The sequence below is a fragment of the Microtus oregoni genome, unplaced genomic scaffold, assembly GCF_018167655.1.
Source record: "Microtus oregoni isolate MIOR12 unplaced genomic scaffold, Mior012 000008F_ref0000371, whole genome shotgun sequence".
Lineage (NCBI taxonomy): Eukaryota > Metazoa > Chordata > Mammalia > Rodentia > Cricetidae > Microtus > Microtus oregoni.
Window position 1 is genome coordinate 13,210,949 of NW_024543067.1, and position 65,317 is coordinate 13,276,265.

Sequence of the window (65,317 nt, forward strand, 5' to 3'; positions counted from 1 at the left end):
GCTTGAGTTTCCAATAGTGCTTCCTCCTGCTCTGAGCCCTCAGCAGCAGAGCCTTTAACATCACCTTTTCTAAAGGCTGCTCCGTCTAGACATTCTCTGGGGACGTAGGTTTTCTCTACCAAGTCTGAGCTCCTTCCAAGCTCTCTCCAGCACTATCCTGTTCTGCTAACAGTATGAATAAAGCAGGCTGAGCTCTTCTGTCACCATTCTCAAAACTGCCTTAGCCTCTGCACTGAGGCTGTATGTAATCCAAAACTGGGATTGTTGCCACCTCCTGGTTGACTAGAATATGTTATAAGGGACCTAGAAGTCTCTGGTTATTGCAAGGAAGCGAGCTGGGGAGTTTTGTTTTGTTGTTTGTTTTGTTTTATTTTTAAGAAGGGTCTCACTGTATATTCCTGGCTGGTCTGGCACTCTAATGATTGTAGACCATGCTGGTCTTAAACTCACAGGAATCCACCTGCCGCTGCTTCCTAAGTGCTAGGATTAAAGGTCAGAGTGACCAGAGAAGACTTCAAGTACTGAGACTGTGGCTACAACATTTCTATGCAGAATTTTTCTCAATCACATAAAGAAAAAAGATTTTCTCAAACAATACAGGCCCAGCCCTGCTCCTTTGGGTTTGTTAAACACAATGTGGGTAACAGCTGTAATTCAAAAGATTATACCTGATAATACCTGATACCAACTTCAGAGCTAAGGAGAGACCACTGTGACATAGGGGCCAGCCTGCGTTACCTTGTGAGACTTTCCTAAAATAAACAAAAGCAGATAAACTTTCACGTGGAGCAAATCAGGGTGGGCGGGATGGGATCAGCAGCTGGAGCAGGAGGGAGGAGACCACACGCGCGCGTGCGCACGTGACACACACACACACACACACACACACACACACACACACGGAAAGCCTGGCAGGCATGGTGGCCTCCTCCAGTCTCAGCATCTCGCAGGCAGAGGTGATTGCTGCAGCACAGGGCTAATTAGACTAACTGAATGGGATAGCTCCAGGTTAAGGAAGAGCCCCCCTTCAATAAAGAACAAGGTGAACACTGTCAACTTCAGGCCTCTAAGTATACACATGGGCTTGTGAACTAGAATGTATGTGCGTGCGTGCGTGTGTCCCAAACACACATACAGACTAATAGTACCATAGTCATTGTAAATAATAGGGCATTACCTGTATTAAAACAGGAAAAACATGTCCAAACCTTGTAAAATAATTTGAATTTTTCTTGTAGTTTTTTTAATCAGTTGTGTTAAGTACCTACAAATGCTTGAAAAAAAAAAAGACTGCCATTTTTGCGTTCTTTCTGTCCAAAAGACAGAGGTGTCTGTTAGGACAAGAAGTGAAGGCCCATATGATGATGACCAGTCCTTTCACAGATATTACAAGCTTTATTGAGAATCTGTTTGTACTGTAGTACTGGAACATTTTATTTATTTATTTTTATTTATTAGATTTTTTTTTAAAAAAATACCAATCCAAGTTCCCACTCCCTCCTCTCCTCCCCTTTCTTCCACACACCCTCTCACCCCACTCCCATCTAATCCTCAGGGAGGATAAGGCACATTGCCTTGTGGAAGGTCCAAGACCCTCCCTACTATATCTAGACTGAGCAAGGTATCCACGCAAACAGAATGGGTTCCCAAAAAGCCAATACGTGCAGTAGGAATAAATCCTGGTGCCCCTGCCAGTGGCCCCGCAGTCTGCCCCAGCCATGCAACTGTCAGCCATCTTCAGAGGGACTGTAACATTTTAAATGCATCATCAGCATAAAGCAAGGTGGCACAGTGAGTGGTCAGACGACTGTCTGGGGACAGTTGTTTTAAATGATGATATAATGCAATAAAAAATAGTTTGCAGTGTCTGCTTACAAATTATGTTTTCATTCAAGCTCGTTGAATATGCTTTTTAAAATTGGGCTTTATGTGTAGCTTGATTTCAGTGGTTTACTGGGTTGCTTTGAACTTGAGTCTTTATTTGGCTTAATTGCCCCTTGTTTGGGGGCAGAGAAGGGCCTGAGGTAAGGCATTGTCACCTGAGTTTTCCGTGGTTGTTTCTGGCTTTATTCTACTACACGAACAGATTCAGGTACCTCCTGACTGTTTGCCCCTGTGTATTTCTGAAAACATTCGCATAAAGTGTATTATATTAAGATGCATTCAGTTTTCCCTGTAAGAGTTTGTATCCATCTTGATACATACATCTTTGGCCAGTAGTGCCAAAAGTTGAAGAAATTTTTATAATCTGTAAAATATTTAGTGTTTCTTTGAATTTCAATTAAAGAGTTTATAAAAGAACTGCTGCATATGTAAATTGTGTTCACAAGTCTGTGCAAGTGCATCTGTGTGTGCATGCATGTGTTTATACAGCCCGGAACAATGACCATGTGACTTACACATAATAACACATAGCTTTGCAGTTTTCCCTCTTAAAGACCACAGGGCTGTGACGTAGAGGCCATGGGGAGAGTCCTCTTCAGACAGGTCAAACTTAATGGCCTCTTTTCCTTTAGATAAATGTTTTTCCGAGAAAGCAGGAAGACTCAGGACTCTACAACTACCTGAAGAGTTCCTTGAATGCTGCAGTTGACTTCAGAGGGAGCTCCTAACAGGAAGGACATCAGAAAGAAAGCTAGCAGTCACCACTGATTGTATGATAGATGACACTCCCTTTTATTGCAAGATCAAATAAATGACTAGTAATTCAGTAGGGTGGACTTAAAGACCTTGCACAGAATCAGCAACACAATCCTTCTTTCTGTTGACAAGCTAAGGACTGTATGCTAATAAGCAGCACAAAAAAGGGTCAACAGGTTAAAGACTAATGCTAAAAAGAAATCTCACAGTAGCCCAGAATTGAATGTAATAAAGGGTTATTTATTTAGGGGTAGACTCACAGATCACAGTCCTCTGCTCGAGCAGGGAACAGCAACCAAATCCCAAAGCCAGAAGAGAAGGCAATGGTGCATTTTACATCGGCATATATAGTATAAGAGGCCACACCCAAGTGGGCAGGTAACTTAAAGGCTACTGGCTATAGGAATTCCTACAGCACCTCCCCCTTTTGTTTAAATAAGAGTTCTAAGCCTAATACAAAATTATATACAATAAGAACAGATATCAGTTATAAAAATAAGAATTACAACCAGCATAAACAATATCAAGCAAGAAACGTGATAAATGTTTCAATAATTACCCTATTCTAAGGAGTTTAAGTCTTGTATTATAAATAACTTGGCCAAGTCATGAGTGGAAAATAACTACAACTATCTAGTCTTCAACCCCCATCAAAGACCTGAGAAGGGAAATATTACTTGAATAAGCAGGAAGTGTAATCAAGCAACTTCCAAAATGTGCAACAAATGACGGAGACAACTGGCTACCTGGGCGATCAAAGTCTCATTTGCAACATTGGAGCAACCAACTTTGGCTAAGGCCTAGAGTAACTGACAGACCATTTTAAGAGGCAGGAAATTTTTCAAAACTGTCTTACCCTGTCTTGGCAAGATTTGACAGTCTTTTTTGCTTGTATCCTGCTTGTCCTGTCTGGACATCATGCATTTTGTCAGTGGTCAATGCATGGGCAGTTCCTTGCCCAAAGACAAGTTTTGCCAAGAAAAAAACAAGCTCCAAGTGGAGTGTCTTCGGTGCTCAACATTCTCTCGAGAATAGATCGATGCTGCCAGGAACAATCCTGTCTCACATCGACAGAACCCTAAGTTATTTAAATGCCATATTCTAAAGCTCTTTGAAGTGGTTGAAGATTACTTATCTATGCAGAATACAATTTCTATGTATCTGAATAACCTGATTAGTCTAACTATAAGTATGACAAACATGGATGACTATTGACCTATAATTCTTAATACCTATATAAATTAAAGACAAAGACTTCATATTAGAATATTAAACAATCTTTGAACAGCTGTGCAGCAAATGAGGACAATGACCTCAAAATGTAAACTATGTATAAGTGTCTTGATCAGAGGTAGAAATGTATATTACAATATGATAAATATATTCTAAAATTGTAACAACATACAAAATGTCTTAAGCAGAGGTAGAAAAATGCATGCATACAAAATAAAATAACTGCCTAGGTATACAAATATTGTGGATGAAAATAGGAACATACTCAATATAATTTAAGTTTGTATCAATGTACAAGAATTGATACCAATGTAAACTGCCTATAAATAATAGCGCAGAGGTATTCACTATTATTATTAGTGTGAGTAAGCTCACACTAATCTATTATCCCATCTACTCCCCCCCCCTTTTTTAAGAGACCCCTGAGCTTAAATAATTTTCCCCCCAACCCCCACCACTATACCAATTATAATCAACCCCTAAATGATGTCCCTAACTCTGAGGACAAACTTTGTTGGGAGAGGTGACGTCATCTTCTAGAATTACTTCCAGCTGTAATGGGGTGATGTTCTTTCTATGGGATCCTATGAAAGTAAAATGATGATTATGTTTCAAGGTTGTTGTCTGGTATAATTGCAAATAATCTCTGAGTATTCAGTAGGGTTTTCCTGAGGTTCCTATTTGGAGTTCTGGCCAGAACGCTGTGAAAAGGTGCATTATTTCAGCAAACTAAGTTGGAACCATCTTGAGCAGCTGGTACTCAAAACTGGTCTTATAGTCATGATGTCCTATCAACCAGGTGGAGTTGTTATTGTGGGGCCCCATCTTCTTCCTAGAAACTTCAAAGATTACTGCAGGAAAATTCATTGTTCGTTGTGGAAAACTTAAACATTATTTATACAGACATATATTCAATGACAGGTATGATAGAGACAAACATAGGTTTGAAGAAAAGTAATTTTTTTTATAAATCCTTTCTTTCTGTCCCATATCAGATGGCTCCTGACATGAGACAGAAACTCTGAATTTTTCTTTTAACAACATTCTTGGATTTAGAGGACAGAGCCATTGTCCAACTCCAAAGCCAGTTTTGATTTCTAAGTGAGTCATGACTATTATTCTAATTAATATTCAGAGATTCTTACCCTCAGATGACATGTCTTCATAGATCATAATTCTCTTTATTTGATGATCCTTATCTGGATAATTATCTTTTCCTCTTTAGGCTTCTAGATGTCCAGGGTCTCTTGACTTCTTTGGAGATGAGTTTTTTTCCTGCAAAGACGAAAACAGAACCCTGTCCCAACTTTTATGAGGTTTCCTTAGCACCTGATACATCAACTCTGTGGATGAGTCATCATTTCTCTTTCTCAAGAGATTTCTCTTTTTCAAACCGAATCTTTATTAATTTTGATGGTATCCATAACTTTTCTTCTCCTGTAGAAACAAGAGCAAAACCACTTCCCCAACATAGCACATCTCCTGGCTTCAACACATCCTTGAAATACACTGGCTGATTTAATTCAGAAGACTTTTCTGTTATCCAATTTCTCTCTGCTGCTGTTGTCCCTTTCTCAGCGCTAAGAAAATTCAAGATTAATAAAGCATTATGTAATCTATTTCTGGGGATATTTTCCATTTCTTTCTGTTTGTTTAACATATCCTTTATAGTTCGATTTGATCCTTCTATAACTGTCTGGCCTGTAGTATTGTGTGGTATACCTGTAATATGCTTAATATTATAATAAGCAGGTACAGCTTTGGTTTTTCACTTTGGTGCTGGTAAAATACTGAGAAATATGCTTTTCTTGACAAAAGCAATTAAATCAATTCTATACATGGGGCAAGAAGCCCAGAATTCACGAGCAGGTAGCACAAACCGAACCACGGCGGTGGGATGGAGGGGTTGCACGAGCTTGGGAAATTTCCAAGTCACCACACGCACTTAGCTCCGCTATGGTGGGGGTTTTACCAAAAAAAAAAAAAAAAAAACGCTTAATAGGTAAAAGCAAGTCAAGCAGGCTGGGGTGGGAGACTTTCTGAGCTGTGGTCCACCTTGCAGGTGTGGAGTTTGGATCCACATGTGCGCCAGATGAAGACGGATACTAAAAAGAAATCCCACACTAGCTCAGAATTGAGTGTAGTAAAGGGTTATTTATTTAGGGCTAGACTCACAGATCACAGCCCTCTGCTCGAATGGGGAACAGCAACTGAATTCAGCAGCTGGAAGAGAGGCCAGATGCGTGCTTTACATAGACATTTATAGTAGAAGAGGCCACACCCAAGTGGGCAGGTAACTTAAAGGCTACTGGCACTAGGAATTCGTACAGCAGTGGGTGGCACCTGCCCCTTGTTAAACCATCTTTGCCATCCTCCCTTTCTCCCTGTGGTTTGCATTGGCTTGCTGGTGTTTCTGGTACTGGAGCATTCAGAAAGATTACTGAATGCCCTTTTAATTTTGTGCCTCTGACTTGGTTTGTGCTCTCCTTCTCCATATAGTGTACATTCAGACGTATCTTTTAGAACTCGTATTACAAAAGGTTCCTTGGTGTGGTTTTCGTATTTAACATCATCTTTCCCATTTCATTTTTGATTTTTACTTCTATGACAAAAGACTTACTTCCTTGCTAACTTTGCCACTTTTATTTTAGGATTTAAATGACTCATTTTTAGTGTTCTATGACAATCTATGCAGTTAAAAAGTGGCAAATGTAGACAGATTTTCAGGAAATGGTTGACTTGAACATCATATTGTGAACGTAGTTGAGAGCAAATGGACAGGCTGCTTTCAGTGGCTTGAAATTTTTACTGAAGTTGACAGTTGTAAGAGAAGTTTTCTGTAGATTAATGTTAAATTTAACATTCCATGGCATGAAGTATTTTTATTCATATAATAAATTTGTATGCAACTACAATGTTTTCATGTTTATAAAAATGCATAATAATATTAAATCTAGGAATATCCCTTCACAACCTATATAGTGAAATGGTAGTGTTTGAAATATCATACACATAGACCCTCTATAGCAACTCAAGCAAATCTGATCTTATATTCTTTAATATTAAGAATGTATACCATTCATTTTCAATGAGGAGTACACATCTTAGTACTTAGTTTATCAGTTATTGAGGGTTTGCTGAGATCAGGGTTCTCTACAGGCATGTTACAGTTAGTGTCATTGTATTGTATGGCTTGTCCTGGCCTCAGCTTGCTTAATAAATATTTTCCTCCGAGAAGCCTCCTTTCGTGCCTCAGTCTGCCATCCCTGTCTCCGTAGCCTGCTTACCCCGTTTACAAAAGCTGTTCCCAATAATCTAGTAACTTAACTTCTGTTCTCATCTGCTAACTCTGCTGTCATTCCCCAGCATTTCAGAGAGTGCAGGGACTTCTACCCACTAGATCCCTAGATCCTATGACAGTATCTTACACAAGAGCGGCTCCGAGTGGCTGAGCAATAAGTCAGTGAGTCTCTGGACACTGGAAGAATGATGCACTTATGTTTCTAAACAGATTCAGAATCTACCAAGAACTGATACCAGTAATAGCCAATGCTTGTAGTTTTATTAGGTTTTGAAAGGAGAAAAGATACTGGAAATGCCATCTTGGTTCATTTCCAGGACTAGCTGTGTTTATGCCATGGTTTAAGTACAGTTCCCAATAGTTCCTCCATGGTAGTGGGTGGAAACACTTAGCGAATGTCTTCGTGGGCAGCCTGGGTGTTTCTGAGACCCAGTCGGTGTGTGCTGTGATTCCAGAAATGTGAAGTAAGGAAGATGCTGCCAACCCCTCATCTGGAAAAGTAACTCTGACCTGAGATACACGAGGGGCGGAGGGACATGGTCTGTACAGCGCATTCTCCTTCAAGGGTCCAGGAATGTGATACTCGGAGGTTCGGTGGATTCCTTGTCTCTACATCCTTGTCTTTGTTCTCCCTGGCGATCTGTTAATTAAAACCTTCTGTTCGTAAACTGAGCTCTGCTCTCTGCAGCCAGCTCTGGTGGAAATTCCTCAACCTGTTTAATGGCTTGTATTTGTTTACTCAAAAGCCACCAAAGGAGCACTAGTCACTGGCATGTCGTCTGATCCTTGTAAGTTTATATCTCCATATAGACTTCAGTGCTATTCACTTTCTTTTCTTAATTTCATGTAACCATTGACTCCCCTGAAATATGAAAGAGGAATTAAGAAAATTTAAGTGTAGTGGATTGAATATGCATTAACATATATGTAATAAATTAAAAAGCTGCAGAAAATCGGACGATAGAAGAAGCTTAGTCAGGTGGCACCCAGTCCTCTTGGATAATCCAGCCTGAGGAGCAATTGACTTTGGCTCCACTCTTAAGTGGCTGCGCTTACAGAGTCTTCTCACGCTCACTAGGTACTGTTTTTGTTCTCTAGATTCCCTCCATTGCGCAAGCTCCCACGCAAGCAGAGGCAGCAGAAATGACCTGGAGTTAACTCATTTCCAAATAACCCTTTATAACCAGGTAGTGAACTCTGCAAACAGGCACACACTTCGGTGTTCCTGGAATTATTTGGAGAAAGATGATGCGCAAGTCTGCTTTGCTATCCCAATGTAGATTAATAATCTGCATGGGTTCCTTTTTATTTATAGGCATGCATTTAAGTGTATTTGATAAAAAAAAAAAAGAAACTAGCACTAAAGCTCCTAAATGCAGGAAATATTCTCTCTACAGTCCTTGAAATAAATCAATTTTAACACAGCTATAGGCACAGACACCGGGATCCCTCTTTGTTTCTATTTTTGTTGTAATCTCCTTTGGGTCTAATGGAAATGGTAGTGCTAATGCAGAACCAGGTAGGGCCTGTGCCTCCTCAGTGAGCACTTGCCCCGAGGTCACTGGACTTGCACTCAGTTGCAGGAGACCACCAGACAAGTCAGACTGGTTGTTTGCTTCTCCTAAATTAATGTTTGAGTTGAGAGAACCCATCTTAATCTCTCAGTAACAGTGATGAGAGATGTTTACATTCCTAAAAGTCTGTTAGTTATGAATTTTTATTTCATGTGTGCAAATAAGTCTCAACTTCATTTCTGTGAACAATTCTTCAAAGCTAAGTTTTACTTAGTGACTTTTAAACTTGTGGGGTAGTACGTTCACTGTTTATACTGCAAATAATATCAGATACCTGCCTTTACTCTGTACATCCCCCATTGATGTGGAAGTTAGGGTTTTTTATTTTGATCATATAATTCTTTAAATTTCAGCTTAGAAACTTTCACTTCCACTAATCCTTTTTCCTGCCTATTATAAGCATTCCGCATGCCCTGTTCTTTGTTTTCAGAACTGGGAATTAAACCTAGTATATGTTGAACGTGTGTTGTCACTGAACTGTATCACAAGCTCTTTATATACTTCTAAATCTAGCTTCCCTAGGCTTTTAGATTCCTGTAAACTCTGCTTGGAACAGTAAGTTCTCCATCCTGAAATGAGTAAGGGACGGAGCCAGGTGTGGGCAGAGCTGTGCCTGCAACAGGAACAAGGCAGGGACCCGGCTCTGATATGCCATTTACTAAGGGTTACAACAGGAACAAGGCAGGGGCCTGGCTCTGATATGCCATTCACTAAGGGTTACAACAGGAACAAGGCAGGGACATGGCTATGATATGCCATTTACTAAGGGTTACAACAGGAACAAGGCAGGGGCCCGGCTCTGATATGCCATTCACTAAGGGTTACAACAGGAACAAGGCAGGGGCCCGGCTCTGATACGCCATTTACTAAGGGTCACAACAGGGGCCCGGCTCTGATATGCCATTCACTAAGGGTTACAACAGGAACAAGGCAGGGACATGGCTATGATATGCCATTTACTAAGGGTTACAACAGGAACAAGGCACGGGCCCGGCTCTGATATGCCATTCACTAAGGGTTACAACAGGAACAAGGCAGGGGCCCGGCTCTGATACGCCATTCACTAAGGGTCACAAAGCCCTCTGTCAAGAACAGTTCCACATATAGAATTAGCCTCACACTGGAGCCAGTCCAGCTGACTGCTATGTGTTACCTGGGGGAGTCTCTGGAGATTACCAGTAAGTACCTTCTGAATGGCTCGGTCATGCAAATCAGTTGATGCTAAAAGCACAAAGAGCATCTAATTTTTAATTGGAGATGTATCAAATAATAGTAACTTAAAATCTTGTCTCCATACATTATTTCATATAACTTTTCTGAGAACCCTGAAAGGTTAGAGGAATAAATACCCCTAAAGTTGTCATGATGCTAAATGACGTCCAGAAGCACTAAGTGGGATGCCAGCCGTCACCTGTCCTGAGTGTGGGTTCTATTCTTTTGCTCTACAGTTTGGAGGTGGAAAGATGCGATAGCCCCAACACAAGGCTCGTAGCTGACTCCTAAAGCAAAAGACAGACTGTGCTTCCTGGAAGTTTCATATAACAGGAGCTTGTAATTGCAAAGACCCAGTCTCTCACAGAAAGCCTTGTGCTTTGGTTCCGGGAGGAATGGACAGCTGTGCTAACAGGTCTGGACAAATGATCACACCAGAAGCAGGAAGTTCAGCAAGGTTTGAGTGTTCAGTTGGCTCTCCCTATGAAAGCCAGGGCCCCTCAGCCAGGCCTAAGGGTTCAGGTAGCTCTCCCTATGAAAGCCAGAGCCCCTCGTCAAGGTCTGAGGATTCAGGTGATCCTTCCTGTGAAAACCAGTGCCCCTCTGGAACTAGATGGAAGAAGGCAGAGACTATGCTTTCTGACTTTCTTCTGAGAAGACTTCAAATTTTATCACCCATCTTGAGGAAGAGGAATTCCAGGCTTAATGACACATCTGGAGGACAGGTGGGTCAGGAGCCAGCTACTTAGCTTGAACGTGCTTTTTGGACCTTCCAGCTTCCCTTGAGGTTCTTTGCACACCGAAGTGCCAAGCCTTGTGTTCAGAGTCCCCATCTTTTTGTTTTTGAAATGTTAATAGCCCAGACTAGCCTTGAACTCACTGTGTGGCTGAAGCTGACCTTCAATTTGAAGTCCTCCCACCTCTACTTCTGGGATGGCAGGTATGTGCTCCCATGCTCAGCTTTGATTTCTTAGGACTTGTCTATAGTGTACCTAGTAAAAATGCCAAGCTTTTATTTTGTACGTTATAGTACTGTTTGAGCAAATATGCTAACTACTGATTCGCTGTCATTTGGTTCTGTTCATTTGTGTGTGTTATTCTGGTCTTTTCAAATTTTTGTTGTATTTCCCTCAGTGTTTATTAGTTTTGGTTTTTTTTTCTAATGTTGCAATTTTTTTATATCAAAAAAAGTTGTGATTGAGGAGTTGAAAAGAAGACCTAGATGGTAAAGATAGCTCAGTTGGTCAAGTGCTTGCCACACAACCGTCAGGAGTTCAGATCTCCAAAACCTACTCACACATGGGCAAGGTCTCTTGTGTCTGATTTTGGAACTCCTCTGACGAGACCAGATAGCCAAGATGGAAAATTCCTGACGCTCATGGGCCAGCTAGCCTGGACAACATAGCCAGGAGCAACAAAGAGAATCAGGCGCTAGCAAGATGGGATCAACATTGAGTTTGTCCTCTGATCTCCACATCAAGCATGCCAGCACACACATATGAAACACACCACACACACACATAGTTTTTTAAGACAAACTATTTTTTATGTTTCTCTTTTCCAGAGAATGACAACACAGGATATGTGACAAAACCTGCATTTCTACTGCCAATATGTGTAGGAGAGGGTGATGTGAGGTGACAGCCAGTGAGGCCATGGTCCCAGTTGTCCCAAGGTACTATATTCCAGGCCCTTGTTCAGGCACTGCTGAGAGAAAAGCATTATGAGTATGTAGTTGCTTACTTTCTCCACCAGGGGGTGTGCAGTCGCTGGGAAAGAATTTCATCCCTCTCATTGCCTTAGCTGCTGTATTATACAGATGGGATCAAAAGTGCTTGTTAGTTCCTAGGATGAACCCAGCCACAGAATCGTTTAGCAATGCTGTCTGTGACCTGTGTTGTCTTTGTTCTCCCTAATGACGTGATGAACATGTCAGTAATGTAAGAATAATTTATAAAAACATCACTGCGTCACGGCCGTGTGCCCTGGGCTCTTTTCAGCGCGAACATCACTTGAGTGAATTGCTTGCAGATCATTCTCCCTGGAAACCATGTAACTGCCTCTCTGTGTTCATTTTCCTCGTTATCCATTTAAGTGAACTGTCATAAAATGTCATATTCTTTTCTTTTTAAAAGTCCTATTAGATCCCTTCCAGTTTGTCTGTATTCTGTTTCCTGGATTTCAGTTCTTGGTTCTCTTACACCTTTGCAGCCATCAATTTTCACTACTTTGACCTGCATCTCTCAAAACTAGATAATGATGCAAATTTGTAATCACCAAGTCCAGTAGCAGACTAGAGTGGCAGAAGTGCAGAATCCGTGGGAATTGGTATAGGAGTCAAACATCCTCGATTCCTCGTAACACCGATGTATTAGGGTCCTCCAGAGAAACAGGTCTAAAGCACAGTGTGTGCAGACACATTATGTTTATTAAATTGGCTTATAAAATCATAAGCTGAATGGTGTTTTCCTTGGCCTGGAAAGCCCGTGAACCTAGTAGGTAGGTGCTCACTCAGGACAACAGGAATTCTCAGAACAAGAGAAGCCAGGGATGCAGCCATAGACCAGTCTGAAAGTCTGGAAGCCTCCTGCAGAGTCAGTGTTAGTCTATATTCAAAGGATGACTCCAGACGGACATCTGTGGGCAGTGGCAGGAGAGAAACTAGGCCCACTTGGGAAGAATTAAGTGCCTATCTATTCCATCCAGCCTTCTAGAAGCTTGTTGGCCGGTGCCTTTAAGGCAGGTCACTTCACTAACCCACACAGCAATTGTCTGTAAATCCTCTCACAGACTGTGCTTTGCCAGTTTCCTGGACATCTCATCCTGGTGAAATTAATAACCAAGGTTAACTACTGTCCTCAACTCTTAGGTTCCCATTCCCTTGTCTTCAGAAGGAAGACACTATCGACACTGTTGTTTCGTTCAGCCATTGTAAAAAAGAGTGCTGGGCCTCCTCAGCTGCCGTTACCCAGTATGTGGCTGAAGGAAATGGGGCAGTATCTTATTGTCCTCCCTGCAGTTAATACAGTGTGTTTCTAATGGCCAAGATGGAGGATAGACCTAAGTGTCCTACGAGAGATGACCATAAGCTGATGTATATGTGAGATGGACTATTAGCCTTTAGAAAGAAAGATCCCTTGGCACTGGTGATAACATGGTCAAAACTTGGAGATGCTATGCTAAGGGAAATAAGCCAAAGACACACATTGCACATGGTATATGTGTGGGGATAAAGAACATGAGCTCAATGTAACAATAGGACAGTTATTACAGGGCAGGATGTGAGAGGGAGATGAGTTCATCTTCACAGACTTAGATGGATGAGCTCTGAAGGACAATATAACAAAAAGAAAACACAAACAAAAACAAAAAAACAAGCAAAAAAGTTAACTTTTATTAATACAAAATAGCGATAGTAGAGTCTAAGCTTTGGACACAGGCATGGCCCTGATACCGTAGTTCATTTACTAGCTGGGGACCTCTGCAGGACATGCAGACCCTTTGGTACCTTGCCTTACTGTCCCCCCTTGCAGAAAGGTGAGCCTTCTAAGAAGAACTAACGACTGCTGGCCTGTTCCATTGACACGCTGCCCCTGAACTCATCTGCGTTCTCCTGTTATTGCTTCTGCTAATTTGTTCCTTGATATTCTAAAGTTTCTGGTTATTCCATTTTTATTTTCACTTTTGGTTCTTGTGTTCCTTTTCTCTCTCCCTCTCTGCAAACTGGCAAAATTATCCTTTACCTGTTTGTGATATTAAATATCCCTATGACATAATTCCTATTATATAAGTATACATTTCTCGTAAGCATGAAAAATTCAATGATCCCTAACACTTTTCAACTTTGTAACTCCTTAAGATGCTATATTTTTTTCTTACTGACTTCATAACCCCCTGGCTCTTGACTTCTTAACTATAAATATGTAATACACCCGTGCACTTTCATGATGCTCTGACATCTTCACATTTTCTTTCTCTTGCTCCTCAATGCCTTTGGGGTATTGAGGCGCCTGGAACGGATAAACTCCAGTTCTCCCTGACGGTGCTGTGGATAAGCACATGAGTCGCTCAGCACTCCAGGTTGGGCACTAGGGTTCCACTCCCATCATGCATTGTCAGAAACAGTCATAGCAGCATCTTTAAAATGATCATTATCAAATCCGAAATTATTATGATCTTTAATCTTCAAATATTTCAATAATTTGTGCTGCAGTCAAGATCTGGTCTTTTCAGCCAGGTGGCGGTGCAGGTCTTCAATCCCAGCACTCGGGAAGCAGAGGCAGGGGGAATCTCTGTGAGTTCGAGGCTAGCTTGGTCTACAGAGCAGATTCCAGCACAGGCTCCAAAGCTACAGAGAAACCTTGTCTTGAATGACCAAAAAGAAAAAAAGAAAAAAAGACGGTTTATTTCTGGGTCAGAGGAAACAGAGAGGTCAGGGACACCACAAGAATACAGCACACAGAATTCAACTGACCAGAATTCCTGGGGGCTCATAGAAATCAGGGAGCCTGTAGAGGTCTGACCTATGTCCTCTGCATATTCTAGCTGAGTAGTTTGGTGTTCTTGTAGGATTCCTGACAGGTGGGAGCTGGGGATCGCTCTGACTCTTTTGCCTACTTGTGTGATCCTTCTACTGGGTTGCCTGTCCAGCCTTATTGTGGTGGTCTTATTGTAGCTTGCTCTGCCATGTTTGTGGGTGTCCCTGGGAGGCCTGTACTTATCTGAGGAAGACAGAGGGGCTGAGTCTGTGGGAGAAGAGAAGTTGGGGGAGAGACTCGGGGAGGGGAAGGAGGGGAAATTGCAGGTAGAGTGTAATATATGAAATAACAATATTTTTTAAAATATCTGTTCTTATGTCACCATGCCTGCCACTTGTCCCCCTGTTATGAGACTCTCATCTCTCTGTAACCATAACCCAGAATAAACTCTTCCTTTTGTTAAAGAAAAACTTAGTCTTTGGAAGTAACTGACATCTAATTGGCTTTGTTTCCAAATAACTCAGCTCTGGAACTTGCATAGTTGTGTCTCTCTCTGCCTTACTATTCTCTTATTAATAATAGATATTTCTCCGTATTCCGTTGCAATTTATTTCAGATTTCTCCAATTTTCACTAAAAAAATACAAAAATTGTTTTGTTTAACAAATGTATAGCTTGAGCGAGCAATGCTCTTTACAGGATCGTGTATGTGAACCTTGGTCCCCCGGGGTGCTGTTTGGAGAGGTTATGGAATCTTTAGAAGGTGTCATGTTGGAGGAGATGTTATTCTCTGTGACAGGATTTAAGGTTTTATAGTCATACCCCACATCCTCTCTCATTCTGCTTCCTGTGTGTGGTTCAGATGTGGATTCTCACTCAGCCTTCTGCTCTAGCTACCCACTGTCATCTCTCCCCTGACACCAGGACTCCTCCTCTAGAACTGTAATTCAATTAATTTTTTTCTTCTATGAGTTGATTTTGGTTATGCTATTTTACCATAGCACTAAAAAAAGTAACTAATATCCAAACTCATCAAAGGAAATTAATTCTAATCAAGAACCAATTTTAATAGAAAATAAATAATACAGCCAAAGTAATTCCCACTTCTTTCTTTAGCAATTCAAAAGTAGAGATTAACGTTTCAGTCACTAATACATGTCTGTCAGCTTTTTACATAATAAATAGCCAGTGGTACCTTTCACTCCCAGTGCAAATGTTCATCTCAGTCCTGTGTGACCTGGCGGAATAAATATTGCCCAGCTTGAGAAAGACCTATAATTCCTATTTCTGCTATTTATTCTTGTGTGTCTCTGGAAAAAAAAAATCTGCTAACCACACTCAGTCACCAGGGTGCAGTGGCGGTAGGTGATAGAAGGGAAGGAGAGGAAGAGAAAAAGGAGAGGGAAGTAAACCTGGTAGGCCTGATGTGGCTCCAGCTTCCTTCCCTCTAATTCCTGCATGAGATCGATCCTCAGCTCCACTCCATGTCTTGAGGAATCCTAAGCCTTTCCCAGCATTCTCCAACATTTCCAGTTGACTTCATTTTTATGAACATTATTGACCAATTTGATGTACCACTGTCTTGCTGTCCTTTACATACGGTTCATACTCATGCTTGAATAACACAAATACTGGACTTGGAAATTTCTGTGGTTTTTCACGTGCCCTCTATCTTGCAAAAAACAAAGCCTTGGAAGTGAACTAAGCGTGCCTTCTTTTCTTGGTATCTCCCTTTGCTAAAGGCAGACTGTAAGGAGAGGTGAAACTCTGTATCAAGGGAAACAGTGTCAGTAGCTCCAGGCATCTCTACTCCTAAAGTCCTTGTGGGCCATCCCTAGGGATATCCCTTGGTCCACCTTCCCCCATACCATACTCCCAGACCTCTGCCTTCAGGTCTGAGTTCAATAATCCCAGTTTAGAAGTTATATGATTCTTAGAGCTCCAAAATCAGTATTAGCTCAGTTTATTCTTTTCTAGCCCTACTCATAAACTGAGCCTCTAACCAAGTACGTTGATATCCCTAACAGGAGTGGTGGTACAGGAGCAATTCTGTAAAAATCAACTTGCCTTTTGTAGAAGTTGTCGTAAATAGCATTTGCCCCCACCAGTTCATAACGGTTTTGTTTCTTACTCTTAAGCTGTAGCTATAGCATTACTGGGTCCTTTGGTTTGGCATTTCATCTGATTAGAACTGAAAGCCTAAAACTAAAAAAAAAAAAAAAAAAAAAAAAAAAATCACCGTAATATAAACATTGAGTACCCAAAGGATCAAAGCTACCTGTAAATTTAGTCTGGTGCCAATGTTCTGCCTTGGAAAGACCTTGTTAAGCCCAGTTCAAGGTCTGCTCTTATCAGTAAACAGCCTTGATCTTGGATCTGGGTCCATGTGTAACACAGGACTATGTTGACTTTGGAAACCACACAGCCTAGCTCTTTAGTTACCAAACTCTTGGCATCAGTAAGCTATCTAGCACACACATGCACACCTTACTCCTGATATGTCTTTGTTCTAATAGATATCACTCATGAATCTGCCCACTTGTGAGTCTAATATATGAAATCTGAATTTCTAAGAGGTGATTGGAACAAATCAAAAAATAATATTCTCAGTTCAGGCAACAACCTAGCTGTGTACAGCCAATGATTTCTTTGGGATTTATGTTTCAAATCTTCTGTAGAACTTAGCCCATCACCAGAAAAGCATATACCAGTGTGAAATGGAGACCAGAGTATGAGAACATTCATGCTGTCCTTCCTTGAACTACCTTGCGGCTAGAATCAGTTGAAAAACCAAGAAGAACAGCGTGTGCCTTGGTCAGATGCTTAAACCAGTTTTGGGTTAAATTTCACTAGCTCAGCATGCGAAGCTGAGCTCATCAAATTACATACTTGAATTTACTTCTTAAGGTCTGTGTTTCAGGCAAGCTTCGGTAGAAACAATGCGGTGTACATAAAAGGGAGAGTATGAGCGTAACCAAGTCCTGGGGTTCCGTCTACGATTAGCTAGCTACCAGTGACGTCTCAGACAAACCTTTTCCTGTGTGAAATCTTGAACATCGTGGTAAATGTTTGTGTCTGTGATCTACTGCACATTTGGTCCTTGGGTTTGCCCATTACAATTTACAAACTAGGAGAGATTTTGCTTGTATTTTATTTTCTTATTCTCTAGCAATTTCATACGTATATAAGGTATTATGATCTTATTCCTCTCCCATTATCTCTCATCCTCCATTCACCCCAACTGAACAAACCCCTTCTTCCAAAGTCCTCCTATTTTCACCTCTTTTTCTCTTTTCAAATCGTTTACTTCTTAATGGATCAGCCTTTTACAATAATTTGGAATGTTGCTAAAAAAATAATAAAGCCGCCTACTAGCAATTACCATGATCCCAGAGGCATCTCCCAACGCTGCTCTCAATATTTAACCATTTATAGATTATGAATTAGAAAGCCTACATACATTTCTGAAAACAGAAGGGATGTTGATCTGTCCTCTTAAAGCTGCTTTCAACATTGTGATGTTTGAGATTTTGTGAGAATTGTCAACAGCTGTAGACAATATATTTTGCTTATTCAGCTATGTCTTTAATTAAATGGCATGTGGGGCCTTCTCTTTGATGAGAGCACTTGCCTGTGGTTACCTTAAGTTAGTTCGATGTCCAGTATTTCTATCCTAGAAATGCCTAAACTCTGTCCTTTCGTCTTCAGTTTTGAACTGTAAACAAATGTCTTGGTGTTTAAAAGTACTGTTTGGAGACACAGTAAGCGTATGAGTGAGCTCGACTGTGGACTCAGAAGATGAGATCTTTATGATCCTGAGGTTTCTTTCATAACCTAAAATTTTACAAAGTTGCCCCACTTCTGCCTCACAGCCCTACCCATGCGACAGAAGAAACACAGCCCCATGAAGACATCACCTTTTGTCTGCTACAGCTTCGTTTCCTCTTAACTTTACATCACTCCTTAATATTTAGACCTCAGTGAGCATTTCTTAAAGCCAGGTTGCGTTCTGAGAGTCACAAATCTGGGTTCTGGATGCAGACACTGTAGTAGCTAGCACAGCAGGGAATTGCCTTGTTTCTTATTTGAATTGAGTGTACCCAAATATCAGCACAGTCCTATTTCCCTTTGTTGTGGATCCACTCCCCCTTTCTATAAGGCTTTAAAAACACCAACCTGGGGATCACTTGGTAGGTAAAGTACTTGCACGTGTACATTAGGACTGGCGTTGAGCTTCCCAGAATCTGCATAAAATCTGCGTGGTCATGGCCACCTGACTGTGATCTCAGCACTCAGAAGTTACAAACAGATGGCAGAGCAAGGAGCAAAGAAAGTACCCAGAGCTAGCAGGAGCTATTTCATGGCGAATTGTGGGCATTTGAATGGGAAGAAATAATAAATCTTAAATAATTAATATTTACATGGGCATCCAAGATGAATATTAATATTAAATTAGTCTCGCAGCCTCTGGCAGCTGTGCTTATCCACTTTAATGTACGGTGACCATTTATTCTCATCTTCAGTCTGGCAACTCACTGTTGATCAGTTGATTTTAGGTTCACCTTTCCTTGTGATGGTCAAAGTTTTGCAGATGACAGCAACAACATGAGCAAGCTTCTGGGTCTTTCTTCGTGGAACTACAGCTTACACAAGCTCACTTTGTCAGCATTGGATTCAAGCCAATAGCTGGGGTAACTTAAGTATGAGGCGAACAGACCCTGTAGCTGGGAGCTCTGGGGTATTATGCCCAGAACAGGTAACTACAGGGCAGAGGGAGTCATCAGTTGGCAAGCATGCTGGTACTAGGATAGCTAGGGCCTCAGTCGGGTACCAGGGTAAAGTCAGCTCATGCCATGTTAATCCTTCGATTCCTGGCTTAGTCAATGAGCAGAAAGTCCTTTTTTCGGGCTTCCATTGTGTCTACATGCCGCACTGCCTTTGCCTAGTCATCTGTTGATGTGCATGTACATTGTCTCCTTGTCTCTGATGGTGTGAACAACGCTAACATGAAGGGAGGAGTGCAGCCGTCTCCTTGACATGCTGATCTCATTTCCTTTGAATACATACCCGGAAGGGAGGTTGCTGGACCACACACTGCCCTCCATACCGTTCTCTGTCACAGCTCTATTCGGTCACCTAGTCTTCCCAAGAATACACAAGAGTCCCCTTTCTTAACACACTCATCAGAATTACCGTTCTCCTTTTGAGAGGGCCCTTCCTATATGTAGTTTTGTGGTATTTTCTTGATGAAAGTTACTACTGAGCCCTTGTCCGTATAGTTGGCTCTTTGTAGGTCTTCTTTGAGAACTCTGCATTTCAGGAACAGTGTTCATTTTCTACCTGTGTTCCTTATTGTCATATTTATGTGTTTGTTTGTTTGTCTTATGTAGGCCATGCTGCCTGACACTATTGTAGCCCAAGTTAGCCTCAAATTTAACTTTCTATGCTACCCGAGCACTAGACTTAAAGCATATTCCACCATGTCTATAGAGTTATAACATGCTCCACCATGTCTAGCAAAATTCTCTATTTTCTTCCTTCTGTTTTGTTTGCATTCCTGATATGTTTAGAGCATTACTCCTTTTTCAGAAATAGGATTTCCAAATATTTCCTCTCATTCTTTAGATTGCCTTTTCAATCTTTTAATCGTGTTTGCTTTGTTGTATAGAGCTTTGTAATTCAGTGCACTGTAATCCACTACCCCTGACTCTTTTTTCTCTTTTGTTATGAGTGTGTGTGTGTGTGTGTATGTTTTACCAAAGCCACTACCAAAAGCTTCTTCTCTACTTTTTTTTCTAATGTTTTTTCAGTTTTAGACCTTAAAAGTCTTTATCCACTTTGAGTTGATGCTTCTGTGTGAGGCCAGATTAGAGTCCACTTCCACTCTCCTACATGTGAGTCTCCAAGTCTTAAAACACTGGTTGTGGTGCCTCACTGTGTTCTCAGCTGCAAGACAGCAGAAGCACCTGGTGGCCCCCTCCCAGTCCAGTCTCCAAAGCTCTTCAGATTTAACACCTCGATCCCATTTCTGCTCAAGGAAGGCTCGGGATAAGAAGAAAAGCACCGCTCCCCCTTCCCTTAACCTGTGTGCCAAGAATTTCAGGGTGTTCCTCAGATCAGGTCTTTGCAGCGTTTCACCAGGAATGCTGGTTGAAAATTAGACGGAGCTTTTGGTTTCCCAGTATCTTCAGCGTTTTAGTATTAGACCTTGGTAATAGGACCCTGTGTTTCTAGACAATCAGAAGTAAACATTACAGTTTCAAGAGAGATAGACTGCTTCTAGGAGGGCCCTGGGCCCAAAGTCTAGGATTAATTATCTTCTGCCTTTTCCCTCTTGTCTGTGAGGCTGTGCCCTGGGATATGCTAGGGAAGGAGAGGACCCAGGGCAGTGACGGTCTACTCATGGAATAGTCTCTCCTCACCTCAATTTTACTAAGATTGTAGTCAAGAGTTTGAAAAGAAACATCACATGCATATACTTGCAAACACCCTTCTAATAATTTCAGAACTCTGGTTTCTTCTCAGCTCTTAATGTGGTTGTAAAGACCGTGAGATTTGAAGTCAGACTCTCTGGGCTCAGAGCGTTACTTGGTCACATATGATGTAACTTTGAACTACCGTCGCCTTGCCTGTAACATTACATCATCTATAGGGTGCATAGGACAGTGGACAGCATGAAGGCACGGGGTGCAATGACTACCGTGTAGTCCTCAGGAGGTGCTCTTTCGTGAGTCATGAGTTTTCTTTACTGGCAGTTGCATGGGTGTTTGGCTCTAGTGAGGAGGCAGAGCTGTCCCCTAAGATCAATAATGACTTGTGGGGGCATATTTACTTTGACTTTAGTCCTATTGGAATTCTGTAACCTTGTACTAAAGTGGACAGTTCTCAAATATAGTCTTTCTAAAGGGCAAAGTTAAGAGGTCCCCCGTACCCTATTTTGTTCTCAGGAATAGGGTGGGTTCCTGTTCAAGGCTGCTGCTCTGGGTTGTAAGTCTCCTCGTGGAGGAATGCTGGCCCACATCATCCTGCATCTCCTTTCCACTCAGGCCTGGGCTTTGAGGGGACAGTGCCACTCTGCCTGATTCCACATTTTATGACTGTGTCATTACTGATATTGAAGCATTTACTTCATCTTTTGCTGCCACCTCACACAGATAACATGTTTAAGATGAATTTCCCAGTATGCGAGCCAGCACAGAAAGTTCCCATGCCATCTCCACAGTGCTCAGAAATGTGCTGTGTTAGACAAGCCCCGTCAATGACCACTCTGACTTCTACGAGGCTTACCCAGTCCTCCGAGGGGTTTCAAGTGTGTCTTTCTATTATTAACCTCTGTGGTCAATGACCTATTGTTACTTTCTAAAGATGAAGAAACAAACACAGAAAGATGGGAATCATAAGAATATCAAAGTGGTGGAATGGAAAAGTGAATGTGGGTTACCCATTCTGTTACCCAGCGTGCAGTCTTTGGATGGGACAGCCTCCAAGTCAGCTCTCTGGCTCCTTCATTTTAGGAGACACTTTCTGGAAGAAGGCTGAAACTTCTGACCTCTTTCTGTTGTTGCTATTTTGTTTTTGATTGCAGGGTCTCATACTATAGCCCAGCGTGACCTGGAACACATGCTGTAGCCCAGGTTGGCCTTATACTCCCAACAGTGCTCCTGCCTTAGCCTGTGAAGTGCTGTGTAAGTGGGTGTAAGCCACCAGGCCTATATATAAAGGATAGAATATAGCAGAAGTGATAGATGTCACTCTGAGGTTAGGCTCTCGCCAGATGTCACAGTACATTTGTATCTCTCTGTCTCTGTGTGTGGGTCTCTCTGTCTTTGTTTCTATCTTTCTGCCTCTGTCTGTCTCTCTGTCTCTGTCTCTCTCTCTCTCTCTCTCTCTCTCTCTCTCTCTCTCTCACACACACACACACACACACTCCGGTGCCTCATTACAGGGGAAGCCAAGTGCTACAGAGACCATGAAAAAAACCGTATAATTGAACCCCCAGCAAAGAACTCTACAAGTGAATCCACACAGGACTCCTCAGCCCCAGCCTGTCCTTTTGATGACTGCAGCCTCAGGAGAGACCCAGAGCCCAGGCATGAGGCTAAGTAGTTTTGCAGCTCTGCATTCCTGAAAGCCAGAGTTGATGTTAGTTGGGGTACTGTGTTATGGACAGCAGTAATGCAACCACCAGGACATAGGGCAAGGTTTCTATTAGCTTTAAAACATCATAAGGTATCACAATAGACAATGACTTCTCAGTGAAGTTTATGGTTAGCAGGGGGACTAATAAAAAGGATTAGTTCTGCCTGCTTTATAATAATGTTTATAACTTTTGAGGACTTTTTAAATGTTGAAATTTATTTACTGCTTCCTTTCTTTGGGAAAGCCATTTGTCATGCATCCCTTGCTGGAGTTGTGTGGGCCGTGGGTTTAAAGAGGGGTGATTGGGCCCCATCCCCCAGGTACCATGTGCTATAACAGTGTGACGTCACCCAGGGGCAGCCCAGACCTCCCTCTCCTGCTGCTCTTCCCAAATTTTCTTCACTTTCCCTTTGTTATCTTCTCTTTCTTCCTGGTGCAAGAGCAAGAGTAGGCAGGCCACTAGCAGTCTTTCTCTCCTGACACAGATTAACTTTCTGGCCCATTCCTATGACCCTCCTGCCTCAACCTCCTAAGCATAGCCTACCAGCAGAAGATGGAATATCGGTGTGCTAATCAGGGTTTCTATGAAACAAAACTGATAGAATAAATGTAGCTATTGGGGGGGGGGGCTCCTAGACTTGCTTACAGGACATGGTCTGGGTAGTCCAGCAATGTCTGTCTCACAATGGAAAGGCTGAACACCAAATAGTTGTTCAGTGCTCGAGTCTGGATGTCTCCGCATTTGCAATCTGCTGCTGGCGCTCTAGGGGAGATCTGCTGATCTTCAGTCTATGGCGGAACCCTGGAGAAGCTGGATTAATACTAGATCTTCAGTCTATGGCGGAACCCTGGAGAAGCTGGATTAATACTAGATCTTCAGTCTATGGCGGAGCCCTGGAGAAGCTGGATTAATACTAGATCTTCAGTCTATGGCGGAACCCTGGAGAAGCTGGATTAATACTAGATGTAGCAGAAGGATAGATGAACTTGCCAGCAAGAATGAGACTAAGCAGGCAAAAAGCAAAGTTTCCTTTTTCCATCTTTTCTTTGGGCTGCCACCAGAAGAGTGACCCAGATTTATGGTGGGTCTTCCTTCTTCAAATAATCTGATGAAGAAAACCCTCAAGGGAGCACCCAGCAGTTTAGATTTTAATTGGTTGCAGATAGAGTTAAGTTGATAACTAAGACTAATCATCACAATAGAAAAGGATGAATAACAGTAAAGACCATACAAAACCTACTATAGTAGAGGCTTCTTAAAATATATGCATGTACAGGTATAAAAAGAATTAAAATGAACTTCCCACAACATGACGTGTCAATGTCCCTACTAGATACCACAGGCTAACGAAAAGCCCAGCACCAAGGAAAGGTTACCTCTTGGAGTTGTTAGCAGCTGAGTTCACATAGTGCCAAACACCACAGTCTATTGTCAGTACTCTGGATTGCTATGGTGGAGTGAATGAGAATAGCCCCATAGATTCGTGTTTGAATCCTTGTTTCCTGATTGGTCAAACTTTTGAGTAAGATTAGGAGGTGTGGCCTTGTTGGAGGAGATGTTTCCCTGGGGGCAGGCTTTGAGGTCTCAAGCATCTTGCTGTGTTCTCAGTGTCCCTTTCAATGGCTCCTGCTTGCAAATCAAGATGTGAACACTCAGCCATTCTTGCCACCGTGCCTTTAGTGCACTGCCATGGACTCCTGCCCCTGAAACCATGAGCCCAATTAAATGCTTTCTTTTGTAACCTGCCTTGGTCGTGATGATTTCTCCCAGCAAGAGAACAGGAACATAAGACAGTTAGCCTCTGGAACTTGAGAGTAAAACCATGTTGCTGAAGATCTATCATACTTGAGTCATACAAGAAACCAAGCTTGTGCTGACCTGGAAGCTTCATCCCTACTTTCATGGTGCTAGAAAGTGCCAAGCACATTGCTGAAGGAGAAAAGTAATCCTTACTCTTACATAGGTGTGAGCCGTGCGGACTCCAGTAATGACTGCCTTGGGAAGATAGGCCCACTGGTGCAGTAGTGGCACAGATGGTATGGAAATGATTTTTTGTGGTTGGATCTACCGTCCTTCCCATGAAATGGATACCATATCTGGCATGATTATCAGTATGAGAACATCTGGTCACAAGCCCTAGGGGAGAACCTACTATTATTCTGCTGAGTAGCATGCATTAAATCCACTCACAATGACGTAACATTACACTTACAAACCCATGCACCTCCCAACACTCCTCAGATAGGCTTCTATTTGCAGTCGATGTTAATTAGCAGACCTATGCTGGTCAAGATGCAGAGAATGGAGACGGTAGAATGTTCAGTCCTGAATGGGTAGTCTACATCACGCCACCTCTCTGAAATCATCCACACATAACCTGCATATTTTCTGATAAATTTTAACATACGAATGCTGAAGTGTCCTTAAGTAAAATCTTGAAAAGTCTGTAAGTCATTGCTCTGGGTTGCTTTTTGGTTTTTATGTGTATGAGCATTTTACTTACATGAATATTTATACAGCATGTACATGCCCCTTGTGCCTACAGAGTCCAGAAGGGTGTGTTGAATTCCCTAGAACTGGTGTTACAAATAGTTGACCTGCCTTATGGGTGCTAAGAATCAAACCAGGGTCCTCTAGAAAAGTAGCGAGTGTTCTTAACCACTGAGCTATCTCTCCAGCCACCAACCTGGTTCACTCTTCCTTCCTTCCTTCCTTCCTTCCTTCCTTCTTTCTTTCTCTAAGTCCTTGTCTCACAGGCATGGAACCATCCCATAGAATCTTCCTTTTCACATTGGTCATGCACAGTTCTGATCACTCAAAAAGCTGCCAAGCACCCATCACTTAGTGTAGGAATTTGTGGTAGTACCAGCTGACAGGTTTATGTACATGAGCTGGGCCCAAGTCTTGAAGACACCTGGCCACTCCAAATAAGCATCTTATCTTAGCTCTTTGTGGGAGATAATGTTTTAGAGGGGAATCAGTATTTGAGTGGTAAAAAATGTCGTGGTCTAAGAAATACATCTTTGAATAAAAAGGATATACTTAATCTCTATTTCTTCTCTAAATCCTTTGGTCTGCTTCACTTTTAATTCATCATCTAAAGCGGGGGTAATGCTTTTTCTCTGCTCTTCTATCAATACAAAATGCTAGTTTGTGTGTGGGCGTGTGTGTGTGTGTGTCTATGTGTGTGTGTGCGCACACACATGTGTTTCAATCATGGCCGTTTTGGACTAAGCTTTGGTTTTAGTTTGTACATTCTCACCAGTCGGTCATCTTTCCCAATGTCCTTACGTGGCATTTTAAGATTTAAAAACTTTTGATTTACCAATGATATAGCAGTGGTTACATCATTTCACAAAGATAACAAATGTGAACACTGTGTAAGCTGCTATGGGCTCTAGATCTTGTGCCAAATTTTCAAACACCATGAGCCAGCATTGGAAGACATCCAGCGAGAGGTTTTGGTTGGGATCAGCAAGCCCTAGAGTTGTTTTTCGGGAGTACTCTAGCAAGCAGAGGTTTGATAAAAGCTAACGAGAGCAGATGAGTAAAACAAACATCTTTAAAACAAAGCAACCCCTTGCTGTTTTGTGAATGAGTAGTCCTATAAATGGCAATTAGCTGTCCCTGAAAGGAGCTGGCCATTAAGAACAGGTCACTCCAGGTCTGGATGCAAAATGGAAAGAGTCATTTTTATTCACCTCTCAAAGAGGAGCTTCCACCACCGATCTGCCCATTGAAACATCCAGTGAACCCTCAAAGGAACGGCATATGATGTCTACTTACACGTGAGCTAGAATGAGGTACTTCTGCATTTGTAAATTAATCAGACAAGACTGTGAGTACTGCAGCAGGGACCGAGTCTTCCTGCTGCTATAAATTGCTTCTGCCGATACTGAGGCTGTGTGTCCTATCCACTCCCCGGTCCTTAACTCTTTCCTAACAAACAGTGGACTGCATGAAATGAGACTAGAACATCAAAGCAGCGACGTAGTGCATACTCATGCTCTGACCTCATTTCTGAAGGTCAGCTTAACTCAGCTGCCCAGTGTGAGCTATTCTGGTTGCATAAGTACCATAGGTGTTGAGTAGTTGGGGTGCCATTGTCTACTAACTTCTAAAGGCCTCTCTGCCACCATATAAGACAAAGTGCCTGCTTACCCAGAAGAACATGGGAGTAAGAGGAGCCCTAGATATGTATGAATATCTAGGCTTGCTTTTCGTAATCTGAAAATCATTGCCCACATTGTCTATCAGTTTCCCAAAATCTTACTTTGTGCCCTTTGGTCCACATCTCTCTATTCCCCCTCTCCTTGGCCTCTGGTTATCTCTTTTCTACTCATGGCTTCTATGAGTCAGACTTTTTAGTTTTCAATCGTACATCTTGCTTGTCTTCCTTAAGGTACCTAGCTGCACACAGCATAATGACCTTCAGTTTTGTTGATATTGTTCTAAACAGCAAAATGCCCATTTAGTGACTGAACAATATTCCATTTCCTCCCTTAATTAGCCATCAGTGGAAACTTAGACTTTTCTCTACTTTGGCTATGGTGAGCAATGCAGCAGAGAAGGTGAGAGAATACAGACATCTCTTAGAGATTAGTTCTTCATTTCTCTAGGGGACATGCCCAGAAGTGGCATTGCTATACCATAAGTATATTTTCAGCTTTGGAAGTCCTGTGCTGTTACTCACATAGATATACTTATTATGATTACTCATATTATGTTACTCATATAGACATACTTATTATTATGAAGGCATTGTTTCCATTCATATCAATGATGTACAGGGACTCTTCCCCACAGGGTCTCCAATGTTTGTGATCTCTTATCTTTTTTAAAATAGGAATGATTTTCATAGGTATAGTGTAATATCTCACCACAATTAGAAACTCATTTCAAATTGTGGTAGCTAATGGTGTTGAACAGTATTTCAGATATCTTTTGGCAATCTCTATATCTTCTTCAGAGAAATGTCTATTCAGGTGCTTTGCCCAGTTTTAGGATATTTTGTGTAGGGATAGGACCAACCATTGCAAATAATACGCAAGAAATTTCCCAAATCTACAGTATACCATTACATGGATGACATTTTGCTATCCGATTCAAACATGGATACCTTGAACAGACTGTTTGAAGAAATAAAGATACTTTTACCTAAATGGGGATTGCAAATCGCTCCTGAAAAGATTCAGAAGGGAGATTCTGTTAATTATTTAGGTTATAAAATAGGTTTGCAAAAAATTAAGACACAAAAAGCACAAATTAGGAGAGATCGCCTACGGACTCTTAATGACTTCCAAAGACTGTTAGGAGACATTTCCAGTCTACGACCAGCTATTGGAATAACACCTGATCTAATAATTCATTTGAACAAAACCTTGGATGGTGATAAAGATTTAAACAGTCCCAGAGAATTAACAGCTGAAGCAGAAAAGGAACTGACAATGAATGAGGAAAAATTACAACAGGCACATATGGACAGGGTGAATCCAGAGCTCTATTGTATTCTCGTCATACTACCATCAAAAATTTCTACTACAGGAATTTTAATGCAGAGAGATGATATTATTTTGTAATGGATCTTTTTAGCACATAAACCAAGTAAGAAACTGAAAACTTATGTGGAAAAAGTCTCTGAGTTAATTATAAAAGGCAAGCTGAGACTTCGTCAACTAGCAGGCATAGACCCAGCAGAAATTATAGTGCCTTTCACTGCTGATGAACTAAAGAAATTATGGGAAGATAATGAACCATGGCAAAGAGCTTGTGCTAATTTTTTGGGAGACATTAATAACTATCCAAAAAGCAAGAGACTTAACTTCGTAAAGAGAACCTCTTGGATTCTTCCTCGAATCGTCCGTGATGCTCCAATAACTGGAGCCCGTACATTCTATACTGATGCCAATAAATCAGGGAAGGCAGGTTACAAATCAGAAGACTTGGGTAAGGTGGAACAAAGTCCGTATAATTCTGTCCAGAAGGTGGAATTATATGCCATTCTTATGGTGCTAAGGGATTTTAAAGAACCTATTAATATAGTCACTGATTCACAATACGCAGAAAGAGTTATTTTACATATTGAAACTGCTGAATTTATACCTGATGATACAGAACTAACCTCATTGTTTCTCCAGGTTCAAGATTTGATCAGGAACAGGCTTGGCCCTATGTACATAACACACATCCGATCCCATATGGGTCTGCCAGGTTCTCTAGCACAAGGTAATGCAGAAATTGATCAATTATTGATTGGCAGTGTGCTACAAGCCTCTGAATTTCATAAAAAACGTCATGTTAATAGCAAAGGTTTGAAGAAAGAATTTTCAATTACATGGCAACAAGCTAAGGAGACTGTAAAGAAATGCCCTACTTGCTCTTTCTATAAACAAACGCCACTGCCTGCAGGGGCTAATCCAAAGGGCACCCAAAGGAATGAAATCTGGCAGATGAATGTGTTCCACTTTGCAGAATTTGGCAAATTCAAATATGTTCATCACACCATTGACACTTATTCAGGCTTTCAGTGGGCAACTGCTTTAAGTTCAGAAAAAGCTGATTCAGTAATCACTCATTTATTAGAAGTCATGGCTATCATGGGTATACCTACACAAATAAAGACGGATAATGGTCCTGCTTATGTCTCTAGGAAAATGAAACGGTTTTTTGATTATTACAATATCAAGCATGTTACAGGTATACCATACAATCCTACAGGTCAAGCAGTCATAGAAAGATCAAATCGTACTATAAAGGATATGTTGAACAAACAGAAAGGGGTGGAAAACACCCCCAGAAATAGGTTACATAATGCTTTGTTAACCTTGAATTTTCTCAACGCTAATGAGAAGGGAACAACGGCTGCAGAAAGACATTGGATAATGGAAAAGTCTACTGAACTAAATCAACCAGTTTATTTCAAGGATGTGCTGACCTCACAATGGAAGCCAGGAGATGTGCTACACTGGGGAAGGGGTTTTGCTCTTATCTCCACAGATGAGGAAAAATTGTGGATACCATCAAAATTAATAAAGGTTCGGTTTGAAGAAGAGAAGCCACTTGGAAAAGATAAATAACAATTCTTTCATAAGGATGGCGAACATACTGATTGATGGTAAGAAATACAGATAGGTTGGAGGCAGGGTTCTTTTCTTGTCTCCACAGGAAAATACTCATCTTCAAAGATATTGAGGGACCCTGAATATTTAATTACTGATGGATGGACACATTTTGTAAGTATTAATTTATATATATATATATATGTCTTATTAAACATTTCTTTATAAATATATAGAGCTGGTTTTGAAGTTGGACTCTGGCTCAGTCCCTCTCCAATTCCAAGCCTGTTAGTAAGAGAAAAACCCAGAGTTTCTGGAGTTTCTGTCTCATGTCAAGAGCCATGATATGGGACAGAAAGAAATATGAGTTTAGAAAACATCTTTGCTTTTCTCCATATCTATCATACTTTTTATTGAATATATCTATCATGCCTTTCATTGAATATATATATGTATGTCTATATGATTAATGTTTAAGTTTTTCACAATGAACAATGAGGTTTTCCTGAAGTGACATTTGAAGTTTCCAGGAAGAAGATGGGGCCCCACAACAACAACTCTACCTGGTTGATATGACGTCATGATACTGATAGTGCTACTACAAGACCTGTTTTGGATACCAGCTGCACAAGACGATCCCAACTTGGTTAGCTGAAATGGTGCACATCTTGTACAACATTCTGGCCAGACCTCCACAAAATACTCAGAGACTATTTGCAATTTTAAAAGACATTGATCTTGAAATTTAACCATCATTTTACTTTCACAGGATCCCCTAGAAAGAACGTCGCCCCCATGACAGCTGGAAGTAATTCTAGAGGACGACGACCCCTCTCCCAGTAAAATTTACCCCTGGGTTTAGGGACATCATTTAGGGGTTGGGAGGTTGGGGGAGGAATTTTATAAGCTGAGGGATCATTTTGAAAAAAAAAAAAGAGGGAATGATGGGATAATAGATTTATAATTGTGAGTTACTGCTTTTAGACAAATATATTGGTATCGATTCTTGTATATTGATACAAAGTTAAATTATATTGATTATGTATGCATGCATGTTTCTATCTCTGTTTAAAACATTTTTTATGTATTGACATATATTGTATTGATAAATATATATTGTATATATTTACCATATTGCAGTGTACATTTCTACCTCTGATTAAGAAACTTATATAATGTTTGTGTATTGATATGTATTTACCATATTGCAATGTATATTTGTACAGTGTTTATATTTGGAGGTCATTATCCTCATTTGTTACACAGTTGTTTATTGTCTTAGTCTTTAAGTTAGATAGATATTGAGAATTATATAGATAAATAGTCATCTAAGTTTGTCATTTATAATTAGATTAATCAGGTTCTTTAGATATATAGAGATTATACTCAGTATAGATAGATAATCTTTGACCTCTTCAAAGAGCTGTAGAAAATGGCCTTTAATCTAACTCAGAGTTTCGTGATAGTGAGACACAATTGCTCCTGGCAACACCGCTCTATTCCCGAGAGAATGTTGAGCACCAAAGACACTCCATCTGGAGCCTTTCTATTTGGCAGAACTGGCCTTTGGGCAAAGAAATGCCCATACCTCAACCACTGACAGAGATACAGAGCGTGCATCAATGGATAAAACAGGACTGTCATATCCTGCCAAGACAGGGTAAGATAGTTTTGAAAAGTTCCTTGCCTTTAATAATGGTATGTCAGTTATGTTAGGCCTTAGCCAAAATTGGTTGACTCAACATTGCAAATGAGACTTTGGGTGATTGCCCAGGTAGTCAGTTGTCTCTGTCAATTGTTGCACATTTTGGATATATCTCGTTTGTTGAGTAGTGTTTATTCCCTTCTCAGATCTTTGACGGAGTTGAAGATTATATAATTGTAGTTACTCTCTACATTATTTGGACTCCTTGAGATAGAATGTTTAGCAAAGCTTTTGTTCTCAATATTGTTTGTTATATTTATTATTTGTTGTTATTGTATATAGTTGTATTTGGTTTGGTTCTGTCTTATTTAGACAAAAAGGGGAGATGTAAGGATAGGTCCCGCCCCTTGGGGGGCGTGTTCACCTTGGGCTAATGTCTGTCTATAAATTTGGCGAGAGTGCTCCCAGCCGTTGCTTCTGCTTTCCTGGTCTCTGTGGGAACGGTGGTTCTGTAAGTCTATTTCTACATTAAAGCTATAGATATATATTTTTTTACAATCTGTCTGCATTTGTTTACGCCATTACAATTTTGTGATTGAATCATGTAAATTCTGATAAATATTGAGTTATAATCTCTTCTCAAATATGTGGTTTGTAAATATTTTCTCCTATAATGCAGGCCAATATTTTACTTTCATTTCTGTTCTTTGATAAAATACCCTGACAAGAAGAAGAAGAGGAGGAGGAGAAAGAAAGAAAGGAAGGAAGGAAGGAAAAGAAAGAAAGAATCTTAATGGGATGGAGAAATGGGTCAATTAAGAGCATCTGTTGCTCTTTAAGAGGACCCAAGTTCTACTCTTAGCGCCATGTTGGTGGTTCACAATCATCTGAAGCTCCTACTCCAGGATATCCAATGCTCTCTTTTTGGCTTCTCTGGGCACCTCCACACGTTAACACACTCACACATACACAAATATAGAAAAAAAACAAATCCTTCTTAAGATATTTTTAAGACAAGTTAGAGGAGAAAACGTTTATTTTAGCTCAAAATTCTTGGTTACGGCCTATCATACAGGGAAGTCATGATGTTGGGAACTCATAACACTTGTGCTGTATCCACAGTCAAGAGCAGAGAGAAGTGAACACTGGCACACTCACCAGCTTGCTTGGTACTGAGCTAAGTTTCTCTACTCTTATACATGCATTTAAAAATTATTCTCACATATACTTAGTAACTTAACTAAGACCATAATAAGTGCATGTAGGGCCCACAGGTCTACACCTCCTCCAAGGGTTCATACTGAGGATCGCTTGTAGTTTCTGGCCAAACTTCTTGTTGCAGTTTCCGGCTAAACATCCTGTTTGTTCCTGTGCTACCTCTGCCCCCACTGGTGGTTAGCTTAGGGGTTTTGTTTACTTTTGAGCCTGATAATGTCCCACCTGTCTTGGGGCTATTCATGGGTGAGGTCAAATTTTCCAGTGCTGGTGTAGGCTGCAGCAGTTAAGCCTTGAAGAGGGGTCTTGAAGTACTACTGGTGAATAGGCTTTGAGGTTATAGGGTGGCTTTACTTTCAGTCCAAGCTACTGCTTCCTGACTGGCATCCTGTCACATGTAGGTACTGCCAGCACTCGCTCCCAGAGACCCCACACTGTAGCTGTCCCAGCTACCTGCTTTACCTCCGGTATGGACTTCATCCCTCTAAACCTGGAGCCAAAATGAAGCTCTCTCTGCGGGGTGGAATCTGTCAGTATCCTGTCACTGTGATGAGACACGGGACTAATTCATCTGATCATCTCAGCTAGCTCCCGTGAGAAAGGTTGGAAAAGAGCGAGCCTGGCCCCGTAGCTCCCTGGCTTCTGGTCTGACTCTGTGATCTTCCCTTGAGCACTGCTTCTGCCAGGCTGCGCTTCCCACTCTTGATGTAAAGGCCTAAATTGGCTTCTGCCTGTTGGTCTGGAAATGTAGGTCCCATTCGTAACAAAGTTTATTTATTAGAATATATTCTTGGCCTCAAACGCTGTACTCCTTAGAATCTCCTCAGAACACATGGTGGGCTGTATAAAGAACTGAGCTGAAGAGGGTCCCGTTGTTTTTCTTGGTGATAATCTTTACTGTAAGTAACTGACTTGGCCTATTTCTGATAACAGGAGATCTATGTGGTTAGCGATAGTCCAGACCTATCTCTCAGCCCTAAAAAACTGTTCAGTGACTAGGTTTTGCCCCTAACTAAGCAAAAGCTTCATTATAAGTAGAAAATCTGCTTGGCTCCCCAAGACTTTGAACAATCCCTTGCTACAAAGTAGAGGACAAATGGGCTGACTGGAGAAAGGACTGTCAAACTCCTGCTGGCCTTGGCTCCACCTCTCCTCTTCTAACGATGCTGCTCTAGCCTTCTTCTCTTTCCTCCAAAGCCTCCAACAGTCTCCTCACAGTACAGAGCCCTCCATGTGCCTACCAGCTTTCGGTTAGTAATAAACCCTTCTAGGTAGGCACTGTGGGCACCTGCAAGCGGTGTGCTCAGTTCTGTGTGTAACTCTTTCCCAATATTTTACTAGGACGGGAGATCAAATAGAAAGAAGCGAACGGTTTCCTAGTAACGCCACCAAACAATGCTGTACTTGATGGAGCTTGGACGACAGCGAAAAACAGGACAGAACACCTCCACACAAATCATTTCTTCATTCTGCCTGGTCTTCAGTGCTTAAACTCCTCATGTGTGTCTGATATGAATAGGAGCTTTTTTCGGCTGGGCAATGAGCTATGATTAATATTCGGTGGGAAACTAGCATTCTTGGCAATGTGTCCAAAAACATGAAGAAGGAAAGGCACTTAGAGCCAGAGAGACAGTTGACTCCACATGGTGGCCACAGAGCTGGTAGAAACACTCGCCCTCTATCCTAGAAACACCCAAATGGCCTTTGTCATACACTATGACAGCCTGAGGATACATGGTCTGGGTGATGTCACTGTGATCCTGATCATTCCCCTAACCATCTTCCCACGAAGAAGGAAGAAGGAACCATTTTCCCACTTCTTCCCAAGGAAGAAGATGAACACCAGAGCTAGTGATAAGGCTGTGTGATAGAGTGCCTGCCCGGCATGGTTAAGGCCTTAGGTTTGACTCCAGCGTAGTAATTAATCAATTAACTAATCAAGATATAATTTAAAATTTCTAGTGAACATTTCTCTACTTTTTTGTTAATTTTTAAGAAAATAGCTAAGATTAATTTTATTGCTTTGATAATTAGGGTTCTAAACAATAACAGACAGGAGAATGGCCTAGGAACACTGCCATCTGTATGCTATAAAGACATGCTTGGAGTCCGTATCATAAAGGAGCCAGCACCAACTACCTGACTAGTTGAACATGCATACATGGTTAATGGTCCATTTGTTCTATGTTAACCCCCCTCTCTGACTCAATGTTCCTGATGAATACAAGTCTAATACCAGCAGAAACTAATATGATTTAGTGATTCAGAAAGTGCCTGAGCTCAAACATCTCAAAATGAGATACAAGTACAAGGGATGATACTGAGAGATGACAGTAGACATGTCATAGTCCTGAAAATGTGGCTGACCACGTGACCAGTGGTCAACCACAGGACTGAACTCCAGAATGATTGACAGTCTTCCTTCCCCCCATATAATCCATTAGCTGCATAAGACATAAAGCAAATCTCTAGGATACCAGTCTTTTGTCTTCTCTGTTTGCTGTCGGGTTTAAGATGTACTTGCTGTCTCTGCTCTTTGACTTCTGTAAGTGACAGATAACATGGCTTGAATTCCCATGCCTGAAGCACCATCCAAACACTGTGTCACAGACCTTGTAAATTTAGAGATAGAAATTTATTTCTCTGTAGACGGAAGTTTCTGTCCTGCCCAGTCCCATAGCTGTTCAGTCCCAAATAAACATACAGAGGCTTATATTAATTATAAACTGTTTGACCTATTACTCAGACTTATTACTAACTAGCTCTTACAACTTAAATTAACCCATAATTCTTATCTATGTCTATGCTTGGTACCTTTTCTCAGTGAGGAATTCTCATCTTGCTTCATCCGTGTCTGGCTGGTGACTGCATCTCTGCCCTTCCTCTTCTCAGAATTCTCCTAGTTTGCTAGCCACACCTATACTTCCTGGCTACTAGCCAATCAGTGTCTTATTGAACCATATGAGTGACAAATTTTTACAGTGCACAAGAGCATTATCCCACAGCATTTCTCAAAATTGTTCAACAGAATATTGCCCATTCTTTCTGTTATATAAGCATACAAAACATATACATGTGCACACACACACACACACACACACACACACACACACACACTCCCCATCCACTATTTGTTTCAAGCTGGTAAGACAATGTTCCAATCCATCTGAATTAAATGAATTTCACTGCTTCTCTTGGCAGAGGAGCAGAGGGCTGTGCTTCAACATCATGTTGATGTAGGTGGGAAATAGTCAAACCCACCAACATCCTTGAGAGCTCCACACCACTGATTGCTCCAAATGATCCAAGAAGCCAGACTCAGAATGACAAATTGGGAACTTGAAATCACAAAAATCATCAAAGAAAACCTCACCCTCATCACTTTTCAAACCATCTGAGTGGGAAAAAAAAAAAGCATGACCGAAAGAAAAAAGAAAAAGAAACACAAACGATTAGTGTCAAACTAGATCCAGGTGGAGGCTCATTGTGTTCTCTTAACTTTTTCCCAAAGTTAATTTTCTCTATCAAATTCACAAAAGTGTGCTTGAGTCTAAAGGCCACTTGCTTGATCTACGATAACTGTTGTCCAGGCCACGTTTTAATCAGTTTACTACTGCTTACTAGATAGCACTGAATGAGAAAAGGCTCTTTGAAATGAAGTTGACACCGTAGACTGTGTCTTCTTCCTTACTACAGCAAAAATGAGCATTTGGGACTGGTAGTGGACCCCAGTGATAAAGCGCTTGTTTATTGTAAGTGAGGCCCTGAATCTGATACCCTACACCAAAGGCAAAAGCTTTTATGTAAGTGCAATAATGGAAAAATTCTAGGCACTATTTGTTTCTAATTATTTGATTTTTTCCATAGATTTCAGGGCAGGCACATAATGGGCAATGCACAGTTAGATCAGTGCAAATACCATGTCATGGGCTACTACGTGGTTCTGAGAGCCCCACATGCCCTATTTTTGCACTATGAAAATTTTTAAGCAAAATCACTTTTCTGTTCACTGAACAGCAGCTTCTAACTAAGGTGAGATCTGAACTACATGACTGTGGATGGCTGAAAAGGTCTCAAAAGTTGCCCTGCTGCCGTCTCACGATAGAGTGGGAAGGAATCGCTAACAATTCGTATGGATGGAGAAAGCTCTGGAGGGAAGCTCCATTACAAATGCCATCCATTGCTGAGACCAAAGCTAGAGCTTCAATTTTCCTGCCTTCAAGACGTATAACCACAACCCCAAGAGCATCACAAGACGGCACAAGAATCCACTCATGCTGTTCTGTGAGTGGTCGAAGAGACACCTTATTGTCTGAGGTGAGGTGAGGATAAGACAAAGTTGATTTGTGGAAGCCTGTCTTGGTTCTCAGAGCCCTCACAGTCTCCCTGGCCCCTTTGACCAGCTAAGTCTAGGCTGGAGGGCCCATACTCTCTGACTGAGTGATGTTCCCTGCCAGTGGAGACCTGGGGACAAGAAAGGCCTCAGAGACTGTGCTTATTGTGGCTTATCTTTTCACTGATAGGAATTAAGACAGTCTGCCATCTGGGCCTCCTGCAGATCTTGACTCTGAAGCAGAGCAAGCTGGGTTCTAACTCCCACAGCTCTGCCATTTGTACATTACACTGGGACAGAGGACCAATGACTTTTCTTCCCAAAGTCTCCTTCTCTCGTTGAAACATAGAGGGGACAGGAACCTGAGCCTCAGTGTGGAGACTGAGATGTCACATGTCATGTACACAGGTGGAATCTACACTGGATCCCAGGAGACCTCAGAAAGCTTCACGTTGCTTTTTCTCTTGCCCATTTTGCCTTATATTAGGCTATCATAATATCATTATTAATTATATTTAGTTGGTATAAAATAGGATTTATTATGATATTTTAACACATACATATTCAATTATAGAATTATTTTTAATGTAGATACCTTTGTCAAATAAAAATTTTTCTCTAAATTGAATAGTGTAGTTTAGTTCTTAAATTAGGATATAAACTGTATCCACAGTTTTTTAAATGAGTTCCCTCATGTTCTTTAAATTTTTCCCAACACTGGCACATTTTTAAGTTAATAAATTAAAATTAGCAGATAGGGGTTTGTTATACAGTTAGAGCTGGTAAATACTTGGGGGTTTTTGTCTTTGTTCTTTTTTTTTCGATGTTTATCTTGTTTTGTTGTTGTTTTTGTTTGTTTTTTTTTCTATGAAGAAACTGATTTTTGAAGTGCCAAGTTCTCTGTCCTTCTTGTCTCTGCTGCAGCTTCCTGGCTTTTCAGCTTCACACCAAGAAGCTATGAGATGGCTCAGAGGTTAAGAGCACTGACTGCTCTTCCAGAGGTCCTGAGTTCAATTCCCAGCAACCACATGGTGGCTTACAGCCATCTGTAATGAGACCTGGCACCCTATTCTGGTTTGCAGGCACATGTGGAAGGAATGCTATACAGATAATATAATAAATAAATAAAAATTAAAAAAAAGAAGCTATAGACACTAGACCAGTAGGCAAAGCACCAACAGACAAACTGGCACCCATGTAAATGCCAAGAGGGTGTGGTTACCACCGGCAAATCAGGTGCTCAGTGCTCAGGAGGCAGAGATGGGCTCTGGGGTAGTTGGCTAATTATGCTAACCTACACATTGAACTCTGGTTCAAGGGAGGAACTCTGCCTCATATAAGGTGGGGAGCAACAAGAAAAACACTCAACATCCATCTCTGGCGGTCACACACTTGCACACATATGTGTACATGCCTTCACCACACGCATGCCTCCACACATACACACACACACACATGCACACACCAAGAAAGGAATCACACATAATGCAAAGAAGTAGGCATATGATATCCCAATAAAACTTTACTCATTGGTGTGCCAGTCTGCATTTTACATACTTCATATATGACACAAAATGGTCTTTTGCTTTTCTTCTAAGCATTTAAAATGTAAAAACATTCTTAACACTTAGGCCACACAAAAGCAGGAAGAGTACCTTTGGTTCATCGGCTACCAATTGTCAGCCGTCACTGCACAGGACTAAAGACCTGGAACCAAGACATCACTATGACACCCATCATTTTGTGCACGAAAAACACTCTCTTGAAAAGCCATGGAAAGGTATAAAGGTGCATTCAATTCAAGGACTCATCAAAGTTACTTGAAAAACACATTAGAAATTCAATTTAATGTAGATTAGTATATAACAGAATTTTGTTATTCCTATGCCTCACCTAAAGAATTTAATTTTCTTGATATGGAAAATAACTTCCTAGAAAGGGAAAGGCAAGAGTTGAGTGAGACCTAAGCCTGCTCAAGCTATGCGGAGAGCTCCAGCCAGCGGCCTCGCTGTTGGACTCTGTCAAATGTAAAGGAAAGGAAAATATCCTGCCTAGGTAATAGCTCCAAGCTAATGTTTAGTGATAAGATTTTAAAAGTTCTCGGAGTCTTACAGATGCAGCTCACTATTGGAGCACCTGCTGAGCATCCACTGGACCACGGCTCAGTCCCCCACACAAAAACATTTCATTGGATTTTCTGTAATCCTGGGGAGACTTTTAAGTAAATGATTACTTTGAAAATTTTGGGTTTCTTGAAATTATGAATATTTTAAATAAACCAGATAAAATTATTTTAACTTATCAGTAGATGAATAATTTAAACTTTCTCTTGCAAAGTTTAAAACAAAAACATATGTACAATTCTGAAAGGTGGGTAGTTTTTAAATTACTAGATGTTACAATATTTTCTTACAGTTATAGTACAAGAAAAAAGATAAATATAATTTGTATATAAATATATGTATGTATGTCAGTAAAAATGGCACAGCTAATAATACTCTTAAAGAACATTACAATGCGTTATTGCACTGGGTATTTAAACACTATTGTTGTTCTTCATCTAGAAGGCATTTAGAGATAAAACATGACATTTTAAAAGAGCATATAATATCAATTTGCACATTTTAGTTAAATAGCTAAAATAGACCATTTTGAATGGTCATTTCCTTAGAGTTGATTTTAAATTTCTCTTTTACATTAATTCTTAATCAATTATAACATAAAATTGACTTTATTAATTATATTATTTATTTATTTTTTTAGTGAGACAAGGTATCATTCTGTAGCCCTGGCTTACCTGGAACTCACTCTGTGAACCAGGCTGATCTCAAACTCCCAGAAATCTGTCTGCCTCTGCCTCCTCTGCCTCTCCAGTGCTGGAAAGGCTTAAGGGTGACAGAGGTGAGGTTCTGAGGAAATATAAAGGAATCAGCGGTGGATGCTGGGGAAGTGCTTTTTAATCTCTGAGAATCGCTCTTCTCATTGATGTAAATGATGAAAATAGAAGAGAGATAGGCAGTTGAAAAACCAGAATGAGGATTTCCAGCAACAACCTCTTGAAACATAACAGGAAAGTGTTATACTTCCCACAGTGTTTCCAGGACGGTAGCATTGCTGTCCAAGCTCTCACCGTTAGGCATAGAAAAGGCTAGCTGAACATAGCGGACAATGAGGAATACTGAGAATTCAAGAACAATTGCAGTGGGTTTTTGATCCTACTGCATGTACTGGCTGTGTGGGAGCCTAGGCAGTTTGGATGCTCACCTTACGAGACCTGGATAGAGGTGGGCAGTCCTTGGGCTTCCCACAGGTCAGGGAACACTGATTGCTCTTCGAGCAGATGAGGGAGGGGGACTTGATCGGGGGAGGGGGAGGGAAATGGGAAGCGGTTGCGGGGACGAGGCAGAAATCCTTAATAAATAAATAAATTTAAAAAAAAAAGAAAAGGCTAGATAATCTTTTTTTTTCTTTAAGCAAAGTATGCTGTGATCCCTTAAAACCTTTTTATAATATGTGCTCACACCTGAAGAACCTACTCGTGAAAAATAACAATTTCACTAAAACGTGAATTTGAAGCCTTTTCATAATTAATCAATAGTTTTCATAAAAATATATTTTATGAAATTATTAAATATGCAATTTCCTTAGGAAAAATCCTGCTAATTGTAATATCTTCATTTTGAAAATAAAAACAAAAGACATTGCTTCTGAGAGTGATGAAACTCAGGCCTCAGCTATCTGAGCACTCAGAAACCAGGCAGCAAGAACAGAGAATGGTACCCTGAGTACCAGTTCTTTTCACAGATACAGTCAGTCCCTGGGAAGCATCGGTGAGTATTTGTCCCAAGGGCTTGTTTAGTGAGACTCTCTACAGTCCAGTAACATCATCCAGGGTCCTCTTCTTCCAACCACAGGTCACAAATGTTTCAGTTTGTATTTAAACTCAATATCATGTAATGGTGGCAGAATTCCCAAGCCTGCCCTGGACTGATCGAGAGGGGGACACTGGACAGGACTCTCTACAAGTTCCAGTTCAAAGCATGAAAGCATCAGAATCAAAAATTGCTTGATCTCTTGGACAGCAAATAGTCTTCCAGGGCATATTGTAGCTCCAGATCCAAATGGCATGTAGAAACACTTCAGTTTGTTCCCATTGCTGTAGAAGGAGGTCTTTGCCTTCCCGTTCTCGTCAAGGTATCGGTCATATTTAAAAGTCTACAATAAGTACACAAGAAGCCAATGAGCTATTTTGATAGAAATTTGTCTCATTCTTGGCTAAAGAGTAATTTTCTTCTAATAACTCTGTCCTCTGTGAGTTAACACACACCCAGCCCTGATCAGGTAATCCTGGAAAGACCTTATCAAGAGTTGGTGGCTCAGAAGCTCTAGATCCCTTCTGTTCTGCCTGGGCACTCATTCTTTAGTTAGGCAAAAGAAGCAAAGGATTCGAAAAAGATAAAAGAATCAAGTCAAATGCATTACCCTCCATCAGTGTGGATTTTGGAGAGGGTCCTTTTTAAGGAAAAAGAAAGGTGGTAGTTTTGCTATGGCTAAAAACATAATGTAGCAGTAAGCATGAAAACTCTTCAGACTAAAAGTTCAAAACTCTTTCTCTCCCCAAAGTTTCCAAAACAAATGAGTCTTTGCTATAATAAAGGGGACAATCCCTATGGCTTCAATGAGCAAATCAAAGCTGGAATTGCAAATCCATTCCTCATTCAGACCTGGGTGGCTGTCATCTCAATATAGAAACTTACCAGAGGATCTGGATAGATTTCAGGATCCAAATGCATTAGCTGTGGGTAAAGAGCTATGATGTCATCTTTTCGGATGCTATAGGAACCGTCTTCTAGGTGTAGAGTGAAATCCTCCTTAGCAGTCCGGATATTCAAGGACGCACTAGACAGTCTCAGCGCCTCTTTGATGATGCTATCTACATATTGTCAAATAAAAGAGCAAAAGAGGAGGGAAGGGAAGAGGGTGGAACAGGGAAAATGACAGGGAGGGAGAGAAGAATTTACATATTAAAAATATTTCCAAGTTAATCTATTTTTACGTTGATGGGTGTTTTGCCGCAAGTACGTGTGTGTGCAACGTGCAGATGCCTGATGTCTACAGAGGTTAGAAGAAGGCATCAGATCCTTTGGAACTGGACTTAGGATGGTTGTGAGTCACCATGTGGGTGCTGTGAGTCAAACCTTCTGAAAAGGCAGCAAGTGTTCTTAACCACTGGGCCATCTCTCCAGCCCTGGATTTATGCATTTAAAGGCTACATAACATGAAGTCTGAAACCCTTCTGCCGATCTATATACAAAATGAACAAATGCAGGCTAACAAGTGAAAGCTTCCTAAGCTGCTTCTGTTGCCACTGCGCTGTTCTTCGTGACTCAGCTGTTCTGAAATATATTTTCAATCTAAGCATCGAAGCCATTGGTTCTCACCCTGTGGGTCATGACCCATTTGGGGGGTTGTTGAATGACCCTTTCACAGGGGTCACCTACGACGATCAGAAAACACAGATATTTACATTATTATTCATAACAATAGCAAAATTACAGTTATGAAGTAGCAATGAAAATAATTTTATGATTGGGGGGTCACCACAACATGAGGAACTGGACTAAAGAGTTGCAACATTAGAAAGGTTAAGAACCATTGATCCAAGTTAATAGTCTTTTGATACAATACAATGTTCCTCACCATCAATGGGAACTAGATAAACATCTCTCATTTTATAGAACGCTAATCTTATTTCTGTAGGACCCTAAGCAGCTAATAAAGTTGAAAAAACTAGTAATCAATTTTATGTGAATTATTGTTGACCCTCTTGGGAATGAAACATCTTGATAGAGAAATGCCTTTCCAAGCATTTCATGAGTCTACCACTCCGTGCTTAGGAGATCCCATACATTATCGGGTGGTGTGCAATGGCACCCTGCTTCTAGGTAAAGGAGTGCAAAAACGGAATAGACCTCAGAGCTGCTGAAGTCTCAGAGAGTTTCCCTGTGCCTTTCCGCCTCCAGCTGCCAGCTGCCTTGCTCCCAGGCTTCACGCCACAATTGTGTCTGCAACCACACATGCTTAGCCTTTTCTTTACGAGTGAGAGAAGGGAGGTGTCCAAAGCAAAGTGACAACCGCCCCCCCCCCCCCCCCGCAAGCCAGGCAGTGCTGGATCTAAGCTCTTTCGCTTCAGAGAAGCTAAATTGCCCTCCAAGTACACACAGGCTTCTGTCCTTTACAGAAGAGGACTTAAAAAGAAGTTGTTTTCTTATAAACACGCGGCACTTCTGTATTCTAGAAAATACAGAGACGGGGAAAGAAAAGCCTCGGCCCCATCCCACGAGCCAATCATGCTTTCTTGATGGTAACTTTTTTACATTTAGTTCCATACTTTCTTAAAAACCCCGACTTTATGGTTTTGGGGGACCTACAAGGAGGCAAAAGGACGTGGAGCAGCTGAGTATCACAAGTCCCATGCCCGTGTTGCCACTGTCTGTGATCCAGTTGTCATCCCACCCTATGGGTCTCAATTCCTCACTTGTTAGATAAAAGTGCAAATTCCCTAGTTAGCAGACAGTTGTGGGGTTGTAAGATACTTGGCGTAGTATTGAGAACATAATACAGTGTGTGGTGAGCACTGTCACCGGTGACACGTGAATGAGGGGTAGGGTGGGAAGCACACCTAGGACCGGCAGGTCGTTCAGCTGCATTTGATCCAAATAAATAGCATTCCGTTCACAGCTGGGCTTTTGGCCAGCGCTCTGCAATGCTCCGTTCACTTCTTCAGAGGCTGCTTTCAGTGCGTCAGGACTCCTGTGAAAAGAGACGTATGGAAATCATTCAGAGATCAGCAAGGAGGTAAGAACTCCTTTTCTTTTCATGAGTAAGCAAAGGGGCATTGCCCTTTACTTGTACTGGATTCTGAACAGATTCATGCCCTGGGACTCAGGAAGGGGCATTAAAGGGGCGTTGCTATGTAAACGCAAAGCTTTGGTGAGCTCTCTATAAATCAGTGGCTCTAGTAAGGGCGAGACATTCATGCGATGACTATAGTAATTCAGAAGAAATATTGCATCTAACATACAATTACAATTAGCTGCCAAGTAGAATTTCAAATTGCTCTTAAAATGGCTTCAGAACATTAATGTTTTGCCATTTATGTTGTTATCTTTGAGCTGATAAAGGATACTTCCATTCAATACGTGGAAGTTTGCTGGAGGCCGTTTGAAATCTCCTTCACCTGATTACAATAAACTGAGCCTGGGGAATGCTGGGTCAACAGTAGTCGTTTAACTTAAAATATGGCCGCAGTTCACAGATGATTTGAAATTGATGTGAAAATAGGGATGTTCAAAATTAGTAAGGCATAATCTCTGCCCTCATCACGTCTGCAAGCCTGTCATCATTTAAAATGCTTTTATCACGATGAAGATTGCAGTCATGGATTTAATTTGACATTAAGATGAACACTATGAGATTAAGAGCAAGACTGGACCAGGGGGCCTGTATTGACAAGTGCCAGCCATCCAAGTTCTGTGGCTTCTGGGACATCTTTTTCCGTGGGACTGTATTCCTACAAAATGCTGCTTCTGTTACGCACATGTTAACAGGAGCACTGAGTATCACACTCCTGACCGATAGCAAAGAAAGCTCCGCTAGTCTTTGGGGGCTCTTAGTTAAAATTGTAATTAACGTCCCTTTGAGTAATGAAAACACTTAAATTGCTAGTCACCTGATCATCTGAAACAGGCTCCAGAAGGTTGCAGGAATGGTGTTTGCTTGAGATGCCCAGAGGATAGCGAGGTGCGTCTTGGCCTTTTCTGCGTCGTCAAAGGTGGAGAGAGTGTCATTGAGAAACATGCGCAGACTGATCAGTTCAGAGACCTGTTCCCTCTTAGAGAGGTTCTTATGCTTCAAGCCCTCAGCCAGTTTTTCCCGGGCCTTATGTGCCATCCTGAACAAGCGAATAGGGAGGCCTGCCACCAGCGCGGGAAAAACTTGGTCAAATTGCTTGAAGTTGTCAAGGTTGTTGAGAATAAGAGCTTTTTGTGCGTCTGGCTTTGAAGTATCTCTGCCAAACAGAGTTAGATATCCGGCTTCAAACATCACTCGGTAGCAGAAGGCATACATCCCTTCGGTGACCCAGACAGAACTCTCTGATTTAGGAAGGCCAGGAGGCCTCAAGATCAATTGGAGGTTTTGCATCATGACTTCAGAGAGTGAGTGCAAAGCGTCTCCCTGGAGGGTTTTGGCAAAAGTGTTGTTTATGTTTTCCGTGGTATTTCCATCACTTGGGTCAATGCTTCTGTGTCCAAATGCCTGGCAGAAAAGAAAAGCCATGAAAGGAAGAGGGGCTGAACCTGAGCTTGCCAGGGATAGGAGACGACTGAAAGACAGATTGAAGGTGTTCATACCCCTCCGCCTGGGTTTCCCATAGATTATTTCACAGCACATCGAAAGGCAGGCCAGGACATACTCTTTCTTTAGGGGGGAGTTTAGACCCCAGCTTTTCAGGGACGTTCTCTAGACTGTCCCACCAACTTTGATGTCAAACTAATGTGATACTCATTTTATCTTTACCTTTTTAGTCTCTGTAAATGCATTTAATTTACTTAATGACAGATATGTCTAATATTTTATTTCAAAAATTCAGTAGTGTTGCTTTCTCTAGAACAGAGATTCTTGATAATATCTAAATGATGCTTCTTAATGATCGCAGCATTTGTGGGCATGGATGTGGTAATAGGCATGATGAATGTTAAGTTTGCCAGCACTCTATTCTGCGTGTTGTATAGACAAATTGATCTTAGCAGTCTGTACCTTCCTTATTCATATGCAGTGTCATCTGGCTCACAAAGTGCTTACAAAGTGATCAATTTGTATATGTCATCATTAATGACAAATTTACATCTACCTTGAATTTTTAATACTTAGTACTGAGACTTCCTGATTGTATGTTCCCTCTGTCCTACAATCTATAACATCAGAATAACTAAATAAACAAATACATTAGCAGGTTAGGAAACAAAGAGAATCTGTATAAACTAGTTACCTTCGCAGAAGTCGTGTAATGGAATTTTTTCCAATCAAAATATTTTCCATGACTTAACACCTTGGGGTATGACGAGGAGTTGGTGACAAAGTGGACGTATCTCCCCATTAGTTTGCAGGTAAAAACATGGCCGTGCTTCCTTTGATTTGCTCTCAGGAACTCGAGAGGATTGGACCCAAATTTCAGAGCACAGCCCAGGTACGGGATCAACCCGTTCTCCAGAGGAGGTTCACCTGCTTTCCTGTAAGGCAGATTTGAGAGGTTTGAAAAATGACATGGTTAACATTTTTATGAAAACCAGGTTTTTACTGGTTTTTACCAATAATTTCAAGCTTTGTAACTACAGTTTGCAGATACCTCTTTTACTAAAACAATGGGCTTTTTAGCCTACTAAGATATTGGTGAAGGTGATTATCAAAGCTGCCTACCCATCAATCCATCTGCCAGCCCATCTCTCGGTCTGTCTACCACCACACATACATACGTCCACTCATCAAGTCCTCCTTAGATGGTTTACTATGTCTATGTCTGACTGCTTTTCCCAACACAGAGCCAAAAGTGTCCACAAAGCCAACAAGATTCTTGATCTCACTGTAAAAATGAAGCTACCATCTAGTGCTTAGACCTGCTCAATGAATCATTTGCCCAAATGTCTAAAATGTTTCATTTTTTTCCTGTTTGTTAAAGATGTGAAACCCCAGATAACAGAAAAGGCTACAGGGCTGAAGTTTTTAAAATCTTCATAGTTTAAAAATGCTGGCATTCTGGTGTCTGGAGGTGCGGCTCAGTGGTAGAGCTCTTGCCTAGCACACATGGAACCTTCCATTTGATTCCCAATTGTGAAAAGAAGGAGATTATCATTCTGTGATGATATTTGAAGAGATCAGGAATTCCATTTGAAAAATTAGATTATTATAAAAATCAAGTTGGGAGGGATAAGCATTGGTAGATCATCAGTTATAATTCACTAATCTTTAGCTCTCTTAAATATTTTATTTTGGTTTAGTTTGGTTTGATTTTTCGAGACAGGGTTTTTCTGAAGCTTTGGAGCCTGTCCTGGAACTAGCTCTGGTAGACCGTGCTGGCCTTGAACTCACAGAGATCCTCTTGCCTCTGCCTCCCAAGTGCTGGGATTAAAGGCGTGCACCACCACCGCCCAGCTCTCTTAAAAGTGTTTTATTAGATACTAAAAACTTAATTATTTTCCAACAAAAGCTAGTTGTTTTTTGTTAGGATAACTAAATTGATTTTTCCTGTCTTAGCCTTAAGATAAGCTGCTTAATTAAAACTGGAAACTATCAGGCATGAATTAAAACAGCTCAAAGGGCAAAGAAGTTTTTAAAAGTAAGAGAGCAGACAGCAGTCTACTTCGCTGAAGATGTGCCAGGGGTATTCCTGTATTTTAATGCTGATGTAACAGAAAGTCCAAATGCACACCTGCTCAGCAAGTGCAGCTATTCAGTCCGTGTGATAGAAAGAAGCTTCCAGATTTCACCCTTGCCAATGCACCCTTCCCGGCTCAGGTTTGCTCCGCCCATGCACACACAAACATGCATTTATATGTTTTTTTAGTTATGTCTAACAAGATCTGCATCACCATCGATGTATACGAATATTCAAAAGGAAACTGTCTACATCTTTTCAGGGTTAGCCAAAGAAATCAGGCCTTAATTTTGAAATAAAAGATACTAATGAACTAGTATTATTTTTAAAAACTGTGTAACAGTAAAGGTAAAGAATGCTAGAAATAAGCTAAAAAGAAAATTAAAGAAAAATCCTTTCCATACCTTCTCCTTATGCCAAAGATAACCCATATGCCGCACACCACAGCAAGCCCCCAAATCAAAGAGATGGTCATCATTTTGCAAAGCAGGAAAAAGTCCCAAGGGGAGAGTCTGTGCTTAGCCAGGTAAGACTGCCCCTGAGCAGAGGCTCAACCTAGACTTTTTATATGCATAGGACCATGATCCAATAGCTTGAACTTCGGTGACCAAAGCAAATAACTGACTATTTGTCCTCCTACTAGAAAACAGAAAAAATAGTATCACCGGGCCTTGAACTAAGTCCACAGTATCAGAAGAGGCTCCAAAACAAGCAGAGCGCTGCAATACTCGATAAGCTGGAGGTCTGTCCCTCGTGTGCTGACATAACATTCAGGCCCAGAGACACGGCTAATATCATGCTTCTGCATGTGGAAAAAGGCAGACATAAGCACACTACAGATGTGCACATCTGTTGAAGACACCGAGTGTGATGGAAACTGAAACAAGCAGAAGCTTTTCCTCATGATAGTGGTTGTTTATGTTGTTCCCTTGCGGGGAAATTAATTTAGATAATTTTCCAGGAATATACCAGTCCAAAAGAATGAGAACTGGGTGTGACAATTTTCTTGTTTATTTGCTTGGTGTTTTTACAAACCCACAGGTGTTTTGTGTGGACTAGGACGTGTTACTTACCTGCCGTCATCTCTAGTGGCATTTCATTTGGATTTTAATAACTAAAGCTTGTCTACAGATCAGAAAAGTAAAACAGCCACCCTGGCCGGCCTTACAGACCAGGCAGCAATGAAACATACCTTCAATCCCAGCAGCCACAGCTCTCAGTGTCAGTCTCAATCTGAGCTTTCCTGGAGGCAGGATCACCATTTTCAGACAGAGGTTGAGGTAAGAGTCAGTGGCTGGCTGTTTTAATTTTCTGCTCTTCAGGCAAGCTTTATCTATTAAAATACAAATGAAATGTCACTACAAACATCAAAAAAGAACACTTCTCAGTACCTCATCTTCCAGGTAGCCAGAGCTTATTTTGAGAACACAATCTTTACCAATCATTACTTGTAATTAAGATGTACTTTACTTCAAATAAAGACTAAAACACTTCTTGGCAGAAAAGTCAATACAAAGTCATGATTTACCTCTTATACCACTTGCACTATAAACGGCTATGCATCCTCCCAAACTTTATCTAGCGTAATCTTTTGTTCTGTGCTGGGAATTGAACACATGGCCCTACTTCTCCAGGTCAAACAAACACTCTACTACCAAGTCACACCTGAGCTCCCTGTTCGACACAAATATTAATCGGGCATTTTTTTTATGTATTCCAGAAACTCTTTAAAAATATTCTGGCTTTCGGTGTTAACAAGATAGAAAGGTTCACTACTCTCATGAAGATTCTATTCTTATGGGGAGATGGGTGGTAAAATATGTGTTATACTACTCAGAATGAGCTGGAGAGAGCTGCTGAAGGGCTGAAGGCCACTTGAGTGTATTGAGCAGAGAGACTTTTCCGAAGAGAGGACACTTGAGATAGAATAGCAAAGGAAGAACATTCCCAGAAGAGGGAACGTCAGAGGTGGAGTTCCTGAGCGAGGGTGAACTTGACGTGCTAAAAACCAGAACAAAAATCTTATCGTTTAGAGCCAGGTGAAGAGAGTGAAGATAAGAAGGTGGGCAAAAGCTGGCTCATGTAGGGATGCTTGGGAGTGGAGAGGATCTTGGAAGGCAATAGGTCTGTATACTGTTGTGAACATTTGAAATCCGTGGGACAATGCCAACTGAATGTAAGAGTCTGTTGTTGGGGGAAGGAAGAGCGTTGGAGGTGTAAATCTCAAGCCATCACCATTGGATTGATATTTAAAGGCAAGAGCTCCTCACCTGGAAGAAAGTGAAGCCAATATAGTAAGCAGACTATGGCACCAGACCACAGTACTCACTGTTTCTCAGTATTGGTCAGAGAGGCAGAAGAAAGGACAAAGATAGATACAATGTACATACATATATGTCTCTAGACACATATCTATATGCAGTGTACACACACATAAAAATCATGACTTAATGTGTGCTTGGAATTCGACCGCATAAAGTTATTCTAGAGGACAACTCAGTCAACTAATTTCCTAACGGTGAACATTGGAATCCTTTCTAACTTCTGCTCTGGACTCCACACCTGATAGTTTTGGCCTCCCTAACAGAGCCCACAGATCTTTATTGTGTAGTTTATGACTGTAATCATTAGCATCCGTTTCTACATGGCAGGGTAGGTTTTCTCAGAATCTATTGAGATCTCCTAATGCTTTATGCACATTAAATATATTCCTATTGCTTTTATAAAATGACATATCTTCTTCTCAATGGCTCTTAAGGAGCCTATCCCTTGGGCTTCCATTGCCACAGAATAACTGAGGAAACAGCAATCTCATATCCAAACAAAGCAGCTCTCCAGAGTTGCCTGTTCCATAAATCACAGCAGACAAAAGCAAGACAGGGGAAGCCATGGGTGGCCTCTTAGTATTCTTTACAACTTCCCATGAGTCTGTAATTCTGTGAAAATACAGAGGTCTCAAACTGGGAAGGGAAAAGCACTTTCATAGCCTTGGGAAGCTTCCCGCAGGCTGGTCTTCTTATCCGCAGTCAGAGCAGTGCGAACTCTTCCTCTGGGGCCTGGCTGCTGTTTATCTTGATGTCACTTACCCTGTCCTTTTCTGTTTTACTCCCTCACTTGTATCACCTTCCAATGTCAAGCACCTGAGCACACATATGGATACACATACACAGGACAGAGGCTGGAAGATGCACACTTATGGAGACAGGTACACAGGACTGTGGGGACTGGAAGATGCACACTTATGGAGACAGGTACACAGGACAGTGAAGGCTGGAAGATGCACACACATAGAGATGGGTACACGGGACAGTGGGGACTGGAAGATGCACACACATGGAGATGGGTACACTGGACTATAGAGATTTGAAGATTCAGGTGTCAACCCCATTCTTTGTTATGCAAGGTAATATCTTTTCCTTCTGAGAAGTTCCATTTGCTGTTGTGTACTCACAAACAGCATATAGCATATCTAATCTGAAGCTGAAATTTTTTCTTTTTTTCTTTCTTTTCCTTTTTTTCTTCGAGACAGGGTTTCTCTGTGTAACAGCCCTAACTGTCCTGGAACTAACTCCTGTCGACCAGGATGAATTCACAGAGGTCCTCCCGCCTCTATCTCCCAAGTGCTGGGATTAAAGGCATGTGCCACCACCACCCAGCTGGAAATTCTAATGCTCACTGCAGTTGTGAAAACTACCAGTAGACTTCAAGGAAATGTCTAAACAGTTTTCTGATAAATAAGGTGCACACAGTTTCATGCCTGAGTATAACGACCTCTTGGCGTGATTTTAGCATAGCCCTGGTTGTGCAATGTTCAGCGAATTCTGCCTCAATGTGCAACTTTTTTCCTTCCCACCTGTGCCAGGTGGTAAAATGTTATTAATTCTCTCTATGTGTGTCTCTCTGCCTCCCTATCCCTGTCTCTATCTCTGACTCCCTCCCCACCTCTCTCACACACAGACAGAGTGGCCCCTATTGCATGCCAGGCCCTGCGTACAACTAGGACACAGGGTAAACATAACGGTGACCCTGACCTATGGAGTTTCTCTTGCAACAGTGTCGGCAGGTGCCCTAAAAGACGGGGTTATTGTTGTCAGAAGACCCGCCACGCCAAGTTGAGTTTATTTTAACTCTAATCCCTCTTTCATATGTCAGGTTCTTCTTCATTTGTGGAGGATTTTATAGAAGACCATAAATCCTGCTGTTTGGAAAGGCTTGAGCTCAGCCTTAGAGAATGCAAGGCCCAGCACCCCATCATCATAAACAAAAATGGATAAAACAGGCTGGAGAGACGGCTCAGCAGTTAAGAACATTTGCGGAGGGCCCCTGTTTGGTTTCTACCGCCCACACAGGAGAGCTCACAATGGCCTGTAATGTAACTCTAGCCAGGAAACCTGATGCTCTCTTCTAGCCTCTGGGGATATCTGTACACAAGTGCTGCACACTGTCCCATACAGGAACACACACATATATACATAAAAGAGAAATGGTTTTTTTAAAAAAGAAAGAAAGAAAGAAAGAAAGAAAGAAAGAAAGAAAGAAATTGATAAACATGGGAAGTTACACTGGCAGCGTAGAAGCGAAAAGGAAACACTCAAGCGGTCAGCATGTAAACACTGGTGGCACATTTGATTTAGGTGTACTGTCTATCACGAAACCCACTAACAGAACTGAGGGGAGAAAAACTTGCCTGGGATATGGGAGTCTCTAAGTTCCGCTCCCAGCGCCAGAGAGAAGGAGATATGCAGTAAACAAAGAACACACAAAGCGTGCTGACTGCTTTAAATACAGTGAGTTGCTGAGGTGGTCAAACAACTAAGTCACGAGCTTTTCGTGACGAACTGCTTTCTGAGGTCACAGTCATTATGAAGGAGCACAGCTGAACTGAACTGAGGTGGTTCTTTGCCCTCTCCAGGTCTTCAAAATCAAAAGTCTGTGCGAAGTACCTATCTCAGAGCCAGTTAGCACGCGGGCATGCCGGAACAGGGTGGTAAAGTATCCTGTGATTACTCGGGGATTTCATAGTAAGTTCTTGGGAAGTAAGTCTATGTACTTTTGAGCGAAAACTTTATGAATCTATAAAAAAAGAACAACCTATGTCATGACAAAATAATTGTCTGATTCTCGAGATAAGTTTAGCCAGGCAAGATAGCACATGGTTGTAAACCCAGCGCTTGGGATGGGGGATTGCCATAACTTCACGGACAGCCTGGACTACATAGTTGGCATGTAATCAGCCAGGATTATATAACAAGAACCTTTCTGGAAGGAAAGAGATATGATTTTGAATCCTGAATTCCTTAGTTTAGAATTATAAGTACCTAGTAAAACTCAGTATAAAAAGATACGTGTAAGTCACTGGCAACTTGAGGAAATTGTCCCTTGCCACCATCTAGCTATGCACTAAGTAGTTGTTATTTCATGCACTGTGATCACACTAGCTTATCCTGCCTTGTGAATGGCGTTTCTTAGATGCTGGAGATGCAGAGATAAACAGACAGAAGGAGCCTCTGCGCCCCATGGGGATACAGCCGATCATAAGCTAGGAGAAACACGGCTTGGTTTCTGGCATTATGTCTATTAATAGGAAAGGTTAAGCCAATGCGGTTTTGTGCCAAGCCCTTCACTGTCTTCCCTCCCTAAACCACATGATAGCAGTGTGAGATGAGCTCTCTATGCAGATGGCTGGGTTCTGTAAGGATCTGGCTCCAAGCCTGGGTCAGTCTCTGCCGTACTGTACTGCCATCCAGAGAAAACGGCATTGCCCAAGCTACCGCAATCAAGGCTAAGTCTCTGCTTTTGTGATAATTCCCACCCCAGTCTCAGCCTAGTCCACAAAGCTCGACTCTGCCGTCAGCTGATAAAACTGAGTCAGCCTCACCACAGATGGGGTGGGAGGGTGGAGGGAGGGAGACAGAGACAGGGAGATGGAGAGAGAGAGAGACACGGAGGCAGAGACATGGAGATGGAAAGAGAGACAGAGACTCAAAGATGGAGAGACACAGAGAGAGGAAAGAAAGAAACGAAGGGCCAGATCTATCAGAAGTAGATGGTTTTCTTACTTTCTTGATAACGTCCTTAGATGCGCATAAGATTTAGCAGCAATGGAATGTAACTAATGTATCTATCCTGACTGCTTACTTTTTGTACATAACGTCTACGATATTTCTTAGTCCTCGCCTATGAAGATTTATACTGACATTTTGTTCTGGTGATTTTTAATTCTTTTGCTCTTAAATTTAGACTTCTGATTAATTTTGTGATCATTTGTGTACATGATGTGGAACAGGTGTCCAATTTCATTCTTCTTAATGTGTAGATATCCATCTTTCTCAGCACGGTTTGCAAAAAAGACTTCTTGCCTTATTGAAAGCTTTTTAAAAGATTATTTTATTTTATGTGTTTGAGTGTTTTTCTTCTATGTATATCTATGCACCACATCCAGGCATGGTGCTGCTGGAGGTCAGGAGAGGACACTGGCTCTTCTGGAACTGGAGTTGTGGACAGTTGAGACTGCCATGTGGTGCTGGGAACTAAATCTCTCCACCACCACCACCCCTCACTGAATGTTTTGTTCATATTTGGCTAAATCCTTCCTTCCTTTCTTTTTTCCTTCCTCTCCCCTCTCCGTTTTTAATTAATTGAATTTATTTATTTATTTTACATCCTGACCACATTTTCCCCTCCCTCTTCTCTCATTTCCTCCCCCACCTCCCCTCTGCCCACCTCCATCCACTCCTCCTCTGTTACTGTTCAGAATAGGGCGGGTCTCCCATGGGTACCGACAAAGCATGGAATATCATGTTGAGATCGGACTAAGCTCCTCCCTTGTATTAAGGCTGGGCAAGGCAACCCAGTATGAGGAATAGGTTCTCAAAAGCCAGCCAAAACATTAAGGACTCCCTGCTCCCACTCTTAGGAGACCCATAAGGAGCCCAGCTACACAATTGTAACACATATGCAGAGGGCCTAGGTCAATCCCATGCAGGCTCCCTGGTTGTTGGTTCAGTCTCTATGGGCCCCTATGAGCTGAAGGAGGGGCTGTGTTTATTTTATACTGCTGAACTGAACACCGAGGCAGGTTTAGCTAATCTGAGTAGAAGGTCTCTGTAGGGGAGCAGTCTCAGGTGTCTGTCATCTCAGATCTGGGAGGGATAAATGAGAAAAAAAAAATGAGACAGCTTTTTAGCTACGCAAGAAATTCCAAATTCTCTCCTTAGTCCTGGAGAACACCGGTCTTAGAAGCAGTGTGTTGCCGTTAGCTGTTGAGCACAAGAGGACCAAAGATTTTCCGGTTGGGGGAAAATTTAGTCTACCTGTCTTGGCAGGATGAAGATGATTGATCCACAGGGAAAAGGCAAGACAATGTAAACCACGAATTATTCTTCTTGGGGCTGGAGGGTTGGTGCAGTGGTTAAGAGCATTTGTCATTCTTGCAAATGACCTGAGCTCATTTCCAAGGCTCACCCTGTGGCACACAAATATATATACAGACAAAACACTCATACATACAAAATAAGAAAAGAAAATCTAGGGGAAAGGAAAAACTGGTGGTGTTATCTTAAAAAAGAAAATAGATTCTTGTTTCATATAATACATCCCAACCACAGTTTCCCTTCCCTCAAATCCTCCCAGATACTCCCAACCTCCCCTCTCCCCCAAATCTACTTACCATCCATTTCTGCCAGAAAAGAGCAGGCCTCCAAGAGACAACAACCAAACACAAAAAAAAGATACAATAAGACAAGGCAAAAACCCTCATATTGAGGTTTGACAAGGTAACCCAAATAGGAGGAAAAGAGTCCCAAGAGCATGCAAATGAGTCAGAGACACACCCACTCCCACTGTTAGGAGTACCACAAGAACACCAAGCTAAAAGCAGTAGCATATACACAGAGGACCTGGTGCAGATCCATACAGATCCCATGCTTAGTACTTTAGTCTCTGGGAGCCCATATGAACCCTCCTTAGATGATTCAGTTGGGCCATGTTTTCTTGGCACTCTCCGTCCCCTCTGACTCCTACAAACTTTCCTTATCCACTTCCGTAGAGTTCCCCATCTCCTAGGGGAGGAACTCAAGGGAGACCTCCAATTTGGATTCTGCATAGCATCTGGCTGTGGGTATCTGTACTTGCTGGCAATCTGCTGTTAGAAGAAGCCTCTCTGAAGACAACTGGGCAAGGCACTGATTTATGGGCACAGCAGAATATCATTAGGGATAATTTCATTAATATTTATTTATTTATTCAATTATCATGGCCTGCCTTGTTTGGTTCTATCCTAGGTCTCTGGGCTAGCAGGTCTCTGGTTCCTGACCATAGAAACAGTGTAGGGTATGGGCGCCCTCTTGTGGTGTAGGCATAAAGTTAAACCAAACATTGGTTGGCCACTCACACAAGTTCAATGTCACCATTGAGCCCAGCACATTTTTTCAGACAGGACAAATTGTACAAATTGTAGATGGAGAGTTTTGTGGCTGGGCTGTTGTCCAGATTTCTCTTTCTGTAGACACCAGAAAATGGAAAGATCTCCCATGCTCCTGGATAGGTAGAATTAACATAGTAAAAATGGCAATCTTACCAAAAGCAATCTACAGATTCAATGCCATCCCCAGCAAAATTCTTCACAAACCTCGAAGGAACTCAACTTTATAAGGAAAAGCAAAAATCTCAAGATAGCCAAAACAGTCCTGTACAAGAAAGGAACTTCTGGAAGCATCACAATCCCTGACTTCAAACTCTACTACTGAAAACAGCCTAATATTGGCATAAAAACAGACAGGCGGGCCAATGGAACCAAATCTAAGACCCAGATCTTAATCCACACATCTACAAACACCTGATTTTTGACAGAGAAGCAAAACATATAAAATTGAAAAAAAGTATATTCAACAAATGGTGCTGGCATAAATGGATATCAACATGTAGAAGAATGAAAACAGATCCATATCTATAACCAAGCACAAAGTTCAAATCCAAATGCATCAAAGACCCAAGATAAAACCAACCACACTGAACCTCAGAGAAGAGAAAGTGGGAAGAACATTTGAATGCATTGGCACAGGAAACCACTTCCTAAATATAACACCAGTAGCACAGACACTGAGAGAAAAATTAATAAATGGGACCTCCTGAAACTGTGAAGCTTCTGTAAAGCAAAGAACACTGTCAAGAAGACAAAACAACAGCCTATAGAATGGGAAAAGATCTTCACCAACCCCACATCAGACAGAGGTCTGATCTCCAAAATATACAAAGAACTTAAGAAACTGATCATCAAAAGAACAAATAATTCAATAAAAAAAATGGGGTGCAGACCTAAACAGAGAACTCTCAACAGATGAATCTAAAATGGCTGAAAGACACTTAAGGAACTGTTCAACATCCTTAGTCATCAGAGAAATGCAAATTAAAACAATTCTCAGATTCTATTATACACCTGTAAGAATGGCCAAGATCAAAAACACTGCTGACAATTTATACTGGAGAGGATGAAGGGTAAAAGGAACACTCCTGCATTGCTGATGGGAGTGCAAACTGGTATAGCCACTTGGGAAATCAGTATGGTGATTTCTCAGAGAGTTAGGAAACAACCTTCCTCAAAACCCACAATACCACTTTTGGGTATATACCCAAAGGATGATCAATCATACCAGAAGGACATATGCTCAACTATGTTCATAGCAGCATTTTTTGTCATAGCCAGAACCTGGAAACAACCTAAAAATGCCCTTGACCGAAGAATGGATAAAGAAGATGTGGTGCATTTTGCACAAGAGAACCTAATAGCAATATTAACTCCTGTATTGTATGTACCTGTCACATTCATTTGTGTCACAGCATGAATCTTGAAGCTCGGATAAAATGCAACTGAGTCGTTGGCCATGTAATCTCTCATGACACCCATAATCTCTCATGACACCCATAACCGCCATAGCTCATATTCTAGTCATCTTTCCCCCTATACCTATCTAAAGCTAGTACCTACTTACCTGAAAATTACAACTGATGCAGGCTCTTTTTGTATTTGTTTTTTTTAAGATTTGTTTTATGTTTTAATTCTGTGCATACGAGGGTGGGTAAATTCTCATAAGGGACAGTGCTTGCTGAGACCACAAGGGGATGTCAGGTTCCCCCCTAGGGCTGAAATTATTGGTAGTTGTGAGCTGCCTGATATGGGGTCTGGAAAGTAAATTCAGGTCCTTTGTAAGAGCAATAGATGCTCTTAACTGCTAAACCATTTCTTCAGCTCCACTGATGGAAGGATTTTAAGAACAATGGGGCCTTTCATACCCCAGTTATGCTTGAACCAAAGAAATAAGAGATGGGGATCAAAGATCTATTTAATGTCTCCAAATTCGTTGTCTCACACACAAGAAAGATTAATGATGTAGACTTTCATGGAGATATGCAAAGTAGAAACAGGCTTTATAAGAATTACTGTAGTTGTGTGGTGGTGGTGCACACCTTTAATCTAATCCCAGCACTCAGGAGGCAGAGGTTTAAAAAAAAAACTGTCTCAAAAAAAAATCACTGCAGGAAAATGAGAAATTGAGGAAAAGTGAAACTTCCAAGAACAAGAGGGGTTTCTAAGAGAGATTAAAGGTCATTGAATTTCCTTTTTTGGGGGTTTTATAGGAGCATGGCAAAAACTTGGCAAAAACTGAGGTAATCTCTGTTGAGACTGGTTTATTTCCTGCATTATCATGAGCTGAGCCAATGGAGGTCTCACACGTTCTCCGACTCCCCCCCACCCCGACCAACCCAAAGATATGTTCATGTTCTGTTTCTGTGCTTCCCATGCAATTGAGGGTGGATGAAGCCCCACTATGTTCATCTCTGACCATGCCTGTTTGGTAGATGTTAGTTTCTTTGGCTCTCTGACATCACAGGTATCTCAAGTGTGTTATTTATATTAACTCTCTTTGTTAATAATAATAAATAATGTAAATAATAATAAATCGCATGACCGGTTCATAGCTTCACTGTGGCAGATAGTTAACCCTAACTCTGCCACCAAGATCTAGTCACCATCTTTCCTGGTCACCTCAAATGCATCTCTTTGTCTACAGGATGGTTAGAGGTGCCTTGTTAGTAGATATCCTCACTGACAATTACAAGGGTCACATTTAGCTGCATTAGAAACAAAGTTATGTTATTAAAGTATTAAAGATAATACTTCCTTACCTTTATTCCTCAAAGGCTTCAGGGGAACCAACAACCTGCTGCTGCTACTGTCTTGGGGTGACCCTTCTTTTATAGTTCCAGGTGAAGGGACTGGTATGGCTGATAGGCTCAGGTGCCTGCTGTTTCTGATATTTGCAGGCATCAGATTTTTGGTGTAAAATAATTATCAGTCTGTGCTTTCTTGTGTGCTGGTGAATGGGGGTTCCTCACTTGTGTCAATGATACATAGCCATTGTTCCCTAGCACTAAAACTCAAAACTGAGATACCTAGGTCAATACTGTTGTTTTACAAAATGGAGTAACAACTTACCTACTCCCCTCTGTCCACTCTCTGAAAGAAAGACGCTCAGTAACTCTTTAGCAAGACAAATCATATAGTCCTCTTTTTATATGAAGCAATTCACAAACCTGGATATGGTATGTGTCTTTCAGGCGACTTGTCAATTAGACAAACGTGTGTTTTCCGTTTATGCCCAAGCAGCTAAGTCTGCATGTAAGTACTCTGATTGCTCACTTGGTGAGCAAAATTGAGTCTGTATATTTGCCAATGGTTTGCAGAAGGCATCAGATACTATTTTGAGTTCCTCCTGGATTGTTTTAGTAGCAATGCCTACATGTGTCATACCTACCTACATCATTTCTTAGATTCGACCATGCCCTGATTCAGGTAGGTCACTGTCTGATATTTCTTGAGTCATTCTCTCATTGGCAATGTATGTTAACTCTATACCTTCTGGATCTATGAACATCTGGGCATGTGATCACGAGGTGTGATTGCAACACTGTGGTGGTTTGGATGAGAATGTGTCTCCCATAGGATCAGATGGTTGAATACTTTCCACTCAGTTGGCAAACCTGTTTGAGCAAGTTTAGGAGATAAGGCCTTTCTGGAGGACGCCTGTCATGCAACACATTGGGGGTGAGTGTTGAGGTTATTAGGGTGTGCTATTCCACAACAACACACCACCGGTTTGCTCTCTCTGCTTCTTACCTGTGGTTTGAGATGTGAGATCTTGACTCTCAGCTTCCAGCTCACGCTCTCATATCTGACACATAATGCCTTGCGGTCTCCACCATTATGAACCCTAAACATAATCTGGAACCATAAAGCCAAATAAACCCTTCCCTCTATAAGTTATCTTGGCCATGTTATTTTATCACATTAATGGAAAAGTATTCTTATTTCATTGACTTATGATATTCTATCAATATAAACTCTTCTATATTCAAATCATATGTAGATATACTTGTAAAATATATGGAGTTGCATATCTGTGGTTGCAGTAATACCCTCAATTACATAATAAACAGATGACAAATGTATATGTATTTTCTGATTTGTCTATGTAAATAATATTATATATATACACACAGATATGTATACACATGTATATACATATAGATAGGTATATTTAACAAAATATTCAGTTAGCCAATATCCTACAGACATGCATATCTGTACTTATGATAATTAATTCTAATTGTTAAATTGACACAATGTAAAATACCTAGGAAGAGATTCTCAATGAGGGATTGCTTAGGTTCTCAATGAGGGACCATCTAGGTCAGGCTGTTTTGTGGCACTTATGCAGGGTTGTCTTGATTATTAAAGTAGAAAGACCTAGCCCACTGTGGGCAGAATCATTCCCTAGTAACAGATACTGAAGTGTGTAGGTATAGGGGAGTGTTGAGTCATAATAGGTGTGGGTGCATCATCTTCTCTCTGTTCATGACTGTGTTTGTGACTAGCCACTCCAGTTCCCTGCCTTGATGTCTTCCCAATGATGGTCTGTAATTGGGCATTGTAAGTAGAATAAAACCTTTCAATCTAATTTCTTTCTGTCAGGATATTTTATCTCATAATACATCACTATAAAGTGTGTTATTTCAATCTGTCCCACTGATAAGTTCCACATTTATTAAGTGGTTAAGATGGCTTCACCAAGACTTTCCACTGCAACATTTTCTTCTTCCACTGAGGAAACGCTATAACCACTACCACCACCACCACCACCACCACCACCACCACCACCACCACGGGAAATAATCTAGTCTCATCCAGTGACTGCTTGATTCTCAGAATAGCTAATTAACTGTCATCCCCATTGTGTCCAGGACCCACCCTCCCTCTTCCATGACTCCCAGGCACCACCAGGTGTGGCTTCTTCAGGACAATAGCATGCTAATTTAAAACAAATTATTTACCCACTATATCGCAGTACCTTTACATCCTACATTCGGTCTTGAATAGTCTACTGCTCTAGTTGGCAGCATAAAATTGGAAAAGTTGGGGCCTAAAAATGAGATGGGCTAAAGTCTCTTGCAATGGCCAACTTTGTTAAGAGCATCAGGCAATTTACACTCTGAGTGGTAAGAAGAGTCACTTGGGTAAATGCACAATCACGAAGACGAGCTTCACACATGGCAAATGTGTTTTTCCATAGAGGCATATGAGAAGCAGCAGTTGAAGTAAAAGCACTCCTGTCTGATACACCCTGGGAGTGGCATGAAAACACGTTCCAAGAACAATTCTGTGTTTTGAAGAAAATGAGGTCACAAGATTCTTGCCTTGTTTTCTTGGAGTTTTCTCACAAGTACTCAGGATTCTCCTGGCATGACTCCATTCTTGGACCTTGTCCCAACAGAAAAGCACTAAGATAACTTTTTTAGAGTTTGGAAAGGGTAGAACATAGCAATCAGGGTGTATCCCAGTTAGAAAATGCTATCAGTGGGACATAATGATTCCAGTGTATCCATAGTATTTTGCTATGCAAAATTAATGACCTTGTCTGTGTGAGCCTCTGTTATTACAGATATTACTTACCTATGATTCTATGCATCCACATTTGAAGTGGGCCTAATGAGAATTGTACAGATTTTTCAAGTTAGGTAGCTTTGAATGTATCTCTAGTGCTAAATTAAGAGCATTTATCAGGTTTGTGATTTATTTTGCAATATAATACCTGACTTCTAGGATCCCAACTGACCATTCCCACATGCTGGTAGCCACTGAGTAGGATTCTTATCATCATGCAATTTGTTTACATTTTATTTACCTACCCTCCAATTCTTAACTTTTGTAGGGAGAAGTGAGCAAATACTCAACCCAGTCAGGAAATGAACAACAGAACACAGCAAAGATTATGTTCAACGTTGTGAGCCCATAAGTTCATTGGGGTTACTTCCAGGAGAATAGTAAAGACTTATTTAGGAAAATAAATAACTCAAATATTGCATCACCAGAAGGTCCACCAAGCATGGGTGGCTCACAGACTCTAACTATAGAGCTCTCTGCAAGAGAGCTTGAGAGGTGGGGAAGTCTACTCCGGGCAGCTGAGCTGGTGGGATGTCTCTCTCCCCAGCAAGTGTTTACTTCTTCTAGAGCCGTGGGGACCACCTTTGTGAAAACATTTCAGAGTTCTTTGCCTTGTGCCTTGTTTAGTTCCTGAGTCTCAAGAGACTCCTTCCTCTTCTAGAGAATGTTTCAATTTGGAAGAAATTGCTCAACAAAAGCAACAAAATTGTGTAGTACATAAAGTACATTTGAATATTCATAAGTACATTAAATGTATTGTTTTATTATGCATTTCTATCAGAACTTTCTATTTTAGATCACTAGGAATTATAATATCAAAAGTCACTTTATTTTTATTAAGTATTTTTTCTCAGAATCTATTAAGTTGTCCATACAGTATTTTAATATTATTAGAAAAGAAAACATAAATGGCCCATTTCAATGTATTTCTTGTGCTAGTAATACAAGATCCTAGAGTGTAAATTTGAAAAAGAAGAGTATTTTAGCTCACACTTAGATGGTTCAAGGTTGAGCGGCTGCCTGTAGTGATGGCTCCTTGCTGCCGAGTCTTCAGGCAGTATAGTACATCACAAGACAGAGAGCAAGTGCCTCTTCGTGTCTTTTTTAATATTATAAAGCGACTCATTTTCTGTCCTGAGCGCTCCACTCCAATGATGTCATGTCATTCAAACCGCTTTCCAAAGACCATGCCTTGCAACACCATCATCACAGTAAATTTCCATTCTCTCAGTACCTCACAGTGGGAATTACCTCCATCATGAGTTTTGGAAGGGGCACACTATGTTCAAGCAAGGAGCACACCCAATTGTTACTTAAGTAAGATGTGGAACATAGAACAGAAGCCCCTGTGTATTCTTCTGTAATCCACTGAAGGTTATACTTTTGTTTCCTGGCTGCCCAGACCTGAATAATCTCACAAAAACTATATTAATTACAACACTGTTTGGCCAATGGCTCAAGCATAATCCTAACTAGCTCTTACATCTTAAATTAACCCATTTCTATTACTATATTAAGTATCACCACTAGGCTTACCAGTAATGTTCTGGCATCTTTCTCCTTTGGCAGCTACATGTCATCTCCTGACTCTGCCTTCTTTCTCCCTGCACTCAGTTTAGTTTTCCTGCCTACCTATATTATGCCCTGCCATAGGCCAAAGCAGCTTCTTTATTAACCAACGGTAATAAAACATATTCACAGAATATGTTTCTGTGATCATTTCTGTGAGAAAGATCATTCTTTTTTTTTTAATTTATTTATTTATTAAGGATTTCTGCCTCGTCCCCACAACCGCTTCCCATTTCCCTCCCCCTCCCCCGATCAAGTCCCCCCCCCCTCATCTGCTCGAAGAGCAATCAGGGTTCCCTGACCTGTGGGAAGCCCAAGGACTGCCCACCTCTATCCAGGTCTCGTAAGGTGAGCATTCAAACTGCCTAGGCTCCCACAAAGCCAGTACGTGCAGTAGGATCAAAAACCCACTGCAATTGTTCTTGAATTCTCAGTATTCCTCATTGTCCGCTATGTTCAGCTAGTCCGGATTTATCCCATGCTTTTTCAGACCTAGGCCAGCTGGCCTTGGTGAGATCCCAATAGAACATCCCCATTGTCTTAGTGTGTGGGTGCACCCCTCGTGGTCCTGAGTTCCTTGGTCGTGCTCCGTCTCCTTCTGCTCCTGATTTGGACCTTGAGATTTCTGTCCGGTGCTCCCGTGTGGGTCTCTGTCTCTGTCTCCTTTCATCGCCTGATGAAGGTTAATATTCCTGAGGATGCCTATGTGTTTGTCTTTGGATTCACCTTATTTAGCTTCTCTAGGAACATGAATTATAAGCTCAATGTCCTTTATTTATGGCTAGAAACCAAATATGAGTGAGTACATCCCATGTTCCTCTTTTTGGATCTGGCTTACCTCACTCAGGATAGTGTTTTCTATTTCCATCCATTTGTATGCAAAATTCAAGAAGTCCTTGTTTTTTACTGCTGAGTAATACTCTAATATGTATATATTCCATACTTTCTTCATCCATTCTTCCATTGAAGGGCATCTAGGTTGTTTCCAGGTTCTGGCTATTACAAACAATGCTGCCATGAACATAGTTGAGCATATACTTTTGTTGTATGATAGGGCCTCTCTTGGGTATATTCCCAAGAGTGGTATTGCTGGATCCAGGGGTAGGTTGATCCCGAATTTCCTGAGAAACCGATACACTGCTTTCCAGAGTGGTTGCACAAGTTTGCATTCCCACCAGCAATGGGTGAGTGTACCCCTTTCTCCACAACCTCTCCAGCAAAGGCTATCATTGGTGTTTTTTATTTTAGCCATTCTGACAGGTGTAAGGTGGTATCTTAAAGTTGTCTTGATTTGCATTTCCCTGATCGCTAAGGAAGTTGAGCATGACCTTAAGTGTCTTTTGGCCATTTGAAGTTCTTCTGTTGAGAATTCTCTGTTCAGATCAGTGCCCCATTTTATAATTGGGTTGATTAGCCTTTTACGGTCTAGTTTCTTGAGTTCTTTATATATTTTGGAGATCAGACCTTTGTCAGTTGCAGGGTTGGTGAAGATCTTCTCCCAGTCAGTGGGTTGTCTTTTTGTCTTAGTGACAGTGTCCTTTGCTTTACAGAAGCTTCTCAGCCTCAGGAAGTCCCATTTATTCAATGATGCCCTTAGTGTCTGTGCTGCTGGGGTTATACATAGGAAGTGGTCTCCTGTGCCCATGTGCTGTAGAGTACTTCCCACTTTCTCTTCTATCAGGTTCAGTGTGTTCGGACTGATATTGAGGTCTTTAATCCATTTGGATTTGAGTTTTGTGCATGGTGATAGATATGGATCTATTTTCATTCTTCTACAGATTGACATCCAGTTTTGCCAGCACCATTTGTTGAAGATGCTCTCTTTTTTCCATTGTATACTTTTAGCTCCTTTATCGAAGATCAGGTGTTCATAGGTTTGTGGGTTAATGTCAGGGTCTTCTATTCGATTCCATTGGTCGACTTCTCTGTTTTTATGCCAATACCAAGCTGTTTTCAATACTGTAGCTCTGTAATAGAGTTTGAAGTCAGGGATGGTAATGCCTCCAGACAAACCTTTATTGTATAAGATTGTTTTGGCTATCCTGGGTTTTTTGTTTTTCCATATAAAGTTGAATATTGTCTTCTCCAGATCTGTGAAGAATTTTGATGGGATTTTGATGGGGATTGCATTGAATCTATAGATTGCTTTTGGTAGAATTGCCATTTTTACTATGTTGGTCCTCCCAATCCAAGAGCAAGGGAGGTCTTTCCATTTTCTGGTGTCTTCTTCAATTTCTTTCTTCAAAGACTTATAGTTCTTGTCAAGTAGATCTTTCACTTCCTTGGTCAGGGTTACCCCAAGGTATTTTATGCTATTTGTGGCTATCGTGAAAGGTGATGCTTCTCTGATTTCCCTCTCTGCTTCCTTATCCTTGGTGTATAGGAAGGCAACTGATTTTTTGGAGTTGATCTTGTATCCTGCCACGTTACTAAAGCTGTTTATCAGCTGTAGGAGTTCTTTGGTAGAATTTTTGGGGTTGCTTATG

At 41.2% G+C, this 65,317-nt stretch overlaps 1 protein-coding gene across 1 annotated transcript; it reads right to left on the reverse strand.

Annotated features, from left to right (window-relative positions):
- Window positions 1-40,183: 40,183 nt before the first annotated feature.
- Window positions 40,184-47,741, reverse strand: LOC121451936 (cytochrome P450 7A1). Its single transcript, XM_041657769.1, has 6 exons — window positions 47,668-47,741; window positions 45,881-46,121; window positions 44,561-45,147; window positions 43,511-43,641; window positions 41,586-41,761; window positions 40,184-41,043 (listed from the first exon to the last, which is right to left on the reverse strand). Exons 1-6 carry the CDS (start codon window positions 47,739-47,741, stop codon window positions 40,744-40,746), a joined length of 1,509 nt encoding a protein of 502 aa, XP_041513703.1. The 3' UTR covers window positions 40,184-40,743.
- Between the last annotated feature and the right edge of the window lie 17,576 nt (window positions 47,742-65,317).

Coding starts and splice junctions, on each gene's coding strand:
- LOC121451936 (XM_041657769.1), bottom strand. CDS start 47,741: ATGATGACCATCTCTTTGATTTGGGGGCTTGCTGTGGTGTGCGGCATA. Junction 45,148..45,880: donor ATTACACGACTTCTGCGAAG/GTAACTAGTTTA, acceptor CTTTTCTGCCAG/GCATTTGGACACAGAAGCAT. Junction 43,642..44,560: donor AGCCTGTTTCAGATGATCAG/GTGACTAGCAAT, acceptor CTCTTTTCACAG/GAGTCCTGACGCACTGAAAG.